This window comes from Salarias fasciatus, chromosome 7 (assembly GCF_902148845.1).
Source record: "Salarias fasciatus chromosome 7, fSalaFa1.1, whole genome shotgun sequence".
NCBI classification, from domain to species: domain Eukaryota; kingdom Metazoa; phylum Chordata; class Actinopteri; order Blenniiformes; family Blenniidae; genus Salarias; species Salarias fasciatus.
Window position 1 is genome coordinate 958,203 of NC_043751.1, and position 69,128 is coordinate 1,027,330.

Consider the following 69,128-nt stretch of genomic DNA (forward strand, 5'->3'; position numbering starts at 1 on the left):
CCAGAGATAAAGTGGATTGTGTCTAATCCTTCCCACTCTTATTAATTGCACATTGTGGCCACTGTGCAGAGAGTCATCAGTCCTTGAACTGTTTCTCAATGTTCAGCAATTTTCAAACTTGCCACAACACTCAGATGTGGCTGCTCAGTTTATTTATCGTGGTAATATGCAGGCCGGGCTGCTGTGAGCTGACTACAGTTTTAGTCAAATCGCTTCATCTTTCGTATTTGTCATCCTGCCGTTGAGTTTGCAGAGCCTTGAAACTTGCTTCATCCGCTCCATCGGTCTTTTGCTGTATTTACAGTGTAATGCTGTAGTAGTTCCCACAGTGAGCTGAGCGTGGCTCCAGCTGCCGGTCTGGATGGATTACCAGGCCCTCTCAGTCCTGGAGGTCAGCACCATGCGGTCTCACTCTTCTTCCTCCATGGACGTGGTGGAACCTTCATCCCTCCACTGAGTCCAGCGGGCTGCATGTTCTGCTGATGTGATCGTCTGTAGTCACTGTCAGCCGCTGTGGTTCATTTCCCCACTAACTCACACGTCTCCACCGTACATGTCGGTGTTTCTGACCAATCAGACGAGGCCCTGCCGCCTGTCGCGATGTGTGAGTGTGTGTAGGGAGCTTACAGGAAGAGAGGCTGGAATGAAGCTAAACTGACATTAGCCCATGAGTCACAGTGCTGTTTGGTAAATGCTGGACTCAGATGTGCTGCTCCTTCCTCACTTCATTTATTTATTTTTTTATTTATTTATTTATTTCAAGCATACTTGAAGGGATCAGTGTTGAAAGCTTTGATGGCTCAGGATTCTTGGTGCTATTAGAGGATCAAGAGCAGGATTTTCTGGGTGGCGTTCATTGAGTCACTCCAGTTCATGTGGAAAATGTTCTGCGCTCACGTTATTTTTTTCATGTTGTTCAGTCGCACCCTCAGAATGAAGGAACATACCGGCAGAAAGACCGAGCCGTGTCCTGGACCGCCACGTCCAGCCTCTGGACCCCGATATTGTCGCATATCACAGTGACTCTGATCAGGAATCATTCATCCTCACTGAGTATTGATACGGTGATCGGCTCTTCTGTGCACTGTGGAAATCAGGAAGGCTTGCAGCTCCTCCACACATGAAACCCCTCATTTGTCCAGAGAAACATGTGAAGAAGACCTTTAAGGTCGGACTCTTTCAGCTGCCCTGCTGCTTCCACACGCGCTGATGTTGATGCTGATTGTGTTTTTGCTGAAGCAGATTTCAGAACACTTTTTGGACGAAGGTGTGTGAATCGAACACTGAGGGCTCAACACACACTACCTCCACCTGCCATCACACCTGTCCGTGGGCGGGATTTATCAGATGGCAGCTGAACAGGTGAAGTGTCAGAAGGAGAAAGACACGGCGTCTCCGAACCTGCAGCTCTTCGTGGTCAACATCCACCGAAAATGATCCAATGAAGGAGGAAGAGGCGTGGCTTGTGTATCGATGAGGTTCTGTTATTGGAACGTCCAGCGGCAGGTCATCGTTACGTCTCTACTGGTGAAGGCAGCAGCAGATGGAGGCTGCTGAAGCAGGGAGAGAGCTGAAACCTGCAGGACACCGGGGTCTGCGACCCCCGACCTGTCAGCCCACACACACACACACACACACACACACACACACACACACACACACACACACTCTCTCTCAGAGGGTTCGGTGCTTCAGAGTTCCAACATGAGACGTGGATCAATCCCAGCAGTGAAAGGGAAAAGGAGAATCGATCCGGGTCTCTGTCACTTCCAGCAGCGTTCATATCAGCATGTTCATATGTGAAGACTGAACCAAGGAATTATTTTCATCTGCTTTCAGAATTCCACAATATTACCAGTTAAAGACGAGTTTGAATGATTCTGTCATTACTCTCTCATCATCCATCCTCATGCTTTCTTAAAATACAGCTCACACTGGTTTATATTACACTGCAAAACAACACAATACAAAAAGAACCATTTTAATTACTGTTATAAGCTAATATATCTGAGAGGTGGCTGAAGTAGTTTTCAACCCGGCTTCTAAACATAAACATAGAATGAAGTATTCAAAGTTTTTTTGGGTGGAAAAAAAAAATTCTTTTGAACTAAAATACTGATTTACAATTTGCTAAATAAAAAAATCCAATACTTTTGTGAGTGGATTTCTTTTCCCACCCATATAATATAATCAGAAGTTGTGTCATTATTGCATTACGAGGAAACGCATCGCTAGTCCAGCCGTATACCGGGATTTCTGAGGGACACTGATCTGAAGGAAGCGTGTCCCAGCAGGATAACCCTAACCTTCCTGCAGCCGTCAGCCAGAGACGGCGTGAACGCCAAACTGTTGGAGTGGTAAAGCACGCCGTCAGGAGCGGACCAGTCAATCCAGCATGACACATCTGGACACTTGGTACGGGTTAGTGTGGGATACTTGACCAGATCACTTCATTAATGACAGTGTTTTTGTGCTTTTTCGCTCAGACAGCAGAGGCGGTGGTGCCAGGTTCTAGATTTACCCCAGATCCAGAGCTTGTGGAACAGCGTGTCAGTAGGGTAGAGTTTAACCCTGCTGACGCTGAGCTGGCCAGCAGGTCTCCACGGCTCATGATGACTCGGTGATAATGCAGCGATAGATACATCTGTGTAGTTTGAAAATGTGCTCACTGATTTCCAATAAGGACTGAGTGGGTCAGATTCAATACTTTTACTACCTAATTCACACTCGGCATGTAAACTCAGGTTTCCACTTGAGTTTTCAAGCATCTTCTAGTTTCACCATTTCCCTTCTGCTGCTGCTCCTGTCTCGTGCTCAGTCAGCCTTTGTTTTAAGGAGAGTTTCACACCGTTAACACAGCTGTGATAGAGTAGGTTCCACATGTTCAGGTCCAGAAAAGTACGATTCCTCCAGAAAAACATTGGCCACAAGATAAGGCTCAGAGCAAATCCTTCACTTGAATTCCGCCAAGAGACGGAAACGACTGGAAACCCTGTGGAGCAGTGGGGCTGATCGGAGGCTGTCCCGCTGGCACACCAGAGAACAGCCCTGGGTCTACAGTCCAGAGCAGACTAGAGGAAACTGTCCTTTCTTTTCACTTTGAGGTTGTTTTTGTACATTTGTGAAAATGTGTGTGATTTCAGTAGAAATCCAGGGGAGAAGCCGACTGGGAGATCCACTGGCGTAAAGTCTAGTGTTCAGCTGCAGCTTCACCGCAGCACGCAGCCGTCAGGCCAGAGCTGGCGTTTTCCCGCCATGTTGTAAATCATGTCCTGACAGCCTGTCGATAGGAAGGATGAGGGTTCAGCCTGGACAGGATGTGTCCAGCCGCAGGATGCTTGCTCGCGTTGACTCTGCCTTTCCACACAGTGGGTTTGGGTGATTGGTCTTGCGATGCAGTGACGTTCGGACATCAGTGACGTGGCTCTCGCTGCTTCCTACCAAGCCACTGGTTCTCAGGGGGTGCCGGATTGGAACCCGCTAAGCAGTGGAACTAGCACTGAACCAGAACCCGGTGGTTCTGGGTGGAAAATGGGAATAGAGGCTGCAGAGTGCTCTCAGTGACCGGCAGAGTTCAGAGGTCATGCCACTACTTTCTCTTAAATGAAGCAGCTGAGAGTGTGAGAGAGCCTCAGACTAATCCACTCAGTCACTTTTACACAAACCGATTAGGACTCGGTGTGCCGGTTTGAGCGCTGGAGACTCGCCACTGTTCCTGTTTGCTGCTTTTAACCACCCACACAGCACATCCCCCCAGTCAGCTCATCCATTATTCATCTCCGTCTTTCACCTGCTGGTTGTGTGGTGGTGGTGTCTGTCACTGTTTCTGTCCATTCCTGATCTCCATGGGAGCACATGTAGCCAACCAGACAACGCCCCACTGCCCAAGGCGACGCCCACTAAGCAGGTTGAGTGTATGGGGTCACAAATTGAGTGTAGCTCACTTAGCAGGCGCCATCATGGTGGAGGAAACAGACAAAGTGTAAACGCTCGTGGTGAACCTGTAAAGTTTCAGACGCCCACTGTGTCTCACCACAATGGCCGCCTCGGGCCGTACGACAGGAATACGTATCGAGAGTTATTGATGATAAAGACCAGACAAACCATGCACCACTCAAGAACAAACATCTGCAGGTTAAAGTTGGCTCCCCTTCAGTCCAGCAGCACTGTGGTTTGTTTCCTCAGGTTGTGCTCCTGGAGGAGCCGCTAGCCGTTAGCCGCTAGCTGCTAGTGCTGACGCACCAAATGCACAGTAACCTTTCCCCATCATTAATTCATGAATCACTCATCAATCAGTTATTCATTAATTCATTCTAGGGGTGTAACGATAACCGATTTTGGATCGTTATCTTTTTGTAACATAAAAGATCCGAGTGGATCGGACCACGGCACCGAGATCGGTTCAGATGCATTAAGAACGGTCCGATGGCCCGGATTTATGCCTACGCATCGGTTTTTTAAATTCAAGTACATGTTGTGCCCAAACACTGCCTCCGGCGCAAAACGGCGTCTCACGTCGCCGCCATGTTACTGCTTTATCTCTGATCTGAAAAGAGCCTGGTTGTGACTTTGGAACCTGAACGCCTCACAGCTGAGCGACCGTCACCTGCTGCATCCAAGAGCAACACGATGGTCACTGAACAACAAGATGAAGATAAAACAAGCAGAACAGCAAACAGCCACGCTAAACCCAGAAATTAAACCCACCAGAACAACGTTTCCCTCGTTCTCTCCAAGCCGCCGCTACGCCGCTCAGACACTTCCTCTCAGAACTGAACTGTCCGTCAACAACACCTTTCCCGTTCTGTCTCGAGTTTAAATCTTCTCTCCACCGTCTCAGAAGTTGAGATGCGTCACGTCGACTGATGCTGAAGCATGAAACAATCGTTCAAATCCAGCTAGTTCGTCAGTGGCTAACAGCTAAGCTAACCTCTCACTACAACGTTTCGCAGCAGGACGCTTTTACGAAGTGTCCCTGAACGCAGCACAGTGCTGCACAGCGCCGCAGGTTGTTCACTGAATCAGAGGGTTTCAGGTGTTTCACAGGTAATGAAGGTGGTTTAGGAGGAGCTGGATCCTGACCCCCGATGCACACTGGATGCGGTCCGGCTCCAGAACGGCTCCGGTCCGGACACCGCAGCTAATCCGTAGTCATTAAAATCAATGCTGTGATGCACACTGGCCGCGGTCCGGCTGCGGTCCGGCTCCGGAGCCTCTGCCGAGCTCTTTCCGCAAAGTCACTTGTTTTTGCCTTAATATTCTATTTTTTTACTTCTTCTGGTAGAATATAGAACAAACAACGTGATGTAGTCATTATACGCATTAGAAGAATGAACAGTTTTGCATTTCGTCACTGCTGAGAAGCCAAATGACTCCAAAATGGCTCAAAACAGCTCTGTGACCGGAGCAACTCCGTGTTGACAGATTGGGCGGGTTTATTCCAAATCAGGCGTCTTTTTTGAACACGTTGGACGGGTTGATGAAATGATTATGTGTTTATGACGTGTTTTTATCATACAGATACGGTTTTCACGTGCATTTTCATCCGAGACGGCGGTTTGGGCTGCTTTCTATTGAGTTAAACGGGTTTCAAATTGTCTACGGGGGATAACGACAGATCTGGCAACCTCCTCCGGCTTGACTGCGGAGACGCCGCAGGCGGTGTGAATCACAGTGCCGCGGTGTACCGAGCCGGAGCCGGGCCGGAGCCGGACCGGAGCCGGACCGGAGCCGGGCCGCATCCAGTGTGCATGAGGGGTGAATCAGATTCTTAAAATCATCTGGTCGGCCAGATATGATTGTTCGCGGGCCACTTTTTATTTATATTTATCATTATTTAATTTATTTATATTTATATATTATTTTTATTTATTTATATAAATTATATTTATTTTATTTTGTAATGTATTTTTTAATCTATTTTTTTATACCTTAGTTTTTTTCATTGGGATTGTATTTTAAGTACAGGCAGAGTTTGAAGTTGTTGAAATTACTGCAGTTGTTGAAGTCTGTTTTGGTTTATTCTGAATACAAAAAAATAAAAGCTGACTTCAAAAGTTGAATTTCTGTTTTTCTCTCTTAGTTACAGAGGGCCTGAGAGTTACATTAAATTCTCAGTTTGTATCGGATCGAATCGAATCGCTAAATATTTTTTATGAACCGCCCTTGAATCAGCAGCAGAGCCGCGGTGGATCTGTTAGTATTGAGAGAAAACACACACTGTCCGCCGTTCGTCTCAATATGTGATCCCGGTTCGCCGCTCCGTCTGGCCGCCGGTCCTCCTGTAACTTGTCCCGGTTCCGCTCTGATCCAGACTGAACAGAGTCAGGAGCTTCGACACACACTGGATCTGAGAGCTGCGCTCCGGCCGGCGAGGAGCTACACGGAGGGAGAAGGGCTTCACGCCACCCGGGGCGTCTGGCTGTGGGTGGAGTCATTTAAAGCCTCCAGAGCTTCTTCAGAGCTGAAACATCGTCCTGCTGCTGAATTCCTGGAACCTTGAAGGACAGTCTCCTGCCTCTCCTGCCTCTCCTCACTTCCTCTTCATTGGCACATGCTCTCTGTTGTGGTTTGAGGGGGGCGGGGCTTGGTGACGAAGCGTGCTCAGGTCTGTGTTTGTGATTGGTTGTGAGAAAGTAGAGTTAGGCTTCATGATAGGCTGTCATGAAAAGCAGTTTTTTCTGTCAAAATGCATCATAAACTCCATAATCAGGACTTTAGAAATACAGTAACGTCCTGCATGGCTTCTGTTGTCCTGAGGAGTCAGTGGAGCTGCGACAGACGGCTCCTCCCTTTTGGGAAACACAGCCAATTTCCAGGTTCCTTGCTTACCGATCTCCTAGATTAAAAGAAATATATTTGTAGCACCAAATGCATAATGTTCATTTGATTCAAATAACTGCAGAACTTGTGGTTTGTGATTGCTCGCGCCAGGCTGTCCGAGCTCCAAGACCACACCGGTCCAGTCTGCTTACTGTGAGGAACCTCCAGAGCGGCGCGGCCGACTCGCGGCGCGGCCGACTCGCGGCGCGGCCGACTCGCGGCGCGGCAGACTCGCGGCGCGGCCGACTCGCGGCGCGGCCGACTCGCGGCGCGGCCGACTCGCGGCGCGGCCGACTCGCGGCGCCCACTGCATTAATCCTGAACCAACTTCCCAAAATGCACAATTCAGAAGATTAAAACTGGACCCAGAGATCAGCAGGCAGCGTCTTTCAGCTTTCACCCTCTTTGCAGGGAAATACTGGGATCATATATTTTGTGCTCAATCAGGAAACATCTGCTCATCTTCAGAGAGTTTATGGCTCAAGTGGGTCCTCCTTCAGTCCCAGCTGCTCTTAGATCTTCAGTTTCATTTCTTTAACCCCAAAATGCCAACATTGATGTATCAGTTACTGTCTGGGCCCGTTTGGGTTGAAGCTGTCTTCAAGTGTTAGAATGTGCTGCATCAGTGACAGTACCTTCACACAATACTGTGTGTGTGTGTGTGTGTCTGTGTCTGTGTGTGTGTCCGGGCCTCTGAAGTCTTGATATTAGCAGCAGGATTAGCGCTGCCCCCCTCCCGTCCGGCCATCTGGCCCCTCAGCCTCTCAGGTGCTCACTGAGCCGCCGCCGCTCCTCTGATTGGCTGCTCTGCTCCACTTCCAGCGTTCAGTAACATTCCTGCAACGTCGGGCCAAAGGTCAAGCCTGCTTGGTGTGAAGTACAGCCTTCCAAACACACATCCCTCTCTCTCATGAACTCAGAAAATAGATGAGCGTTTGAGTGTCGGGACTGAAACATTCAGCCGTGTGTCGTCCTCAACGCTCCAGCTTCTGTTTTCAAAACCGAATTTTTGTTTTCTTTGCAAACATGGTTAAACGTCTAGAACACACAGAGTGACAGCCTGCTCAGGAAAAACCAAACGGAACTGGCCATCACAAAGCATTCATGGTTAGCCAGTTATCTTTGTGAAAATCAAGATCTTAAATAACATTGAAATTCATTAAATTTGTGTCAGACATTTTCTTCAGTTTTCAAGAAAAATATTTAATGTGTAATAGAAGTGATTGGATATTTCTAAGCTGTGATTCACCAGACATGTACATCCATGTGAAACTGTGGAGATGAATGTTTCAGGCCGTGACAGTTTTCATAAAAAAAAGCCTTTGTTTTCATCTTTTCCCCCTCTTTTGTTTCATCTGCGCTGTTGAGTGTTTGTTCAGAGCTGAGTGTGAGGAGACGCTGCCGACGGCTCTGACCTCCCTCCTCTTATCGCAGTAGTTTTTCATGCTGTCTTTGGCTGATCAGACGGGTTCGATGTGTTCATGTAGCTGGTAGCCATTCTTCAGCGGCATGTTTTGCAGGTCACTTGTCTGATTGGTGATTTTTTTTTTTTTTTTTTTTACCCAAAGCCAAACAGAACTGTAGTTCCCTGTTTTGAACAGCTGTCCATCTTTGGGTTCGTGTGGGGAGCCATGGCTTTAATCACACTTTTCAACAGCTCTCTGGTGGAGTTTGAGGCTCTTGTGCATGAAGGTTTGACCTCACATCCTGTCTTCAGGGAACTCGAAGTCTTCAGGACTTGGCAGGGTCGTTGGGACGAGTTAACCAGGAGCCAGTGGACTCAGACTTGCGTGTTTCACCGCTGCACCAGCGGATGGACTCACTGCTGCCACTGAAGAGACACTGCTACAGCGGTCCTTTGGTTTATCTTGCAGACAGGTTCTTTGCTTTTGCCTTTATAGCATGATACATGTAGCAGAAGGCTCGGCACAAAAACCGCTTTTACAAACTGTTGTTTTTTTTTTGTTAATCTGAATTTTTGTGTACTTTGGGAGAACAGCACCTGAAAATCACGTAAGAAATGTGAATATCTGAGTGTGCAGCTGCACGTGCAGAACTTTGACTTTACTTCAGTTTTCTGCAGAACAAACTGCTGCCTGACAGTTTGAGTGACATGAGACCAACCTGAGATTTTTAATTGGCTTCTCTTACTAACCCGCATCGATCAGCAAGCCAAGCGTCCCCTCCCAGGGTGTGCTGTCTCGTCTTTGTGTGTGTTTTGGCTGAAAGGGAAGACGCACTGATTCCAGCAGTGGAAATCCCAGTCAGGCCTAATTGAATCAGCTGCTGCTGGGATCAAAGCTCCTCTGTCAGATGGATTTCACGGCGGTTCTGTTCATATGCTCCCTCGCCGTCCCGCTGACAGACGAGCATGCTCGCTGCTGGGTGGAAACGGGCTTTCCTCGGGCGCGGGAACACTTTGGGTGAGCGGCGGCGGACCCAGGAAGGCGAGAACTGAGAGAGGACTGTGAAGCAAAGGTTATCTGACCAGATCGAGCAGAAGACGCTTCTGAGAAGTGACGTGTTTGACAAACCTTCCTTTAGTGGAGCGTGTCTGGACGGCGTAAAGTTGTATTGTGACCTGAGTAGTTGACATAAACCAACTGTCACTCACTCAGTCCCAAAGCATTGTGGGTGATCACCACGTGTTAGTGCAGGTCCTCGTCCTCGGTGTCGGTCACGCTGAACGGGCTGCAGCTGTCAGGGAGGTTCCAGTAGACTGACCCTCACCAGCCTCGGATTTGACAAGTCGACGTATTCCAGCGCTAGCCGCCAGCCCAGACGGCGCCCGCGCTCCCACCTGGAGCGCCTCGCCATCCTGCTTCACAGCTGCTCGGATGACAGAAAGAACCTTCTGAAAGGCCTCGTGAATTTGGTCATTTTTAAAATCAAATGAGCTGTTCTCGGTGGATTTCTGTCTGTTCATTCAGGAGTCAGTGAAAACGGCGCTTTTTGAAAACTGCCTCCAGGACTCAAGGTGTCAGCACAGTGTGTCCAATCAAAAGTCTTCCATTAACTCCCAGAGGCCTTTGCCAGCGTCGGCACACTGCAGTGGCGATGGTGCTGCGTTCTCCTGTCAGACTGGGCGGATGGGAGCCGACAGTGAGCATTTCCAGTAGATGTGATGATCAGATCTCAGTCATAGTGCTAGTAGCCTGCATCAGAGTGATAGAATGAAGGCTTCTGTGTGAAAACCGGCTGCCTCTCTGAGAGAATCATCAGTGGTGTCGCACAAACCTCAGAGGCTGGGAGGAAACGATCATTTCACAGCTTGACGCCTCCTGGAAGCGGAACTCATGAGGAAAACGGTCTGGAGGCTTTAAACGGCACACGGTGAGGCGTTCAGAGCCGCCTGGTGCTCAGAGTGCTTCTGGAAGCAGCAGTTTGGTTTCTTCGTTTCTTTTAAAGAACGCTTCGTCTCGTTTTTCAACCTACTTTGGACATTTGGAGAAGGAGTCTTCATTATTTTAACTCATAGTAAAATATTAACAGCGATGGTGAAAGTCTTTTGCTTTTGAGTGGCGGCCTGGAGGTTCGAGGAGCCGGGGGTTCACAGGTTCGAGTCCCGCTGTGGGTCCCTGAGCAGAGACCCCGGACAGTGCTGTGATCCTGGAGATGAGGGGAGCAACAGCTCTGGACCTGGGGTTTGGGTTCAGTTGGTGTTTTGTGTGTAAAGAGAAGGCGTTCTCCTGGAGATGTGGCAGCAGACCGTCCCGGGTCGGCACGTCTGCAGGTATTTCACTGAGGACTGCTGCGTCCCTGCTTGAAACAGGACTGGTTGAATTTCCCCAAGGGGAAAGTCTGATTATCTGATTAAGCTGTAGGTAATTTCAGAGCGCTGTAACTCCCACACTAATTTGTGACTGAGAAGCGATCATCTCTGAGCTCCCTCCCTGAAGCTCAGCGCCCTCTGCAGTTCATCAGTGTTTGAGACATGAGCTCCAGGTGGAGTCGTGTGGCAGAGCGTGCGTTGAGCTGGAGGTCTCTGCTCGTCGCTCGGCTCTGAAGATGAGCTCTGTGTTGCCTTGAGCCGCCGTGCTAGCGAGCTGTCACACACACTGACAGATGTGCACCGAAGACTCATGACCAAGTTGACCTATTAGTCATTTTTGTGGTGCCAAAAATAAAATCTCTCTCCAAGTCGTTGTCTGTGTTCATCAGTCCAGAAACAACATGACAAGACCTCCGTGCTGCTGCTGTCCTGAGGACAAAACCCCGTCAAACAGAGCACTGCTCCAGTGGTCCCCCGCAGGAGGCCGGGGGACGTCCACAGGACGTCTCGGGCTCTGTCTGCAGGTCAAGCAGGTCAAACTGTTGTGACTTTTAGCCATTCTGCCTCGGCTGGTTTCCAGTTTTCTGTAGTTTTTTTGTCGTTTCAGAAAGAGTCAAAGAGCTGACCGTGCAGACTCCTTTCTGCACAGCGTGCAGCAGACGTGGTGAGCTCCCGCTCGGTCGGCTCGCCAGTGTGAACTGCAAGTCCGGAGAATCCGCTGTGCAGATGAAGTGAGATTTCCAGGTGATTTAGTGAGAGCTTCAGGGGTCCACACGTCGCTCCAGAGACCCTCCACCTCTGCTGGCAGGTGTGTGTTTGGGCTATGAGTGGAAACCCATTGAGGCACAGGGAGAACATGCAGACCCCAGCAGAAAGGCCCCTCCGGCAAGTTGTGGGCTCATTTCTTTCACAGATTGTTTGGGTAACAGACAGCCGCTGTCTGAAGTGCAGAAAGAAGCGGTTTGAGACACCGTTGGATGCGCATTTCGTCCCGACCATAAATCCTCCTTCAAATCAGCAGCAGTGTGGCGAGGAGTCAGGCTGGAGGCCGTTAGCATTCACGTCTGCTCCCATGACTCCACTCACAGCGCCGTATTGTCAGGCGAGGTGAGCGGGTCACGCCGCTCCATTCATGTGATAAGTGGCTTAAAGCGGGCCGCGGTTCAGGACGCACGGCGTCCCTCCCGTCGCCCGCGGCCGAGCGCCGGCAGCACGACGCCTCGCAGCGATCCGCAGTAAATCCTCATCAGTACGACTTCACGGCACAAGTTATGAGGCTCGGCTGCATGCTTCACTGGAAAGGCACAGATCTGCTCTGTGATGGCGGCCGCGGACGCCTGTAGGACGCTGTCAGACATACCGGCTGCAGACGCCGGCGGTCAGGGTGAGGACTGCTGCTGATCAGCAGTGGCAGCGACTGCGCGCCACGAAATAACTATCAGACTGACTTTGTGCTGTCGACAGTGAAACAACACTGACTCTGTATGATCCATCGAGGTAGAATAAGTGAGAAATCTACTATAAAGACAGTTAAAATCATCCCCATGTTTCCTGTCACTGGAGAAACATTCCTTTGAAGCAAACAGTGTAGATGCTACAGTGGCTGGAAAATGAATTCAGCTGAAAAGTTTGATACACACACACACACACACACACACACACACACACAGAGCACTGTGAATACATTATTTTTCACTGGTAGGGCTCTCCCACCACTGATCTGCTGATTTCACTCTCCATTTCCACAATGAACCGATGAGCATCAGTTAAAGTCGTAGCTTCCTGTCCTGTCAGGGAGGGATTCTTGATTCTTTCGTGGCAGCGGCCGCTCTCACGTGGAGCAGAGCTAACCTGGACTTTGTTCTGTGCGCAGGTGGCGATGTGGGGAGCCGGGAGGAGTCGTGGGGTCCGGCCCTGAGGAGGCGTCCTGCGGCGGGGAGGAGCACGGCCCTCCTGTGGCCCTCCTGTGGCGCTCCGGGACGCTCCTACTAAGATGTCCCTCAGCAGCGGCCCTGCAGGCGGGAAAGGTGTGGACTCCAACGCGGTGGACACGTACGACAGCGGTGATGAGTGGGATATCGGTGTTGGCAATCTGATCATCGACCTGGACGCCGACCTAGAGAAGGACAAACTCGAGATGTCAAGCAGTAAGGAGGGAGGGGGGATGGCCGCCCCCCCCAGCGCCGTGGCTGCTTTACCCGACAATATCAAGTTCGTTAGTCCTGTGGCCGCCACGCAGGGCAAAGAGAGCAAATCCAAATCCAAGAGGAGTAAAAACTCTAAGGAGAGTGTCAAGGCGCTGGTCTCAGATGGAACTAAAAAGGAGGTTCAGTGTCGGGCCCCTGTGGACCTGCCCCCGCAGAACCCCAACTCCACCCCCACCAAGGGGACGGACAAGTCCAGTAAACCTTCCCGGATACTCCCTCCTGTGAAAAAGGACAAAGACGGGCTTTCTGGGAAATCAAAAAAAGATAAGATAGAGGCTGTGGCCCCCGGAGCAGTGAACACCGAGAAGGAGCCGGGGGCCACGGGCCTGCCTCTGGGGGCCCCTCGCAGCGGCCCCTTCGAGGGCCAGCAGAACCCGGAGCTAGCCTCCATGGAGCAGCTGGGGAATATGGCGCTGGACTCGGCGGCCATGGGCCAGGCCGTCACCATGGCGACGGAGCAGGAGGAGGTGGAGAGCTCCGACTGCCGGAACCTGAAGAAGGTGGTCAGCGGGGAAAAGGTAGGTGGCGAACCCGCGGACGCCACACGACACGCATCACTTCTCCTCTATGGCAACCGTTTTTATTTTCATCTGTATTGCAAGTGTGTGATGTTCCTGGTATCAACATGTTCTGTATCGCTAAACACTGACTGGCCGGAATGTTTCCGTGGACCGTACCATTCCTCTTCTGCTTCTCAACATATATAAGCACCCCTGCTGTGCAAGATGGCCGTCCGCTACGTAAAGATGAGGGGCATAAAACATGTCAAAAAACCTTCACGAAACTGTAAAAACTGGCTCCAGTCACAGCCACCTCCAGGTGTTTGGAGTTTGGGGTAAACGGCAAGCCCTGTTAGAGAGACCAGCTGTCAGTGGTCCATCCAGCCGGAGGTCCTCTCCTCTCCCCAACGCCACTCAGACTGATCCGGTTAGCTGGACAAGCTTCAGTTTGCTGTAAGAAGTCTGCTGCTGTGAATGCAGACCCACAAGGAGAATGCTGACTGGATTCTTGAGATCCTTGACTTATTGACCATTATTGAACAGTGGATTGCATAAGCTGTGTTGAGACCGAACAGACCCTGCTGACTTCCTGAAGCATGGGTCGAATGTCAAGCCATCACCCAGGCTGAGGCAGCTGGTGACACATTAACCAGTCCCTGTGCTGAGAGGGAAGGTGTACAGAGGTTGTCAGGTAATGGGCTCGCTGGGCGCCATCGCTGGGCGCCATCGCTGGGCGCCATCGCTGGGCGCCATCGCTGGGCGCCATCGCTGGTCTTTACCACGCAGAGCGGATGAGACCTGAGGAGGAGCCAGAGGTGTGTGTCTCTGGGTGTGTATGTCGAGGCCCAGGTTGCAGTTCATTCTGGGCCGGTCCAGGAAGGATTGGACAGGTTGTAGTTCAGCCTTGAATGGAATCTCTAAGGGAACTGGGATTGTGGCCCAACCAGATTACAGTCAGTCCGAATGGCCTGTCTGCTGGCTCAGACTGGAGTCCTCGTGTTATAATCTGTCTTATTTTCATTTGAGGGTTAATTACATTTAGAAAAATTTAATTGACAGTAATTTCTTTGAATCTTGGAATGAAATATTTTGATTATAACTGTAATCAACTGGATCAAATCAGGGTCAAAATCATTATAAAATATAACTCTTACAATGAAAGAAATGCTGAATCAAATCAGAGCAGAAATCCATACATTGCAAATATTATGCACAGGGAAAGTGGTCCACCCCCCAAAAAAGAGAGCAATATGAATGTTTTCAATATAGATTAGAACACAATTCATCAACAAGTAGAACCTGGAGGAGTTCCCCTCCAGTGTCCTGGCAGCCCGGGTCGGTCACATGACTCTGGGTGGAGCGCTGCAGTCCTGCTGGCTACAGCAGCTCCCCCGGCCCGGCACTGGGAGGCAGAGGTGGCAGACCTGGACCCGGTCTGCTCATTTACACCTAATCACTGAGATCTTCACTCTGTAAACCGTCGATGGTTCTAGCGTTGTATGTAAAAATTATGCAAACATGTCCAATTAGCACCAAATTAAAACAACACATCCTATAATTCATAGATTATAGCGCTGGGATTCCAGTTTGGGCCAGCAGAGGAGCATCTGGAATATAGTGGACTCTCTCCAGGATTCTAATCTGGGCCAGGTTGACCCTGGATTCCGGTCAGACTCCATGTGGGACCAGATTGGACCGTGGGCCGCTGATGCATCGTGCCAGCAGCTCCAGGAGCGTTCAGGTCAGGAGAGAGCCATGAGGAAAAGGTGTGAAACACTTTTCTCCTCACGACAAACCTCTGGGCGAGGTGAAGGCCGTGTTTACAAACTCTGGTTCCACCAGAACTGTCTGTCATGACCTGGATCAGGGGTGAGGAGCCTGATCCACATCGAGGGGCCCGCTGTTAGGAACTCAAAGCAAGGATCCAGAAACGGCGTCTAGAACCACCAGGTGTCTGAGCCTCGTGGGCGCTGCCGGTCGGACTCACCTGGGCCCCCTCTCCCGTGCTGGGTGCCAGGTACCGGGTGCCGGATGCCGGCTGGCAGTGACCATGATCTCAGCTGGTTTCTCAGTTCTGTGTCGGTGGGTTTTGAGCAGGAAGCGAGTTCTCAGCGGTGTGTTGGCCCAGACAGAGGTGTGTTCGATTCCCGCAGGGGGAGCTTGTGGAGGCCGGAAGCAGAGACCTCACAGCTTGATGTTAAGGGGCGACCGCCGACAGTGGTCCTCTCCCAGTCGGAGCGTTGTTGGTTCAATTCCCCATCTCAAATGGTCCTTAAGCAAGGCACTGAACTTCTTCCTGCAGTCTATCAAACCTTGGGAGCATGCTGGCCGGACTCGGCCTTCACACTGCACACGGATGGACCAGACTGAGTCCAGCTTGCTGACTGTCTCCCTCAGCTGGCCGTTGTGATAAACTGTTCACAGCAGCTTGAGCATTTCCTCATTAGGGGTGTCGGCGTCTACACAGGTGAACAGGTGAACCAATAACGGATCAATAACTGTCAACATGCCAATTGTCCTACTCACCAGTATATACAGTATATTTTCAGGGTGATGATGTTTCCTGAAAGCTTCCGGTAGTGACATGAGCTCACTGAGCGCTTAACGTTCCCTCTACTGCCGTGATCCACAGGGGACGGATGGAGCAGACAAACCCGCAGCCAGCGTCTCGTCACTTCAGGGCCACTCAGATTCGCCACGGCGGCTGACAGCAAGCGGAGCGCTGTGGCAGTGGAAGCAGTGCAGGGTGGAGGCTGTGTCAGGCTGAGCTGGTTTACAGCAGCAGAGACCAGCTGCCATGGAAACACCCAGCGAGCTGGAGGGATGGACGCTGCTGCCATCGGCGCTAGCTTGCTAGCTACGAGAGGTCCACAGGCTAGCATGAGGGATTTAATGGAAGAAATGTGACGAAACACGTAGTCAACATAACTACTGGAATGGCTTTGATTTAACTCTTTGAGGTATTTGAATGGAGACGGAGCCCTCTAGTGGTTATTTAGCGCAACTGTGATAGAAAAGCGTTATAAATGTCTGCCTTGTAACCGGATACACGGCGGTTAGAAGTCCCGGTTAGTCGTGGAGAAAACCTGGTAAACGTTTCATACCTCTAGTCCAGACAGGAAGTCCTCCTTCGGATCAGACTCGGCCGTAATCCCACGCAGAAAAACGGCGAGCTGGCTGTGTTTGTGACGTCTGCTGTCTCATTACGGGCCACACAATAACACACTCAGTCTAACTGTAACCTCCAAACAACCCACGTGAAGATGGTGTGAGGTGCTGCTTTTTGATGTTGACAAAAGTCACATGACCAGCCCAACAGCAGGAAGTGTATGTCAGTCGTCGGTGTGTGTGGACACGCCATCCTGTGTATCTGTCGATGGCGTGACGGTGACCGTGTCCTCTGCTCCTCCCCCCAGATGGAGTCTCCGGTCTCCACCCCCGCCCCTCCCCCCCTCCACCTCCTCGGCCCCGTGGTCAACAGCGGCGACATCTCGTCCCCCTGCGAGCAGATCATGGTCCGCACGCGCTCGGTGGCGGTCAACACGGCCGACGCCGCGCTGGCCACCGAGCCGGAGTGCCTGGGGCCCTGCGAGCCAGGCACCAGCGTCAACCTGGAGGGCATCGTGTGGCAGGAGACCGAGGACGGTGAGAGCAGTGGGCGCACACACACAACACACACGCAACACACCAGGGGTTTGAACACAAGGCGCAGAGGAGAGGGTCTGAAAAGACAAGCCAGCTGATGCGTGTCTTAGTCGATCAAGTCTCCCCGAAATAAGACCATATTTCAAATGATTATTAGAATATATCAAAGCCTTGGAAAAATACCATTGTTTACTTCTGTACAGCTTTTTGAGTTAAAAGTATTGGTTTTAAGGATCGGTGCATCAGCCTGCTGCAGCCTCTGCAGGGCCGGCAGATCCGTCAGTCTTCTTCCTGCACCGCAGTGCATGCTGGGTAGGTAATGATGTAGGTAAAGTTGAATTTTGTTGAATTCATAGAGATGAGATGCAGGGAGCAGAGCTCCAACGCTTTGAGGAACTTTAACAGTCATGAAACCACAACCAGGTCCGATTCAGCGGCCGCCCAGTTGATCTCTCACCTCAGACCGTACCAGTACCACATTCTGGACCAGTACCAGTACCGGTACTAGACTAGTCTGTGGACCAGTCTTCTTTCCTGCGCTTGTCTCCGTCAGTTTTGTTGTGGTGCTTCTTTGAGCCCTGGTTGGGCGTGTTGACACACCGTCCTGCTGGTTCATGGAGGAACTACGGTGAAAACCCGTCCGGGCCGCGAGAGCGTGTGGAACCGCTGCTCCAGTGGGGCTGAAATGATGCCCTCCTGTGTCTCTGTAGGGATGCTGGTGGTGAACGTCACCTGGAGGAACAAGACGTACGTGGGAACCCTGCTGGACTGTACCAGACACGACTGGGCTCCGCCAAGGTAGATGCAGTCGCCACACACTCATCTGGGGTGTTTCAGGCGCCCAGTGTTCTCTGATCAGGGAAGATCCGAGGACAGGGGTGTGAACCCGCCCAGAAGCCTGGAGTGTCTCGGAGCTCTTTCCATGTCTGCCGCCTGTGTGTGTTCCGAGGTCGGCGTCTCTGAGTGCGTTTGTGTCTCCAGGTTCTGCGAGTCTCCCACCAGCGACGTGGAGATGCGGAGCGGCCGCGGCCGGGGGAAGAGGATGCGTCCGAGCGGCAACACGCCGCTGAACGACAACAGCAACTCCTCCGACAGCAAGGGCGGCAGCAGCAGCAAGACGCGAGGCGCCGCCGCCAACAGCAAGGGGCGGCGGGGCAGCCAGACGGCCGGCTACGCCGAGGACGCCAAGGCCAGCCCGTCCTCGGCCAAGAGGAAGACCAAGCCCGCCTCCGACATGGAGCCCACCTCCAGCTCCGAGGACACCAAGGCCTCCAAACGCATGAGAACAAACTCCACGGGCGCCGGCGCCCCCGGTCCCGGGGGCAAGGCGGACCCCCTCCCCCCTCCGCAGCTGGACCGGACCTGCCCCTCCCCCGTGCTCATCGACTGCCCCCACCCCAACTGCAACAAGAAGTACAAGCATATCAACGGCCTCAAGTACCACCAGGCCCGCGCCCACAACGACCAGGACGTGCGCCTGGACCAGGACGGGGACAGCGAGTACGGGGACGAGCCCGCCCTGCACCTCGACCCCAACTCCTGCAACGGCGCCGCCATCTCCCCGGCCCGCTCCGCCACGCCCAAGGGCCGCGGCTTCGACGCCCCCTCCCCCTCGTCCGGCAAGGCGGCGTCGAAGGGAAAGAAGAAGGCGGCGGAGGCCGACCCCGAGGTGACGGACGGCGGCGAGGAGGGGGCGTGTCTGACCGACGAGGCCAGCAACGACGGGATGGACGACAGGAAGGCCAAGAAGCCGGGGGGCGGGGCCAAATCTGACAAGCCGGCCCAGAAAGGCATGAAGCCGGCCCGCACCGGGACCCACGCCGCGCCGGGGGTCCCCTCGCCGTACTCCCTGCAGGCGTCCTCCCCCGCGCTGGGCTCAGTGGTGCAGTCCGTCCCCAAGAGCCCCCAGCTGAAGAGCGTCCAGTCCAAACCGCCGCCGCCGTCCGACCCCGCCTCCAGCCCCACCCTGGCCAAGGACAAGAAGAAGAAAGACAAGAAGAAGAGGGAAGGCGGGAAGGAGGCGGACAGTCCCAAGGCCGTGGCCAAGGGGGGGCGGCCGGAGGAGGGGAAGAGCCCCTACTCCGAGGCGTCCGACGCTCTGCTCAACGGCTCCACGGAAGCCCACCAGAGCCGGCTGGCCAGCATCAAAGCGGAGGCGGACAAGGTGTACAGCTTCTCGGACAACGCGCCCAGCCCGTCCATCGGCGTGGCCAGCAGGATGGAGGCCGGCCCCCCACCACCTCACCCAGAACGGCGCCGACAACACCTCCGTCAAGACCGGCAGCCCCGCCTACTCCGACATCTCCGACGCCGGGGAGGACGGCGAGGGCAAGGCGGAGGGGGTGAAGGTCAAGACGGAGCCCGACCAGGGCCCCCGGGAAGGGGCCAAGAAGGCCCTGTTCCCCCCCCAGGCCCCCAGCAAGGAGTCGCCCTACTACCCCAACTACGACTCCTACTACTCCCCCAGCTTCCCCAACCCCAGCCCCGGCGTGGCCCCCGCGGCGCTGCCCCACCTGGAGGGGGCGCCGCTGAAGGTGAAGAAGGAGGAGGAGCTGGAGGTGGGCGAGGAGGGCAAGGTGAAGGCGGAGCCTCAGGAGGAGAGGAAGGCGGAGCCCGGCCCCCAGCAGCCGTCCGTCATCCAGCAGCGCTCCAACATGTACGCCCAGCCGCTCTACTACAACCAGTACTACGTGCCCCCCCCCTACTCCTACTCCCCCGACCAGGCCTACCACGCCCACCTGCTGGCCTCCAGCCCCGCCTACCGCCAGCAGTGCGAGGAGCGGCAGCGGCAGGCCGACAAGAAGGCCGAGGCCAAGGAGCGGGACTGCGGGGGCAAGGAGGACTGGAAGCAGAAGGCGTCGGTGCCCCCCACCCTGTCCCGGGCCCCCAGCCTCACAGACCTGGGGGCCAAAGGAGGCCCCGCCCCCGCCAAGCCCAAAGACCCCCCGCCGGCCTCCGAGCAGACCAAGTCGGTCATCATGGCCAAGAGCGAGGACGCCAAGGCCCCGCCCGGCCCGCAGCCCGAGGGCCTGAAGATCAAGCTGAGTGAAGCCGGGCATCATGGGAAGGAGGAGGGGAAGCTGGGGGTGGAGCCAGGCCGGCCGGCAGGCGTCGACCCCGCCATGTGGTACCGGCAGGTACGTGTTTACCCTGTAGGGAGAACAGAGTAGAAGTTTTACTTTGAAAATCTGCATTTAAATTTCCATTTGTCTGCATTGACTTTTATTTTGAAAAATCCTTCACTTCTGTACTTCTTTCCCCTACACTGTTGATCGATCGGTCCCTGATCATCAGAACTCACTCATACAGCTCCGACCCTTCCTTCCCTGTCCAGCAGGAGGCGGACTCGCGCCTGTGGCCCTACGTCTACCCCAGCAAATACCCAGAAGCCCCCAAGCTGCAGGAGGAGGAGCGGTGGAAGGACGAGCGGGAGCGGGACAAGAAAGGCAAGGAGGAGCGGCCGCGGCCGAAGGACGAGGCCAAGGAGGGGCCGGAGGGCCGCCTGCAGCAGCCGCCGCCGCCCGACGAGCACCGGGGGCCGGCGAAGGAGGCGCGCCCCCCCCCACATGCAGTTCTCGTCCTCGCTGGGCCAGCACCAGGGCTACATGCCCTACATGCACGGGCCCTACGCCTACAGCCAGGGCTACGAGCCGGGACACCCGGGCTACCGGGGCATGCCGTCCGTCATGATGCAGAACTACCCAGGTAGGGTCCGGGGGGGCCGGGGGGGGGCTGAGGGAAGCTGCGGCCGGCTGACGTGTTGGACCGTCTCTCCTCAGGCTCGTACCTCCCGCCCGGCTACTCCTTCTCCCCGTACGGCGGGAAGGTTCCCCCGGGGGAGGACGGCGAGAAGCCGTCCCGGTCCAGCCCCACCGTCAAGCCCCCCGGCGAGGCCAAGGCCCTGGACCTGCTGCAGCAGCACGCCAGCCAGTACAAGAGCAAGTCGCCGTCCGTCCAGGACGGCAAGCCGCCGCACGAGCGGGACCGAGACCGGGACCGGGACCGGGAGAGAGAGCGGGACCGGGAGAGGGACCGGGACGGCGACCGGCCGCGGTCCTCCCCCTCCCAGCGCATCCTGTCGTCTCACCACCACCTGGGCTACCCCCTGCTGTCGGGACAGTACGACCTGTCCTACGCCTCAGGTCAGTCTGCCGCCGCCGTCCTGCCGCCTCGGTGCCGGTGGAGAAGGTGCAGCACTAACCCCCCGGTCCCCCCGTCCCCCCCTGTCCCCCCAGGTCTCTCCTCCTCTGCCATCGTAGCCAGTCAGCAGGCGTCCTCTCCGTCCATGTACCCGCCCGCACGGAGGTGAGACAGGTACGGAATCGAACCGTCCTCTGGGTGGTTCCTGAGTCCAGACTCAGCTGAGAAGCGGTCAGACACACACACTGTCCTCATGATGCTTTTTCTTACTTCTGAACCTGTTTTTGTAGCTGATTATAAGTTTTTTCTCTTTTTAAGCTTTTATTTATTTTATTTTTTTTTTTTGACAGTTTAGACATTCTGGCTGTTTTAGCCGTTTAACCTCTTTTTAAACAGTTTTACTGCTTTTTTCCAACCATATTTGATTTTTTTTAAGAAATTCTCAACATGTCAGGATTCTTAAGCCGTTCCATCATTATTTTCCTCGTTTATTGTACCTTTAGCTGTTTTGCCTTTTCTGAGTCCGTCGACCCCGGAGAGGTGACGGGTTTGAACAGTTCGTCACTCTGCCCCTAGTGGCCGAGGGAGGAGATGCGAGCCGTGCTCCATGTTGTTGTGATGTCTCGGTGGTGTCTGTCTGTCTCTGCCGGCTCGTCCAATCACGTGTGGTCTGTCTGTCCCGCAGGCACACCTGACCCCCTGACCTCCACGTCTCGGTCATGTGACTGGATCACATGAGGAAGCTTCTGTGTCAAACATCAGTTCAATGGTGTTGTGTGTGTTTGATGCCTGGCTGCGGGGCGCCGTGAGGCCCGGGCGGCGGCGGCGGCGGCGGCGGGGAAGCTCCGTGACGGTTGATACTGCTGCTGCTGAGCCGGGGGGGTCCTGTGCTTTTTTTGCGACCCCCCCTCAGACTGAAGGCCACACTGACCTCTGAGACGAGCAGCACCGTCACCTCCGCCCGGACGTGTCCCAGCTCCACGCAGACTCAAAGGAACACTGTGGACGGAGGGGGGGCGGACGGACGCAGCAGGCTCCTCCTCCTCACTCTGTAGCTGTAATGTACTCTGTGTGCGTGCGTGTGTGTGTGTGTGTGTGTAAATACTGTACAAATGAATTATTTTAAAGAGCCTGTTGGATGATGTTGGATTTCCTACTCTTCTTTTGTCTGGTAGCCTCTGCCTCTGTTTTTTACTGTTGTTGAGCAGATATTAAACCTGTAGCTGGTGAACAGCTCCAGCTCCGACTCTTCTTTCATTCTCTCTACACCAGAGGAACGGTTCAAGCAGATCACACACTCCTTCATTCCCACACCAGTGTTTCCCTGCAGTCACACTCTTTCTTCTTATCCCTGATGATTGGCTGATCAGAAGCGTTTGATCTCTAAAACATGCCAGTTTCTACCAGCAGGGGCCGCTAGAGGCAGCCTGAACCACAGGTGAGTCCAGCAGCAGCAGAGCAGCCAGTTTCCTTCAGGAGGTTATTTCAGCTTTTGTAGACTTTACAGAGTGTTTCAGTAATGAAACGTTTCCGGATCACTCTGCTCTGCCGGGCGGGGATGTTTATTGGGTTTTGTTTTTTTACTTTTTTAACCCATTGAGCAGAAACTGAACAGATTAAGGGACTGACTCTCCGGGCTGCGGCGGTGCTGTGTGGCCACACGGGGGCGCTGTCACACTGCAGATGTCTGGCCGGCCGGTCTCCGGATCGGTTCTCTGCAGACCGGAGCCGCAGCAGCAGCTGGACAGGCGGGTGGAGTTGAAGCTCCGCCTGCTTTTATTTTGACAGCTCCTCCTTTGGGGGCTTTATTTTAAAAGGGTTTTCCTGTCTACACGTGGTTATACAGAGCAGTGAACACACACGGACTGAAGAGTGAGGCTCACGCATTGCAGGTAAGTCTTAAAGTATCCGGATTACTTTGTTTGGTTAGAGTAGCAGAGTAGGAACTTGAACCTGCAGCTCGTCAGTCGCTTTGTCACAGGAGGAAATCAGGAATCAGAGGATTTCAAAGACATTTGAATGTTTAAATCTTGTTTTATTGGAGAACAGCTCTTGCAGTCCAGACCTCTAATCCATCCAGCCAGTCACTTTGTTTCTTCTCAGGAAATTAGTCCTGCTCCAAAACTTTCTTTCTCTGCGAACCTTTGTTTTTTCTGGACTCTGGATTGAACACTTCTTAATTTCGATTAAAAACTTAAGTTCATGCAACATGTAAAAGTTCTGTGGTGTTTCACCCAGACTGATCAGTTCACTATGACCCTTCGAAACAGGCTGGACAGTCTGACGGTCTGCTCGTCTGGTGTTGGTTGGTGGATGTCCATCCTGACGGAAGTCACTATCTGACAGTAATGAAGGGAGGCTGAGGAATCAGCTGGTCTCTGAACACCAGCCTGAGGCTCTGGGCTGTTTCCAATGTGCTTCACTCTCCAGCAGTTCATCAATGATCTTCATTTTCATTATCTGCTGCTGACTTCCTCTGATATTCCGATCCTGAGCTGCTTGTGTGGAATATTTCATGTTTTTTCTTCTTCTTCTCCATGGCTAATCACATTAGAAGAACTCCTACCAAAAACCACTGGAAAAGAGTTCATGATAAAACACACCGGTCTGAATATCTCTGACTGGAGAGCCAGAGACACTTCAGCACTCCTGATTATTTATCATTTTATGGGAAAAGTGCTAATAAAACAACCTCGTTAGTCTTTAAATGAAAGAGCTGTGTTCCTGCGTCTTATTTTCAGTGTAGATGTGAACAGGAAGCGTGCAGTGCAGGAAGCGTGGTCTGACGGAGGTCACAGCCGGCCCCTTTCACCCCAACAGAACCACGGTCCAAGTGATCCCCTCCCCTGTAGTGAGACAGGAGCGGAAGCAGGGTCTCTCAGACCACTTCCTGAGGTGGTCTGGACCGCATCTGACCACGAGGCTCTGCAGTGAGAACCGGTCTGGAACTACATCACTTCGAGTGTGGGCCCTATAGCGGTCATACTGTTGATTCACCTGAAACTCCTGTTAATGTCAGGGTGAAGTCCAGGCTCGACGGGAGGAAACACAGCAGGGTGTCATCTGCATACGGTGGAAGCTGCTGGTGGGATTGTGATGCATGTTGGAGAGACGAAGCATTTTAATTCACTTCTTCCAGTCGCCAAACTGTTGTTGGCGGTGTTTCAGTCTGCGAGGAGACGAGTGTGTGTGGAGGCTTCATCCCTGTGTGGCCTCCTCTCTGCTGCCAGTCGTTAACATGCAGCTCTCTGCCTCCGTCCGCTTCAGCACGTCTGAATGTCATCCAGCCCCCTCCCCGTGTGTGTGTGTGTGTGTGTGTGCGCGCCACAAACAAACACCTCTTTCAGTCCAGAACAACACACACTGCTCCAACCTGAGAGGCTCATTCAGTTCTGCCTTCTTTTTGTTTTTTTTTTCCCCAGTTTTTTTTGTTTCAGATTTACACAGACAGAATTCATCCGTCCGTCTCCCTGGTGCAGTGGTTCGCTCTGTTCCCTGACCTCAGGAAGTTCCCCGGTTTTGAAGGGCTGTGACCTTCCAGGCATCACAAATCTGGATTTTTCTCCTTCATCTGAACATGGTTTCAGTTATTTAAGTGCATGAAAAGAAAAAGAATTCAGACTCTGATTCATCCAACAAACTGATGAAGTTGTAAAGATCTTCAACTCTAGGTTTTTCAGGGACAAGCTTGCAAGGAGCTGCTTTGAGAACTTATCACCTTTTCCAGTGCTTTTCTGGAAAAATGTCGGGATGCCTTTGGCAGAAATACCGACAACGCCGCTGTTTGCATGTCAGGCCACTAGTTGGCGCTGTGTTTTCATAGCATTAGGACCAAAAGTTGGCCAATTGACACCAACATTAATGCCTATTTCCTGCTATTAAGTGCAGGGAATGTGTTATTTTTCTAAAAGTGATGTCCAGTAGAGGGCGCTGCGACTCTCTTCATGCTGGGCTCCTCAGCCGGCTCAGTTTCTGAACCCGGCAGTTTGCCTCAATGCTGAGTTAAAAAGCAGTTGGCGAAAAGAACGATCACTCAGGGAGTTCCCCGTGACGAGCCGAACTAAAGCGCACATCACCGAACTTAAATCACACACTGCTAAACACTGTAGCCGAGTCAGTAACGGTGATTTGAATATTCCAGTCTCTCAGGCTGTCAGACCCATTAGAACGTTCGGATCAGGGATGGTCGCCGTCAAGAACCCGCCGTAGCTCGCTCGATCCAGAAGTCCAGAGATGAACGTCAGTGTACATGTGACAAAGAGAAACCTGTGAGAACAAAGTGTGTGTGTGTGTGTGTGTGTGTGTGTGTGTGTGTGTGTGTGTGGGAGGAATTGAGGGCAAACCGATAATGAGGCTACAGAAATGAAGAGGAATTAGGGTCAAACCCATATTGAGGCAACCGAGTGCCAGTTTGTACTGCGGTAAACATTTCTGCTTCCAATGAATCGATGGAATAATCAAAGACTTTCTTCAAGTGAAAACATCTGAGACGGAAACAGCTTTTCTGAAGGAGTCAAACCCGAATCATCTTGATCTGCAGCGTGTTCCTGGTCGTTGTCCATTTCTACCCAATAACAGAGGACGTTTCCTGCTTTCTTCTTCTCCTCATTAGTCAAATCCGCAGCTGCAGGTCAAAGTCGACAAGAAGCTTTCACCAGTGACAGACGAACCGACCTCTGACCTCTAAGATCAAACCGTGACTGTTGAAAGAGTTTTCCTTTGTGAAAGTGGAGGCTGAGGATGATGATGTCTGATCACTTGGACCTGAGTGACGCCGGTGCCGTCCTGACCCCCCATGAGGTGGAGATCCACAGGGAGGAGGACGCCCAGTGCCACCTGCTCTTCAGGTAAACCTCTGTCGCTCCTTCACCCGTTCAGCTGCTGTAAGATCAGCTTCAGTGGGGGAGTCGGTCACACTGGGGTGATCGATGTCCTCCAGGAGGAGGAGCGTCTTCCGGCAGCATGGGGGTTAAACACTCGCCTCGTAGCAACACGATTGTGAAAACAAGTCTGGAAATTTCTGTGTGGATTTTGCACGTTCTACCTGGATAGATGGTTGGACGAATGGATAATGGATGGATGGACGAAGGGAGGGATGAATGGATGGTTGGATGAATGGATAATGGATGGATGGACGAAGGGAGGGAGGGATGGATGGACGGAGGGAGGGATGAATGAATAGATGGAGGGAGGGTGGATGGTTGGACGGAGGGAGGGATTGAAGGAAAGATGGATGGTTGGATGGATAGATGGTTGGACGAATGGATGATGGATGGATGGATGGTTGGATGAATGGATAATGGATGGAGGGAGGAAGGGAGGGATGGATGGAGGAAGGGATGGATGGATGGATGGTTGGATGGAAGGAGACATGGACAGATGGATGGACAGTTGGATGGAGGGAGGGATTGATGGTTGGACGGAGGGAGGGATGGACAGATGGATGGATGGATGCATGGACGGAGGGGGGGATGGACAGATGGATTGATGGTTGGACGGAGGGGGGGATGGACAGATGGATGGACAGTTGAATGGAGGGAGGGATTGATGGTTGGACGGAGGGGGGGATGGACAGATGGATTGATGGTTGGACGGAGGGGGGGATGGAGGGAGGGATTGATGGTTGGACGGAGGGGGGGATGGACAGATGGATTGATGGTTGGACGGAGGGGGGGATGGACAGATGGATTGATGGTTGGACGGAGGGGGGGATGGACAGATGGATTGATGGTTGGACGGAGGGGGGGATGGACAGATGGATTGATGGTTGGACGGAGGGGGGGATGGACAGATGGATTGATGGTTGGACGGAGGGGGGGATGGACAGATGGACTGATGGTTGGACGGAGGGGGGGATGGACAGATGGATTGATGGTTGGACGGAGGGGGGGATGGACAGATGAATGGACGGTTGTCCACGTCAGCGGTTCGGATCAGAACCCGGCGGCGGCCGTGCCTGCGTTGCTTCGTGATGATCCAGCACAGCAAATGAAATGATGAAATAACTCCAGCCGGGTGTCGTTCTGGAGTGTGAGTGTTGCCCCAGACTTGCCCTAATGCCCCTTTCCCAGGTCAGGCTGCTGAAGCAGATCCTCCGGAGCTGTGATCTGCTGTGATCCAGCATCAGCTTCACCACCTGACCAGGACCTGGCTTTACTCTACTGGATTCTTCACTCGGTGTAAAGTTGACTCACTTTGCTAGATATGTAGTTAAAAGGCATTTTCCACCCCTGAAGGCACCAGAATCTACACCCGGGAACACTGTCTGTGTTACATGGTTATAGATGTGCTCTGATCTGATGTGTAAACAGCTCCACCACCACTCACTGAGCCTGAGTGTAAAAAGTGCCTGAACCTGAACGGAGCTCCTCCAGGAGCCGCTGATCAGAGCTGCACCGCCTTCTCCAGGGACTCTGGGCCATCCGATCACCTGAGTCTGAAGAGAGACGCCATTGCTGTGACGATTTGCAACATTTTCACTCACTCCTACTTATTTGTACTGAAGCGAAGCGGAAGCGTTTGGAGTTGTGGTTGTTTGTGGATTTGCTGGTTTGACCATCAAAAGAGTGAATGAGGCTGTTTGTGGCCCCTGAACTGAAAGGACATTTCCTGAACTGCAGCCCAGTTGCTCGAAACATTAATAAGCAATTATCACCCTTTATGTGAGCAACAGTTGGCAACTCGCCAAGTCAGTGAGTGTCTTCATAAAGACAGACCGAGCGACGCGCCGCCGGGTCTGGAAGGTTCTGGCAGAAGTTGGAGGCTGAGTGGACGTGCAGAAGAGACAATCACCACACAAAACCAGTGTGTGCGTGCGTGCGTGCGTGTGTGTCACGTGCAGCTAGCCCACGTTGCTGTCAGGGAGGCTGAAGGACGACGGTGTGTGTGTGTGTGTCTGTCTGGTGTGTGTGTGTGTCTGCTGGTTCACTGGCATATGATGAGAGATGTTGACATGAAAAGTGTTGCTCCAGTGATGAAGTGGTGACTGTTTGCAGATGTTTGATCTTGGAGATCATGTTTTCTGATAGACTAATTCAAAACAGGGTGATGTGAACAGGTTTGATCGTGTCTGTGATGGTCTGTGTGGAGGTGCTGAGAGGCGTTGTCCAGCTGGCCCTCCGCGACTCTTCATGGCAGACTTTATTCTGAAGTGCTCTCTGAGTTGTACACCGTCACAGGGTTGTCTCAGTCTACGGTGTTGAGACTTTTTCTGGCGTCTCTGATTAGGAATGTCCCAATCGGATCGGCAGACAATGGATCAGGGCCGATTTTTGATTGACCCAATCAATAAACCCTATTGGCAAATACAATTCAGTTGTATTTTAACTGATTACTCGATTATTCACCAGTATTCATCAATAACTGATGACGAGAATGAATACACAGCTGCAGCCCTACCACACAGCTGATCAGAGATCCTAAACCAAGACATTCCAGGCTGGTCTTCTGTGTTTCACTGTGCGAGCAGCTGGAGGTCGATCCAGTCCAGTCCAGTCCGGTCCGGTCCGGTCCGGGTTCCTACACCGGCTCTCCGGTGTGGATGGTACCAGTCAGTCATGGCTGTTCTCCTCAGTGGTCGCTCCACCGTGGTTTTCATTTGTTTCCTGTTTGCATGAACATCACGGCGTTTGTTTCTTCCTGTCATGAGTCCATTTACATGACCATGAAATCCGACGCCAGGAAGTGACTGTGGCATCTGTGTGTGCTGCTAATGACTGCGTGTGTGTGTGTGTGTGTGTGTGTGTGTGTGTGTGGTTTCCAGTTTGTAGAAACTGAATCTTTTGTGAGTTTGGAAGACGTAAAGTTTGGGTCCATACTGGTGTTTTCACCCGTTGAGAAGCGGAAGGCACTGGACCGGTGAAGGTGTGCTGCCATCCAGCAGCAGGATGTTACAGCAGAGCCACAGTCCGAGACCTGAAGTCAAGACGTGGCAGCTGGCCTGGTCCCAGTCCCCACATGTTCCTGTCTTGGACAGTAAATAGCAGTGAAGCAGTGTCCCTCACAGCCAGCATTCACCCGTTCACCCACCGGGACTGTTCCAGCGCCGCGGCTCGGCGGACAGAGAATGACCTGATGGCATGTGCTGTTTTCCAGGCAGCAGCTGATCGACCACCTGTCCTACGAAGACGTGAAGAAATGTTACCGAGGATCAGTAAGTCTCACCAGACCCAGCTTATTCAAATGTTCCAGGGTTTCATTCACCGTGGGGCTTTAATCTGTAGTTTTTCTATGCAGTGTTCACTTTACAAAGATGACACTTCGTTTCAAATTCACATTTTTTTTTTTGCTCTCATATGGAAGCGGCCGTGCAGGACAGACTGATCCGTGTCCTGCGCTGGTCTCTCCACAGACTGTCAGTAAATACAACTCTCAGTACCACAAACTGTTCCAGACCGTTCCACCCGAGGAGATCCTGATGAAAGGTACCAGGTCCCGCTGTGTGTGTGTGTGTGTGTGTGTGTGTGTGTGTGTGTGTGTGTGTGTGTGTGTGTGTGTGTGTGTTGGAATAAAGATGTCCCCTCTGGACAGTGTATTCCTGCGCGCTGCTGCGAGACATCCTGCTGCAGGGCCGGCTCTACATCTCCAGGAACTGGCTCTGCTTCTACGCTAACCTCTTCGGGAAAGACATCAAGGTGAGTGTTTGGTGTGTGTGAGTGTGTGAGTGTGTGTGTGTGTGTGTGTGTGTGTGTGTGTGTGTGTGTGTGTGTGTGTGTGTGTGTGTGTGTGTGTGTCCAGGAAGAACCTGGAGCCATGTCTCTGTGGAGAGTCTGCAGTCTGCAGGGTTCTGAGGGCTTCACGTTGTGGTCTCTGGTTCAGCAGTGGTCTCTGGTTCAGCAGTGGTCTCAGGTTCAGCAGTGGTCTCTGGTTCAGCAGTGGTCTCTGGTTCAGCAGTGGTCTCAGGTTCAGTAGTGGTCTCTGGTTCAGCAGTGGTCTCAGGTTCAGCAGTGGTCTCTGGTTCAGCAGTGGTCTCAGGTTCAGCAGTGGTCTCTGGTTCAGCAGTGGTCTCAGGTTCAGCAGTGGTCTCTGGTTCAGTAGTGGTCTCTGGTTCAGCAGTGGTCTCAGGTTCAGTAGTGGTCTCTGGTTCAGTAGTGGTCTCTGGTTCAGCAGTGGTCGCAGGTTCAGCAGTGGTCTCAGGTTCAGCAGTGGTCTCTGGTTCAGCAGTGGTCTCTGGTTCAGCAGTGGTCTCTGGTTCAGCAGTGGTCTCAGGTTCAGTGGTGGTCTCTGGTTCAGGAGTGGTCTCTGGTTCAGCAGTGGTCTCAGGTTCAGTGGTGGTCTCTGGTTCAGGAGTGGTCTCTGGTTCAGGAGTGGTCTCAGGTTCAGTGGTGGTCTCTGGTTCAGGAGTGGTCTCTGGTTCAGCAGTGGTCTCTGGTTCAGCAGTGGTCTCAGGTTCAGCAGTGGTCTCAGGTTCAGCAGTGGTCTCTGGTTCAGCAGTGGTCTCTGGTTCAGCAGTGGTCTCTGGTTCAGCAGTGGTCTCTGGTTCAGCAGTGGTCTCAGGTTCAGTGGTGGTCTCTGGTTCAGGAGTGGTCTCAGGTTCAGCAGTGGTCTCTGGTTCAGTGGTGGTCTCAGGTTCAGTAGTGGTCTCAGGTTCAGTGGTCTCTGGTTCAGCAGTGGTCTCAGGTTCAGTGGTGGTCTCTGGTTCAGGAGTGGTCTCAGGTTCAGCAGTGGTCTCTGGTTCAGTGGTGGTCTCTGGTTCAGGAGTGGTCTCAGGTTCAGCAGTGGTCTCTGGTTCAGTGGTGGTCTCAGGTTCAGTAGTGGTCTCAGGTTCAGCAGTGGTCTCAGGTTCAGTGGTGGTCTCTGGTTCAGGAGTGGTCTCAGGTTCAGCAGTGGTCTCTGGTTCAGTGGTGGTCTCAGGTTCAGTGGTGGTCTCAGGTTCAGTAGTGGTCTCAGGTTCAGTGGTCTCTGGTTCAGCAGTGGTCACTTGTTCAGAAACCGTCTCTTCACTAAAAACCAAACTGAAGGGGAAAGTGTTAAACCCATCCAAGACTCACAAACTCAACAGAAACTCGGCAACAAGTGTGTGTTCACCTGAGGAGCTGCTACTTCCTGCTGCAAAATAAAAGCACCACAGCAGATGCTCCTGACAGCACACGTTCCAATGAAACTGAATCAGTACCGGTCCGACCAGGAGCTCAGGTCCCCCCCCAGCTCCGGCTACCTCCTCAAACTCAAAGCTCCACACTCCAGAGTGTGTGTTTCCTCCCTCAGGTGTGTATCCCCGTGGTCTCGGTGCGCCTGGTGAAGAAGCACAAGACGGCCGGCCTGGTGCCCAACGGCCTGGCCATCACCATGGATACGGGCCAGAAGGTGCAGAGAGGCGCTCCCGATCCTGGATCCTCGCCGGGTTATCAGATCTGTGGTGACGATCCGCAGATCCACGGCTGGAAGATTAATTAATCGAAGAGGTTTTTGGCACGATGAAGAAAAGTCATAGAAAATTAATTTAAAAAGTGTACTGAATGCTGTAATCGTTCTCTCATTCTGCGTTATCTGTCGTTTTTCAAACTCAAAAACTTTAAAGGAAGCAAACAATCCATCTCCCTTCAGACTAATGATCTCTGTGTGTGTGTGTGTGTGTGTGTGTGTGTGTGTGTGTGTGTGTGTGTGTGTGTGTGTGTGCAGTACGTCTTCGTGTCCCTGCTGTCCAGAGACAGTGTGTATGACGTCCTGAGGAGGATCTGCACTCACCTGCAGGTGTGTTTCCTCAGCTTTCCTCCTTTAACACAAACAGTTTTTATTTTCCTTTTCTAGCTTCCATTTTAGTAATTTAGCAATATTTTAAAATCTATTGTTTCTTTTGTTTTTGTGTATTTTGGGCCGTTTTAGAAGTTTTGTCCCATTTGGCTGACTTGTGTTTTTATGTGTTTCTGCCTTTTTCAGCTGTTTTATAACGTTTATTCTTGTTTTAGTAGTTTTAGCCCATTTCTGATAAATATGTGTTATTTCATGAAAAGAAAGTTTTTTTTGTCACAGATTTCTGAAATTTAAATGATATATTAGAGGTGCCGTTTATTTTAACAGTTTATGTCATTTTAACTGTTTTAGACACTATCTCTAGTTCATTTTACCATTTTTTGGGGAATTTTAACAGTTTAACCTCTTTTCTTACCTTGAAGCAGGTTATTTCAGCTGTTTCAGACATTCTTTCCACTTTAGGTTTCTTATTTTAGCTTTTCTACAAATTTAATCCTTGATGTTATTTTTCTGTTTCCCTAGTTTAGGATTTTATTGGTTCTTAGCCATTTTTAGCTTTATGGAACAGTGTGTGTGTGTGCGTGTGCGTGTGTGTGTGTGTGTGTGTGCGCAGGTGAACGGGAAGAGTCTGAGCCTGAAGCAGCTGCTGGAGGAGCCCAGCTCTCTGTCCATGGTAACTTGACCTTTGACCTCTGACACGGTGGAGTCTGCATGTTCTCCCTGTGGCTTCACTCCGTCACACACTTCAGGAGCTTCCTGTAGATGAAGTGCAGGTTTGGCGCCTGCTGTGTGGAATGGTTGATGTAGTTTATATGACTGTAAATCAGTCATCATGACTTTTATTAATGATTATTAAGGAAGCCAAACAGAAGACCGCGCCGGCCGCCTCTGGCCGTCTGCTGATGTCTTCATGTACTGACAGGGTTTGCTCCTCGTTACAGTAATGGAATATTTAGAAATGGGGACAATTCCAGAACCTTTAAAGTCAGCCTTGAAAGCAGGCATGTGAATGTTCTCTCTGTGGAAAGTGTTAAAATAATGAGGACAAAAAGTCAGGCTGCCTGAAGCGACTCCAGAAAGCCTCAGCATCACCTCCACCTAGTGGTTATCAGTGGTAACGCAGGCTGAACACGTTTACCGTAATAATATCTTAATTAAGAATATTGAGCAAGATTTAACAGTTGAAAACACTCCACCAGGGCGTGCCAGTTTATTAGTGTCAGTGCAGTCGATTTAAAGACCTTTTTTACTTTAAACACTAAAAACTGGCTGTGAGCGGCTAAATAACACCATTTTAACTTTCATTAATAAACACTGCAGTGTGTGTTTCAGTGTGTGTTTCTGTCAGGATGGTTTCAGTGTGTGTTTCAGTGTGTGTTTCTGTCAGGATGGTTTCAGTGTGTGTTTCTGTCAGGATGGTTTCAGTGTGTGTTTCTGTCAGGATGGTTTCAGTGTGTGTTTCAGTGTGTGTTTCAGTGTGTGTTTCAGTGTGTGTGTTTCTGTCAGGATGGTTTCAGTGTGTGTTTCTGTCAGGATGGTTTCAGTGTGTGTTTCTGTCAGGATGGTTTCAGTGTGTGTGTGTTTCTGTCAGGATGGTTTCAGTGTGTGTTTCAGTGTGTGTGTTTCTGTCAGGATGGTTTCAGTGTGTGTTTCAGTGTGTGTGTTTCTGTCAGGATGGTTTCAGTGTGTGTTTCAGTGTGTGTTTCTGTCAGGATGAATATCCAGAGGTGTTGAAGTGGAGGAGGAAGCCCCCCCTCCCCCCCGTCTCCTCCTCCCTCCCAGACCTGCTGGGAAACTCCGCCCCCAGCCTCGCCGCTGACCAGCCCTTCAGCACACACACACTCACCGGTGAGGGGGCGGGGCTAGTGGGACCACATGTGGTCTGGAGCAGGTCCTGACCTAGACCCCCCCGGTCCCTGCTCCCTGCAGACGGCGGTTTGGAGTCAGAGAAGGTTCTCCTGGCGGAGCCGGTGAATGAGATCAGCCAGCTGGAGCTGCAGCTGCTGAAGGTCTTCGTTCTGCTGTGAGTCGTCTGAACACACACCGGACAGAGACGTTCTCACACACCGTCCTTCCATCTTCATCTTTTCAACATATTTACAATCCTGGTTTAAACTATCAGGACAGAAATCACGATACCGTCTTTTCGCTCCTCCCGGTTCCAGAACACTGCTGAACATGATGATGGAAGTACGAGTTCATGGTTTCATTTGTTCATCAGTTCAGATCACATCTTTGATTTTTCCTTCTTATGAACACATTAAAGGCTTTCAGGCTGGATGTTGTGATTGTGAAGTGACCGAACAGGGTGAGCCTCGTGTCTTTAGATGAGCCTGAAGGATGAGTGTATGTTAGAATGTTGCGTTCTGAAACTGAAATGTGATTTTAAAAATACTCCTTTAAAAGAAGACATTTCACAGCTTTTCGAACCAAATTTTCTTTAGTTAAAACTGATATGATCCAGCCTGAACTCATCCAGTCCAGTAAAAAGCTCCTGTAATACCTCCTTCATCACACGTCTCCAGGTGTTTCCCCGCTGTTCAGAGAGTGTGTGTGTGTGTGTGTGTGTGTGTGTGTGTGTGTGTGTGTGTGCGTGCGTGCGTGCGTGCGTGCGTGCGTGCGTGCGTGCGTGCGTGCGTGCGTGCGTGCGTGCGTGCGTGTGTGTGTGTGTGCGCGGTGGTTCTCCAGGGTTCTCCTCCTGGTCCTGTTGTCCTGCTATCTGGCCTTCAGAGTGTGTCGTCTGGAGCAGCAGCTCAGCCTCCTGACCAGCCAGCCCCCCCTGAGCGAGAGGTACACACACACACACACACACACACACACACACACAGTGTCAGCTGAGTGTCATGTTCCAGATGTTCTCTGATCTTGGTGTCTCTGGATGTTCCAGATGTGGAGAGATGCCCTGCTGGCTGGCCAACCTGAAGACCGGAACCTGAGCCCCCCTCCCCGAGGTGAAGGTCCAGTTAGCGGGGGGAGCTGAGAGGAACTGGTTCTCTGGAGAACCGTGGTAGCAGCGTCTGGACGTCACATGACCACGAGCTCCGGCGTCTGGAGGGAAAACCCTGCTGGGTTTTAGACTCCTTTAGGCTTCATTTAGATCTGAACAAGACACTCCGTTAGACATGAAGACTAAACCACCCCCCACCCCACATGTCTGCCTGGAGGAGGAGGAGGAGGAGGAGGAGGAAGAGAGTGGGTCTTACTGGAACCCGATCCAGACCAGCTCCTCTCCTCCGTACAGCTTCCTGTTTTTTATTAGTCTGATTTTAGGCTTTTATTTTCTAATCCTCACACACTGATAGTCCGAGACTGCTGCTGGAAAAGTGACGCCGCAACAAATGAAAGGGTCAAAATGGGAAGAAAATAGTATTTTTTCTGTTTCATACATTTAGTCTGACATTTATCTTTAAAGGAATACTTCACCCAAAAAACGATTTGGCCTCATTTTCTACTCACCCTCATGCTGAGCAAAACTCTGGGGCACTTTTTTGATGTCTGAAATGCAGCTGGAGATCTGGGGGGATTTTTGTTGTCAACAAGCTTCCATATAACAGGGACCAATAGAGCCCGAAAGAAAAAGGTCCATAAAGTCCACAAAACGTGCCTATTTTCCTTCATACTGCTCGTCCGCTGTAATCCAAGTGTCCTGAGCGGGTAACGTCCATAATTAATTCGAAACGGGGTCATTTAGTACATTTTTCAAGAGTAAACAGTGCTATATCGTACTTCTGCAGTGCACGTCTGCGCGCGCACCCTGAACTACGGAAGCCGCGGCAGACCAAGACAGACGCTTGGCGCTTTCAGGGAGTACTGTGCTAAATTGCAAGCGTAGGAGAAGAAGTTCAGCTGTTTACACTCTGCTGTGAGCCTGACGAGGAGGAGGTTAGCGTTTCCCAAGGTAGAAAAACTTGATAAATCATTAATCAAATCAAAAACATGGTTCAATGTGTGCCTATCCTGGGTGCTTCAATCAAATGAAGCGCAGGTGCCTGGGGAGATCCCGTTCTGTGACTTTCCACAAGTTACCTGTCCAGGTCCCTGAAAGGCTAAAACTGTGGCTAGTAGCTCTTGGCAAGGATACCGGGACCGCCAACGTGGATTCGCTCAGGGTCTGTAGCGAACACTTTTCAAAGGATGAGTTCCGAATGTGTAAAGGAAGACCTTTACAAGAAGAAATCGTTTTTTGGGTGAAGTATTCCTTTAAGTTTAGGAACAAAGAGCCTCCTGTAGACCCCCCAGCAGGAGCATTATTCAGAAGACAGTGTCGTCGGTGGTCATAATGTAATGGCTGATAGCTGTCTGTACTGAATGCCATGACGTTGCGTTTTGGGATGAATACACTGCTGCAGATGTTCCAGATGTTACGGTCTGTGTGCTTTCAGCGTCGTACCAGTAGTGAGTGGGGATGAGGAGGAAAACGAGGCTCCACTCCTGGAGGGTGTGAGGAAGAACATGCAGACTGCAGGTGTTCAGACTCACGCAGGTGGCCTGCAGGATCTGGTTTCATTAATAATCTTTATTTGTACAGTTGGGATCTTAAAACAGCGCTGAGGAGGAGAGAGACGGTCCAGCCGAGTTCAGTCCCCGTCCCTCCCAGACGTCCCCCCCGTCTGCGCTCCGTCTCCTGGTGTCTCCTCGCTCGTCTCTGTTCTCTGGTGTCCACTGTCTCTGGGGGGCCCTGAAGCCCCGCCCCTCCCAGCATGCATCATGCTGGACGCCAGCAGGAGGCGCACGTCAGAGTGGGGGTTGGCCACCGTGTGGCGCCGCACGCCGCCGGCCTTCTCCAGGTACGCCTCGCCCTCCTTCTCCACCAGCGGGGACAGAGAGCCGGAGTCCCAGGGGTCCGAGGAGCCGCGGTGCTGCGTGACCTTGACCTCCGGCCGATGACACGAGCCTGCTGCAAACAGGGAGAGTCTTAAGCCCCGCCCACCGGCTCCTGAGGTGAAGCTGAATAAATCTTCAGGCTCCAGACCGTATGAAAGCGTCTGATTGGTCTCTGAGGGCGCCGGGTCCTCGTCCTCCTCAGCTTCATGAAGGAGGAAGAGTCTGCCTCATCATCCTCACCTGACAGCACGTCGTTCCTGCTGTGAATCACGTTGCTCAGATACGGAGACACGACGGCTTCCAGCAGACGCTCCAGCTGGAGGTACTCCGGACTGGGACCCCCGGACTCATGGACCCCCTGCCGGGGACAACAAGACACTCAGGACAACAAGACACTCCGGTCCCAGAGGCTGACAGAACTTCAGATCCCCGCGTCTCCAGAACATCACACAATTACGAGAGCGCCACATTTGTTGCATAGTTGGATTTTTAACTGAAGTCACAGGACTGAATAATATGTATCAAAATATTCCTTGACATACCATCTGACACCACTAGATGTCAGCGTGTGACAGCAGAAAGCTGCTGCAGCCACAGGAATCCTCCATTTGACAGAGCGAGAGAACCATTGAGGAAAAGCAATATTTAAACTACTGTTATAAAACATGGGGCAGAAAAGTGACTCTCAGGGTCTTGACCTATGTGACCTATGAAACTCAGCCCTTTTCATAAGGGGTGCAAAGTTTAAGTTGAGATGCAGAAGTTGAACACATGCCAGTGAGAGGCTTTTATTCTGAAAGACAGGTGTAGCTATAGGTCACCTGGGTCAAAGTGAAAGGCCCGGGCTGAACCCGGGCGTCACCTCACCCCTGGCAGCCAGACGGAGCTTGACCATTTGTTTCTTTACAGCTTTTATTTTTTAAATCTCTGACAGACGCTCCATTCATCTCTGAATCTGACTCTGAATGAAGTAGGAGCTGGTTTCATCCTCTTCATATTCCTGTTTCTAATCAAGATTTTGGGTCAGAAATGACAAAGCCGTTCTGTGTGTTCAAATTTAACTTCATTATTTCAGCAGCGAAGTCAAAACTTGGACCAGCAGGCCAGAAGCACCAGACTCGAGGAAAAGAAGCTGAAAACAGCGTTTTGCAGACGACTTCTGAGGCACTGTGGCTGAGAACAGCACGGAAATCAGAAAGCCTGCAGCTAAAAATTAATCACAAATCAGATTACTGAGAATGGCCATTTTCGGCCCACGGGCCATGTGTTTGACACTCTCTTTAATAAAAGCTACTTTAAACAAGGAACCTTTAAATTTCTACTTTGAACAACGAGCAAGTAACTACTTTTTTTTAAAGAAGCATTCAGGAACATCTTAATATTTAATGAAACAAGGCAGAAAGAACGGCTTTTCACTGTGTTTCAGCTGCAAAAGTAAATTCAAAGTTCTGGCTTGTTTCAGTAAATAGTAACAAACAGCAGCAGAGAAGAGGTGCAGCGTGAGCAGCAGATGCCGAGGCTCACCGACGCCTGCTCGTCTCCAGGATCGGCTTTACCTGCAACACCAGCAGCATCTGCAGGAAGGCCGGAGGCGGCGGGGCCGCGGCGCCCACCGCGGCCTGCAGGGGGAGCCGCAGCAGCACCAGGTTTCTGAAGGCCAGCAGAGACATCTGCCTCACAGTGAGCTCCTGACCCTGGAGGACACACACACACACACACACACACACACACACACACACACACACACACACACACACACACACACACACACAGTGTCAACAGCCTCTCCACTCTGAAGGGTTCAAACATGAAGGAATTCTCGATATGAAAGGAAAACGATTCTGACTAATTTTGGCCTCTTACATGTTCAAACTGTGTTTTTCTTTTATTTCACTTCAACAACAAACATAAATGTCAATATGAACTTTCACAAAAGCTGTGGAAGGTTGAGCAGCGTCTGACTGGCCGCCCTGACTCCGCTGATCCCGCTCCGATAGCCGGTGTGTTTACATGAACCTTCTCAGGACAGATTAAGGTCTGGGAATAACACAGCTGCGGACCTGGACCGGGTAGAAGATGGCCTGCAGGGTGGGGAGGGTCTCTGTGAAGAACCGGTTCCAGGCGTCGGTGAGGACGACCAGCTGCTCCTCACCTGACGGAGCAAAGAAATCTCCAGATGATCCAACAGCAAGAAGGAAGGACGCTAATTCTTCTTCAGTAGCAGGTTCTGTACCGCCGGACTAGTTCCAGGACAATACCCAACCTTCCCTCCATTTCTAAAGTCCTCGAAGTTGTTGAAGTAAGCTTTGAGACCATTTATATAATGACAACCTATTAGAATCTTTTCAGTCAGGTTCCAGAGACCAGAAACCAGGTTCTAGAGCTCATCATGGACCAGAGACCAGGTTCTAGAGCGCATCATGGACCAGAGACCAGGTTCTAGAGCTCATCACAGACCAGAGACCAGGTTCTAGAGCTCATCATGGACCAGAGACCAGGTTCTAGAGCTCATCATGGACCAGAGACCAGGTTCTAGAGCTCATCATGGACCAGAGACCAGGTTCTAGAGCTCATCACGGACCAGAGACAGCTCTGGTCTAAGTCACTAATGATCTTCTCATGGCCTCAGATAAAGGACTGGTCTCTGTTCTGTTAGATCTCATTGGTCCTATTGATCAGAACCTTCTCCTACAGAGACTGAAACATAATCTGGATTAAAGTTTCAGCATTAATCTGGTCTGGATCAGTTTTATCAGACCGGTTCCTCCACGTTTTGTTTCCTGGTTGAAAGTGTGAACCTATAAACACTGACCATCATCTCTGCTGTGGAGGAGAATCTGGTCCAAGACTCCAGAAAGGCCTCGAGTCAGCAGCTGGTTCTGCAACAGCAACACAGCAGACAACACATCAAATACGATTCACACGACAAGAACAGCTGAAAGTCTCGTTTATGCTGAAATCAGGTGAAATTGAGCGTCAGTCCTTACAGCAGCTTCACACTGAACTCAAACCGAATGCTATCCTGGGGTTTGGGTCTGAACCCTTATTTCTGTCAGTCTGACTGGAGGAGATCAAACTGGTTCATTCACTACACCCCATTCAGTCAGCAGGTCAATCCCATGATGCTTTGTGGCATGATCCCACATCCAGCCTCAGCAGGAAGTCCTGCAGATGATTTGTTAGCTTGTTGTGTTTCTTCAGGAAGTGAAACACAAAGGATCTTTCTCCTGGTTCAGGGTCTGACCAGGATTCACTGCTGGAGCACAGCAGACCCCCAGAAGGTCCAGGTTCAGGCCCCAGCTGGGCCTTTCTGTGGTACAGGATAGGTTTCATGACAGGTGGGCTCAGTTCAGAACAGGTTCTGGTTCTGAAAGACACTTGAACAGCTGCAGGTTCTTGACTGAGGCCCGGGACTCTGAGGTTCTCCTTCAGAGCCGTGCAGCAGGCCTACCTGGAAGTAGTCGCTGATGAAGGAGCCCATCTCGGTCTTCAGAAGCCACCTGCACACAGGAAGAGACAGTCTGGACCATCAGCCGGCTCGTCTCACCGCGTCATGTAACTGAACCGGAAACTCTCAGCTCGTCTTTTTAACCGTTTTACAGCCGAGTCGCAGCTTTTTAACGTGAATGAACGTGACTCTGTGCTGCTGGTCCGTTACGTCAGGAGGCAGAGGAGGGGTCACCTGATGCTCTCGTTGAGGCTGTAGAGCTCGTTGTTCTGCAGAGCTTTTCCCTGGAAGACCCTGATCACAGCCGACTGGACCCTGAGAGAAACAACAAGCTCCGGTCAGCTCGGACCATCCTCCAGGGGATCATGACCTTCATCAGAATATGGTGGGTTCTGGAACATTTTCTAATGAAGCTGCTGGACAGCCGGAGAACCCCGACAGCTCCGAGCTTCCTTCCTTCCTCTCTCCGATGCTTCACTGTCGGATATGAGGAACACACACTCCACTGCGAGCAGAACGCTGCCGGCTGACTCCGGATCTGCTGGAGTGCCATCAGGCTTACAAAGGGACTGTGTACAGGGACCATGATCTGATAACATGTCTGTCAGTCTGAAATCAATAAGCTCATGTTTTACAAACCACAGGACTCTTCCAGTCATCCAAAGTTACTTCATTCATTCATTCATTCATCTGAGGTCAGAGAAGGTCACATCCACAGATTTACTGTGAAAAGTCGTTGGGATCCAACAGCAGGAGAAACACTTCCGGTGGTGTGGCAGCTACAGGCGTTCTCTTTGACTGAGATGAGGGTTGGGTCTTTATATCTTCTTTTATACCTCTATTTAGAATTCTGAACCTTGAGTTGAAGTGGTTTTAAAGAGCGCTCACCCCTGCTTCACTGACTCCAAGCAGAAAAAGCTTCTTGTTGCTTTTTTCCTGCGACCACTGGCATTTTATTGTGAAGTGAGTGACTCAGCGGGAGCAGAGGATGTGACCCTGCTGCCATCTCTGCTTCCTCCTAAACATCCTGCCGGGCGCTGCGGAGAGCAGGAAACAGCCGCCGGCCCGGCACGCCTCCAGCACCCTGGAAACACGCTGCCGGCGGCGGGCCGGGCAAGATTTTCAACCAAAGAGGATCCAACTGTCCAACAAGACGAACGATTCGTTTCAACAAAAACTTTAAGCGTGGGAGAAGAGTACCGTGTTAGTCAAACACACTGCAATGCTGAGTTTTGTGATGTTGTGATAAATCTGGAAGAATTCTATGATAATATGATGATAAGTATCTGATGCTGAAGTCTTTGACGTTGACGTGACGCCTGTGCCTGGTTTAGTTTTTCATTCAGTGACGTGCCGGGCACTTGTTGGGAGAGAGACGAGTGTTTTCTTAAACAGTACATCTGTGGAAAGATTTATTAACCTTCACGTAAAAACGATCAGTTCATATTAAAAGTTTGGATGTTTTGATTGAAAACATTCAGTCTTGGCGAAGATTAAACCTTTCTAAAGAGAATACTTCCACATAGTTTTGACACTTTTAATTTACCTCTGTTAAGAAAACACTGGAATCAAAGCATCAACCCACACCAAGTGAAGCGCTTTGGCCCCAGTAGTGGACCACAGCTGGACCTGGGCTTCCAGAGCGTTCCAGACTGCAGTCTGAGTTTCCTGGTCTGGTCTGGACGTGTCAGACGCTGCTGTACCGTGTGCTAAAGCTGAGAACGCAGATCAGACCGTGAGAACGAGTGTTGCCTCATGAACACTTTCACCGCAAGAAACCTCTGGTGCACATCTCTGTGCAGTTTGCATGTTCTTTCTGTGCCTTTCCGACTATGGGGTTCTCTCATAATCCAGAGGCCATGGTGAAGCAGTGTGTGAGTGCGATGCAGGAAAGGAGAACGCTCCAAAGTGCTCGTTAAGCTAGCGGTAGCTGACCTGTTCCACACGGTGGCGTTGGAGATCTGCAGGCCGGGCGTGCTGGCGTGGAACCGCGCCAGGTCGGACAGAACCGGAGAACTCATGAAGCGAGGCCTGGGGCGGCGGAACGACCCCATCATGCCCCCCGACTGCTGTGGGAAGAAGCGGTGCAAAATGAGCAGGGAACTCCACGGAACACCCCGGAACACCCCGGTGGCGTCCGCAGACGGCGCTCGGCCAGCATTCTGACTCCGAGTTCTCCAGAACTCATAAATCCTGGAAGAAATAGTCCTGGATAGTTAGGACACAGCATGGCCTCAGTAATGCTTCAGATCCTCCAGGATCTGGTGAAATCCACTAAACGCTTCCTTCAGCTGCTTGAACCGAGCGGCGAGTCTGAACCAAACCACGGGCGAAGGGAGCAGTTTTCCACCAGCTTGGCATGAATCATGTCTTTCCAGCGCTAAGCCCTCCTCACCTGGATTAATACGGCGTGCTGGCTCTTTTCCACAGACACAGCTTCTCATTTCTAAGAATAGAGCGTGGCATGACTCCTGCACTGCGCCCTGACCGCCACTCTCGCCTTACAGCATGAACATCAGAAATCTGACTCGGAGCCTGGGGACTTCACAAGGTTCACTACTGCTAGTGAGGGTTTCCTCTCAAAGCGCACCGACGTTTGAGGCTAGGTCTATGAATTTCTCACCATTAAGAATGAGAACGTGTCCCTGTTGGTCCAGCAGTGATGGACGGTGTCTTTACCCAGAGCCAGCTGGGACTGGGGACGTTTCGGTCCCTGTAACGGGCAGCAGGCGGCTCCTGCATCCCACTGCGGACCCGACCAGGGGAACGCCAGCGAAGACCGGCTCTCAGTGGACGACTGGAGCTGACGGCACCGATGACCAGCTGCCGTCCTGGTTACAACCGCGGTTTAGCTCCCCCACACTGCAGACCGAGACGGAACGGCGACAGCAGCGGGTGTTTTACACGACCCTGTTTCCTCAACCAGCAAAAAACCACAAGCACAAAGTAAAGTCTAAAGAACGACTGCAGGTATCCAGCTAGCAAAAACAAGACAAAAAAAAATAAGTCAGAAGGACAAGAAAAGAACTGAAATGTCAAGTGAGAAAAAATCCAAACTGATCCAGTTTCAGTTTCACAACAATAAAACCGAAAAACACCGTTTCAGCCTCTGCTTCTGCTGCTCAGAGAATTCATTACATCTGGATCAAAGCCTTCATCGACTGGATCAGGAAGACAGACCACAGCAGTGACGTACGTGGACGGGTCCCTGCAGAGGTCAGAGGTCAGAGGTCAGGGACACTCCTGAGGATTTCTACGTCCTTCCTGGACTCAGCGATGTTTTTCTGAAGGGGGGTCCGGACCACCAGGATCAGGGTGAAGGGACTGATGAAGGCTCAGCTTCACTCTGGGTCGACGTCTCGCCCTGAGAGGCCGAGGCTGAGCGAGCTGACCTCTACAGCTCCGACCCCGGCAGGACAGTCGGCTCTGGACGACGAACATCCACTGATACTCTGATATTTCGTCCTCCAGAGCAGCAGAGACGCTTCAACTCAGGAGACGGACGCCGAGGCCGCCGCTTGTTTTTCCTCAAAGACAGAGACAGAAATGAAAGACTTGCTTTCTGAGGTGTGAAAGTAAAGCGAGGCTGACACTTCTCACACATCGAGAGTGGAAGTGTGTGTGTGTGTGTGTGTGTGTGTGAGACACACCCAACGCAGCAACATGTGATTGAAGCTGAACTTCAGACGCAGCTGCCGGCATCCAGAATGGAGAGAGGCTTGACAGACGCGCCGAGCCTTCACAAGACGCTCACACGGCGGTTTAGAATTCATCCTGTCTTATTCTTCCATGAAGCCTAAAATCAACCAGTTTCAGTTCCTTTTCCTTCTTAAACCGGTGAAGACCGTCCTGAGCTCATTTCACATCCTCACTAGAGACAGACAGACCCTGAGGAGCCTGTTCTTCCTGACGGTGAGAAAACGCCACCAGACCACGTACCTGCGTCCCGCGGACGGCTGGAAGCAGTCTGCAGACGGGAGGCCCTCCTGACGGCGCCTCTGCTCAGGTTCTGCTTCCTGTTGATGGCTGCTGCAGCCGAGCATCTTTCACAGGATCTGATTCATTTAGAAACACGGTCGCACTCTGCACCACAGCTTCCTGTGCGACGAGGCTGACCCGCCACGGCGTTCTGCGCTGGCGGGCTTCTCTCATAACCCCCTTCACAACACGGCAACAGCGAAGGTTCACCCAGCAGCGGCGCTCACTTTTATCCTATGGCAGAAAGAATGGAATCGCTCACTGAGATCAGAATCCAAACATTCAACGGAGAGACTGAAGTCAGTCAGCCAAGCTAAGAACATTTAGGAGGGCGGAGGAGCTTCATGAGTCAGACGACCAAGAGGCCGAACTCAGACGGAGCCGGGAAATTCACCTCCAGTCCCGCGTTCAGCGGACAGGAAACGGCCTCCTCGCCGTCTGCTCTCGGAGACAGACCAGGTGTTGCAGTACCACTGGCAGCCATGGGGCGGCAGCGCCGAGCAGCTGGTGGTCTGAGTGGAGAACCCTCGCTCCAGTGAACTGAGGTACGGCTGTAGCGACGTCTACTCCCACTGAGGAGCAGGTATGGTGTTCATGTGGAGCTGAAACGAGGCCTGAAGGACCTGCAGAGGTCAGAGGTCAGGCTGCAGCACTGAGACGGCGTTAAACCGGCCACTCCACGAGCCGACCGTCCAGTCAGCGCAGCACTTCCTGCTGGTCTCTGCTTCCTCTTCCAGCCGTCCTGACCGAGGCGTCGCTGAGCGCCGAGCGGCCCGGCCTCAGCTGAACCCTGAGACGCCACAGGGGTTAAAGGTCGCCACCAACGCAGCCTGAAGTCCGCTCATGAACCCACCACCGGCCAGAGAAGCCAGAATACAGGATCAATCCGGCGCGCCCTGCTCCAGCAGCGCTGTGTGTCCGACGCTGCTCTGCCAACTCAAACCGAGACGTGAAGGCACAGCGCAGATGTTTCCGTGTTCAGAGGAAACTCCGTCACGACCCCCCCTCCGGTCCCACTCTGATCAATAACCTCTGCTTTTCCTTGTTTTGGCGGTACTCTCGGACGTGGCAATGCATGATGGACTATGTGCACAGGTGGAGAGTAATTCTAATAAAATGAGGTAACTGGAGGGAAGATTCTGAAAGCAAAATCAAAGCTGGTGGCAACAAGCTGGAGTCAGACTCACCAAGCACCAGAAACTGCTTCCAAATCAGGCTGTGACTCTGGCTCCAAACTAAATCCTGAGTTTTTTTACTTTTTTCACTGAAAACTCAATTTTCCAAAGCAAGAGTTCTGTTTCGTGAAACAAAAAAAGGCAGCAGAGTAGATAGAAAGGCCATCCGTTGCTCAGCCCTACTGAAAAACAACCAAGACAGTTTCTGGATAAAGCTTCAGTTCTGTGTACAACAACACCAACAGAAGGCATTGTGGGTAAAAAACAGTGAGTGAACGTTGAAGTCTCCGTATTGACTCCCCGACCCGTCGCCATCCAGATCAATACCCCCACACACTCGGCAACAACACACACTAGAATCACAACCCCGGATCGTTACCTTGGTCTTAAAATCCCAGCAAATCCTCCGGAGGGGTCAGCAGCTCATGACCCCGGCGCTCCGAGGAGCTCAGTCAGCCCGGAGCGGCTCTCTGCATGGAGTTAGAGGGCTTAGTGGCTTTAACACACACACACACACACACACACACACACACACACACACACACACACACACACATTAAGGAATTTAAAGCGGCTCAGTACAACCTGAACGTAGTGGAAGGCCTCTGAGCACCAACCGCCACAGTCCAAACAAGACCTGCCGCTCCACCCAGGACGGATGTGTGTGTGTGTGTGTGTGTGTGTGTGTGTGTGTGTGTGTGTGTGTGTCTAACTCCAACGCCCCCAAACTACAGCCTAACTGATCAACTACTGGAGTGTCCTCCGCCTTTCCCGACAGTGCTCCAGGTGAGGGTGTAGCTCCATGTGGGTGCAGCGGGGCAGACCTGGGGTTTTCCCTGGACTCATTGGTTTTCTGAGACAGAACACCACCCGAACACACCTGAACGCACCTGAACGCACCTGAACACACCTGAACACACCTGAACGCACCTGAACGCACCTGAACACACCTGAACGCCTGAGCGCCACAGCGCCCCCTGCACCCGGACTGGGTGAACTGCTGAAAGCCTCTGCTGATCCCCGTTTCGGGAGAATCGCAGCAGAACCCAGATCTGCTCACTCGCGACATGAACGCGCACAGCTGCACAAACTCCGGAGCACTGAGAGGGGTCCACGTGCACTTCCAGCACCACCGTGCACGTCCCGGGGCGCGCGCAGGATGTGCGGACTCACCTCGGCACACTTCTCCCTCCGCTTCTGTGCGCGCAAACTACTTCGCCCGGGGAGCAGACGCACGCGCGGGGGCTTCACGCGGACGAGGCTCCACGGTTCCGCACGCAGGAAAAACACCGCAAGGCTCCTCACGCAAAGAGGACGAGGCGCCACTTCCTCCGGCCGGCAGCCGTCCTCCCCGCACGCACACGCTCCGCGCTCCATTCTCAAGGAGCCGCGGTGTAACGAGAAAAAGTGACCGCGGGGCAGAACGGTCCACCGGCCGCGGGAGCGCGCTCGTGGGGTTTCACCCAAAGTTTGTCTGCTTCTCAAAATTCTTAAATAACCACAACATAGAAGAGGCCAGACTGTTCTTCTGATCCGCTGAAACCACTCCCCTCACTGCCGCTGAGTTACTGCTGCATTAAATAACAAATATACTCTCTAAGTTTCATGTTGCTCTGTAAAAACTGTAGAACTGTTCTCTCTGAAAACGCTTCCAGTAGGGATGTTTTTTCAAGATAAGAAAGACTTTAGAAAATAAAATAAATCAAAGGGACACAGTTAGTCGGCACCTCAAGATGATAAAGTTTTTTTTTAAGAGAAACACATAAATTACAACAGACAACCGGTCCGTCGATCAAAATAGATAAATGTAAATGAATCATAACTACAAAATTAAAACAAAGCAATACAATCCTTACAAATGTTTAAAAAAGCCCAAGGTTCATCTAAATATTAAAAGATTCATATATTTTTTTTTAAAAAATCTCAGAAACAAAAAAAATATCAATGTCATTTCAAATTCAATCATCAGGATCACAATTTTGCACTGTGTGTGCACTAAACATTCAAAAGCTTGAAGCGAACGTGTCAGTAAATATGCAATCTCCTGCTGTATTACCTTCAGTCCACCAGAGGGCGCAGGACGCCCCTCCTGCTGTATTACCTTCAGTCCACCAGAGGGCGCAGGACGCCCCTCCTGCTGTATTACCTTCAGTCCACCAGAGGGCGCAGGACGCCCCTCCTGCTGTATTAGCTTCTGTCCACCAGAGGGCGCCGATCGCCGCTCCTGCTGTTATATTACCCTCAGACCACCAGAGGGCGCATGACGCCGCTCCGCCGCTGCCAGCCGCTGATGAGGCAGTGATGGCGGAGGAGGTTCTTCCCGGCGGTCCGCAGCGGGCTCCATCTGACCCAGACATCCCTCCGGCTCGTCTCCTCTCACGGTCTGTACTTCTTCCTCGCCGGTCGCGGCCGCTTCCCGCTGGACAGCCTTTCTGCTCGGCTGGAGCAGCCAGTAAACACTGAGCCATGCCTGGAGGATGGATTGAAGAGAATAATGATGTCTGAATATCCTCCAGGCTCCGGGAGCTCAGTGACACCGAGCAGGGTGCGGTCGATGAGGGTTCCCTCCAGTTTGTGCTCATGCTCTGAAAATTCAACATGACACATTCAAATATGGAAATAAGCCTGAGAGATTAATTTGAAAAATAAAATAATCATCATGTAATCATATGATTAGAAAGATAACACAACATTATTGGTTTGTAATGATATTTCATAATTTGCTGATGGATGAATACAAGTCCGTTAAAAAAAGACTATTACTTTTTTCCTTCCTTCAGTTTTTTCTTGGTTGTCTTTGGTCTTTCTTCTTTTGTTTTTTGTTTGTCTTTCCTTCAGTTTTTCTTTATTTCCCTTTGTTATAAATTCTTTATTTTTTCCTCTATCTCCACAATAATGAGTTACAGATGTCAAAGTCCAGACGTGGAGATCACTGATAAATCCTGCTGCTCTCATTAAAATAATTCATGTTCCTCCATATTTCGAGCGTATGGTGTCATTTGAGCTGGTGAGCTGTGGCAGTGGCAGAGCTTCCTCCTGTCTCACGTCTCATGTCCATCTGTCTGTCCTCTGCTGTCCACAGGCACGAGACGCTGACAGAGAAGATGTGAAGACGGCTGAGGTGAGTTTCTTCTTCCCCGGATTCATTCATCTCCTCGTTCCTCTTCCTGGAGGAACGTTTGGGTTTTTATCCACGTCTTGTGTAGAAAAGTGAAATCTGCTGTGAAGGAATCGTCTTCGATAGAAAGAAGTCAGGACGTCCAGCCTGTGAGCTCAAAATGTCATTTTTATTTTAGGGTAACAAAAAAATGAGTTGATCATGTGACCTCGGTCTGCTGTTGCCTCCAGATGAGGACGTCCTCCGCTCAGCGGCAGCGCCTCCTGCTGGAGGCGGAGGGGGCGGGGCAGGTGGCGGTGGAGGCGGAGGAGGAGGGGGGGGGCGCTGTGGTTCGTCCCGGACTGCTGCGGCGTGCTGTGCGCCGCCGTCACCTGGCTGCTGGTGCTCTTCGCCGTCTTCGTGGTGACCTTCGTGCTGCTGCTGCCCTCCGGCGGCTCCGTGCACGCCGCCGTGCACGGCCTGGGCTTCAACGGCCTGGCGGCGCTGGCGCTGGCGGCGCACCTGCGCACCATGCTGACCGACCCGGTGACCGCTCCGCCACACACACACTGCTCCGTCACACACCGCTCCTTCACACACACACCGCTCCTTCACACACACACACCGCTTCGTCACACACCGCTCCCTCACACACCGCTCCTTCACACACACTCCTTGTCCTTCAGTTTGTCTTTCTGTCCTTCTCGTCCTCCATGTCTCCCGCCGTTTCAGTCTCTCCGTCGTGTCTCGCTGCGCTGCAGGGCGCCGTTCCTCGGGGAAACGCCGCCCGGCGTCACGGGACCGACCTGCAGCTCCTCCCGGGTCAGGAGCTCTCCAAGTGCTCCAAGTGCTGCAGCATCAAACCCCACCGAGCCCACCACTGCAGGTGGGAGGCTCCGCCTCTCACACACACACACACACACACACACACACACACACACACACACACACACACACACACACACTCAGCAGTGACTGTGCTCTGTGCTCCCTGAGCAGCATCTGCCAGCGCTGCATCCGCAGGATGGACCACCACTGTCCCTGGGTCAACAACTGCGTGGGCGAGAGGAACCAGCGCTTCTTCGTCCTCTTCACCGTCAGTGTGACACGAGCCTCCTCTCCATCAGCCGCACACCCACACACACTCTTATTCACACTGCAGAAGCTTCAGTCTGGGTTTGCTTTGTTCGAGCAGCTGGTTTCCTGTTTGACTGAACTCTTGTCTGTTAGCAGAGAAACAGCTGATTCCTCCTGAACTCACTCAGTCCTGACCACACCTTTCTGTCATTAGCATTAGCACTGTCTCCATCCACAGTGGCAGTGATTAGCATTAGCATGGGTCTCCATCCACAGTAGCAGTGATTAGCATTAGCATCCCTTCAGAGCTGGTCCTCCCTCTGACGGAGCTCCTGCGCTGTGTCCAGATGTACGTGTCCATCCTGTCGGGCCACGCTCTGGCTCTGTGTGGATACCACTTCATCTCCTGCGTCCGGCTGCAGTGGACAGGTGAGTCCGAGTGCTGCCTCCACCCGCCTCCACCTGCCTCCTCCCTCCTCCGCCCGGCTCCTCCCTCCTCCGCCCGGCTCCTCCCTCCTCTCACTCTCGCTGGTTTTCTGTCGTCAGAGTGCAGCGACTTCTCTCCTCCTGTGACCATCTTACTGATGATCTTCCTCTGCATGGAGAGCCTCCTCTTCCTCACCTTCACCGCCGTGATGTTCAGCACTCAGCTTCACTCCATCTGCAGCTCCGCCGCGGTGAGGAACAGCTGGAGGCCTCCACCTCCACCTCCACCTCCTCCCTCCATCCTCCACCCTCAGAGCTCCACACACATCCAGTCTCAGGGTGATCAGCGGCGACACATGGTGTTTGATCATGTTTTTGGTGTGTGTGTGTGTGTGTGTGTGTGTGTGTGTGTCCAGGGGGATGCTGGAGGCCGGTGGGCGGGGCTTAGCTCGGTGTTCGGAGGACCGCCCTCCCTGCTCTGGATCAGCCCCTTCGCTGGACTCAAGCTGCCTCTGTTTCCATGGAAACGCCCTCGGAGGGGCGGAGCCGAGTTCTCGGTGTGACGAGGCGCCAGGAGAGACTCTCTGATCACATTACTGAAGCAACGCAGATGATGTCGTGAATTTTTCTTTGTAGATTCACTGAGGATGAATCACACTGAGCTCTGAGGTTCTCCGGAGAACACGAACAGAGAACCCTCCTGGCGTGACCGTTCCTTCTTGGTTGCTCAGCAGTGAAGCCTGTGGAGTGTGTGTGTGTGTGTGTGTGTGTGTGTGTGTGTGTGTGTGTGCTGCTGACTCCTTCCGGTCTGATCTGGTTTTCCTCCTCCACTCCCGGAGCCTCAGAGAACCTTGGCTTGTTCCGTGTCGACCTCTGGCCTGGATCAGGTTCCTCCTCTGGGGGTGGGGGTGGGGGTGGGGGTTGGGGTGGGGGCAGGTGTTTATCTGCCCCGCCGGCTCCAGCTGCCCCTGCAGCAGGTTTTCCCAGCGCTGACGTGGAGGTTAAGCCGCTGTGGTCAGTGCGGGCGGCCACTTCAGTAAAGCAGAGGAAGAAGAAGAGGAAGGTTCTGCGTTCTCCAGACATGTTGGAGCTCCTGTGTTTGTGCCTGCTGGTCCTGTGGAGCCCGGCGGAGGGGGGGCCCCTGACCGACCCCCACCCCAACATCACGGACCAGGAGCTGTTCTGGGGCTCCGACCAGTACGAGTTCTCCGTGGTGATCCCCGCCAAAGGCCTGGAGTGCTTCTGGCACTTCGCCCACCTCGGAGAGAAGTTCTACCTCAGCTACATGGTGAGGGGGGGGCTTGACCTCTGACCCCAGGGATCTTCTGCTTCCTGTGGGCTTCCAGGTTGAGGTGCAGGAAGAGCTGGGCAGATTCGGGTCGAGAGAAAGAGCACTGTTAGAGACCAGCTCTTTATGTTTTTATGGTTTTTCATTTAGTTGTTTCTACCTAGTTTGGTGATTTTGTCTATTTTCCTTTTTCCTCTCGAACGTTTCTTTGTTTGTGTTGGAGTTTTGTTTTTGAAGCGACCTGTGGCTCGGTGACAGACAGAGGAGTCCGTCCGGCTGAGTGCTGCTCCTCTTGCTCCGGATTTAGATTTTTATTGGTTGTTTGTGCTTTTTGTGGATCAATCAGGTGAAGCGAAAACACAGCCTGTCACAGCTCCAGGTTGTTTTGTTCCATTTTTTCACACTTTCCACACAATAAACGTGCACCACAGAGCTCTCCTCTCTTCCTCCGCTCTCAATCGGACTGTTTGAGCTGCAGTGAGGGCAGCGCCATGAGCTCCTGAAGGCCTGCAGGCCGAAACCAGGTGAAGCAGGAGCTGGCTTCACCGTGGGTCCACAGCGTTCCCATCATCCCGCTGGTCAGGTCGGTGACGAGGCGGCGGCGGCGGCTGAACCTGAAGCGTGTGTGTGCAGGTGCAGTGGGTGACCGGCGTCGGCCACGACAGACACCTGACCGTCACCATCAACGCCCCCAGCGGCCTGCTGCTCACCAACATCGGCGACGCCCTGGGGCAGGCCGACTTCGAGGCGTCGGAGACCGGTACGCCAGCCTCCGCTCTGCCTCTCCTGTTCTCCGTCTCATTGAACGTTTAGCTTTCTCTCTTCATTGGGCGAGTTCTCTCGTGGATCAGCGCTTCGAGGGATCAATAAACCATTTGTTTTAGGAAAAGTTGCACATGCAACAATTAACGCAGCTGTTTGGCTGCTGGTGGGACTGAAGGGGTTCTGTACCAGGTGTGACCACTAGATGTCACCGTTTGACAGCAGAAAAGCCTCCGTCGAAATTTAACTGGCAGAGCAAGAAAAACATTAAGAGCAGAATCTAAATAAAATACAGAAACAGGGAAGAGAAAAAGAGTTCAGAGTGAGAAACCTGACTGAGGAAAGGAGAAACTGTCACCGTGATGAAGAAAATGAGTTCACCTCCTCGTTTCACCAAATTCATTGAGGGCCCAGTTGTCATGCGTTATTTTTTTCCACTTTCTAAAGGTCCCCGTTTTATTTCATCCCTGTTTGCACAGTCTGGGTTCATGCTGCTGCTCAGCAGTTACTACTTCAGTAGTTTGAAGTCCAGGTACTCTTATTTTGAAAGCTAAACTTCTATTTTGACTTGAGTGACATCACACATAATATGACCTTTTTAACCTTATTCATATAAAATCTGAAATATAAGATCATTTTGGTTCAGTTTCACGCTTTCAAACAGGTTTTCATAAAAATTAATCAATACAAATAAATTGCTATTTGTGCTTCTTTGTTTACAATGACGAGAAAAGTCAAGCACAGGACTGAAAATGTCTTTAATGGGTGGTGAAATACGTCCTGAGGCGTTGAATCAGGCTGAGCGTGGAGCCGGTCAGAGGACGGTGACGGTCCTTCTGTCCCTGCAGGTTTCTATCAGATGTGTTTCAGTAACTTCCACAACCGCTTCGGCTCGCTGCAAGTCTTCCTGAGCTTCGGCGTTTACTACGAGGACGACCAGGACAAACCCAGGGGGACGGAGCAGAGGGACAAGGAGCTGAACGACACGCTGAGCGTCATCGAGGTGCGCACACACACACACACACACACACACACACACACACAGGCATGCTCCGAGACCCAGAGAACCACGTTTTGTGTGGTTCAGTGGGGAGAGTGGTCATCTCACAATTGGGAGGTTGTTAGTTCGATTCCTGTCTCTGCATGTCGAAGTGTCCTTGGGCCAGACACTGAACCCTAGTGGACGGACTGAGCGCCTTGCATGGCGGCCGCCTCCACGTGTGTGTGAATGGGTGAATGTGATGCTGCAGTGTGAAGCGCTTTGGGCTCTGTTAATGCAGAGTTAAAGCGCTATATAAGTGTAGAACATTTACCATAACAACAAATAAATCTCACCTGGAGCCACATTTTCAGCAGCTTCACTCTTTTTTAATGCTTTTAAAGGGCCCTTTAAAGTTTTGGTAACACTTCATTTGAAGCCCCCCTGTATAACACATTGTAAGTACATTCATAAAGCATTCTAATGCCATTATAACACATGTAGCTATAGTTATAAACATTCATAGATGGTCACAATGCCAGGACCAAACCCTAATCCTATGCTGTATAGTGGGTTATAAAGCATTGTGATCATGTATGAGTGTTTATAACTACTTATAATGTGCTATACCGGGTGCTTCAAGTAAAGTGTTACCAAAGTTTCAGTTACTTTGACTGATTTTTCTTTCACACTGTTTCTTGAGGATTTGTTGTTTTTTACCATTTTCTTCAAAGCTATTTACATATTGTTGTTTCTATTTGACCTTTTTTAATGTTTTAAACTGTTTTTTCAAGTCATTCAACTAATTTTACCTGTAATTTTTCCGTAACAAAATCATTTTTAGCAAACTTAGTAGGGTTAGAGTTTAAGGTTTTTTCTAACCAGTCCAGACCTTTCTACCTATTTCTCCTAACTGAGCTGTTTTACGTCTTTATCCTTTTTTTTGCTAAGAGATACCTGGAACCTCCTGAAAGACAGCCTGATGTGTAAATAAGATGAAGACAGGTTCATTTAGGCGTGATTCCTGCTTTAGGAGGTCGGTGCTGCAGGCGATGAAGACTTGTTGTGTGTTTGAACGCAGAGCGCCACCCACAGAGTGGAGGCCTCCGTCTTCCACATGTTCCGCTACTACAGCTTCGGCCGCATGAGGAAGAGCGCCGACTACTACATGCTGCGGTCCAACTCGCGCTACGTCAGCCACTGGTCGCTGGCGCTCACCCTCCTCATCGTCACGTCCGGCTACCTGCAGCTGGCCTTCCTCAAGAGCCTCTTCACCAGCAAGGCCGGCACGGGCGAGGACAAGCCCCGCTGCTGAGGACAGGCCCCGCCCCCGAGGACAAGCCCCGCCCACGAGGACAGGCCCCGCCTGTGAGGACAGGCCCCGCCCGCGAGGACAAGCCCCACCCCTGAGAGGACAACCCCCTGCTGAGAGGCGGTGCCGCTCCATCTCCACTCTCTTTGAACCGTCTCGTGTTTGTTCCTTTTCTTCACACTACATGAATAAAAATCAGGCTATTTGATGATGTTCGGTTTTTCTCACTGCTCACACACACACACACACACACACACACACACACACCAAACATTTTCATGAATTTATAAGTAAAAATGTTCTTCTTAACCTTCCACAGGTCCAGAAAATGTAACAGCGGTGGTCAAAATGAACTTAAACTCAGTGAAACCTCATGATTTGAGAGAGTGTTCAGCTGTGGCTCTGTGCTCAATGGAAAGGAAAATGTTTCACTTCATGCTACTTTCATTTCATTATAAGAGAAACGAGTCAGAAAAAAACAGTAAATTCTTGTGTCTAACTTTAATTGAGCAGGAGGAGCTAAAAAAAAAAACCTCTGTCGTCCACAAATATGACATTACTACACAATAAAACATCTACACACTCCACTCATATCCTGGAGCATGGGTTTTAAATCACTGATGGTGAAACCTTCCAGTGATGATCCACAGCAGGAAACCAGCAGTCATGGAGGGTGAGGCCGAGCGATCTCTACTTCTATCATCCTGAGGGAGCAAAGCTTTGACTTCAGTGCTGATCTTCGGCAGCGGTCAGGAACATAAGAACCCAGGATGTAGTTGTGTCGTCTTCCTGCTTGTTCTGACGTTCTGCTGCACGTCTGAAGGAAAAGAGGAACTGAGAGTTCTACTGCAGACGGAGCGTTTGTTTGACTTCACCCTATAAAAACTGAACTGCTGGAGAAAAACTCCTGGACAGCCTCAGATCAGCTGCAGTCTCTGATCTTTCATTAAAATACCTTCTTTTTTCTTTTAGCTGATTTGAGTTGCTCTCGGTCTGATTCTGTGACTTTTAGACATTTAGGTATCTTTTCTGCCATATCTGTTTCTGAATTGAAGCCGTCAGTGAGCAGATGTGGCCGGGGCTTGTCACTGAAACCTTTCCCTCACCATCAATGTTGCTTTATGCTGCTTCCACAAAGATGAATCAAAGAACATGAAAGTATAGAGGAGTCACGTTTCTTTACAGCTCAATGTTTTCAGCTGAAATCTCTTCCCGGTCCAGGACAGAGTTCAGCCACACTGTGGACACAGACATGGAGTGAAGGGAAGCTCTGAAACAGGACTGTGAACCTTTATCTGAAGAGTACTGGTGTACCGAGTAAGAGGATGGCGTGACTCCGACCCGTCCGACCTGTTTCAGCTGTATGCACAGTCAGCAGCAGGCCGAGGCCCGGGTACTGTAGGCACTGACATTTCTTATCACGTCAATCTGTTTGCTGAAACCAGCTCCACAAGACCCCTCTTAGGTTTATCATATGTAGGACACAGTAAATTACGATAAATGCACGATGTGTAGCTTCACTCAAACGTCTCTTTTCTAATAATCAAGTTGTGCTGTTCTTCAGAACAGATTGTTGATGTAGGATGATTTTTCATGTAGGCGCGTCCCAACATGAGATCCAGTGCCAGAAGGAAACAAAGATATGCTCTTTATCAGCAGTAGCCTTCAAGGAATAAAGAAGTTTATTTAAAAATAAGAAACTTTACTGAGATTTGTGGGAGAGAATGGGTTTTCTTCAGCTTTACACGGTGCTCGTGTCTCCAACACTTTCAAAGCTGTAGCAGGAAAGTTATTTGACAAAGAAAGAGAGAAAAATCCCCAGCAACAATCTTTGTTGACTTCCGGTCGAACGTCACCAAGCTCAGGAATAGAATTCAGAATTGCTTAATTCAGATTGAATCAATCCCGTATTTCATCCATGTAACCACACCCACTGGGGTGAGAAAGGAAGAGCGTCCATGTTGAAAAGGACAATGAAATGGCTTTCAAACAAGACAGACAGGCGGTGCTGCTCCATCCTGGTGAAAGAACCAGACGTGGTCAAAGAAAATGCATCTTATCATCAGTAGTGTGTGAACACAGGACGCCTCTTGGTGAACGTTATCAAGGAAAAACAGAAGTGAGGCTGTTTCCAGCTGCTCTCATGTGACGCACCAACAGCCTGACAGGGTTAGTTCAGGCTAGTTTGGGTTACTTTAGGTTAGTTTAGGTTAGTGAAGGTTAGTTCAAGTTAGTTTGGGTTACGCTGGGTTAGTTCAGGGTGGTTAGGGTCAGTTTGGGTTACTTTGACGTTTTTCAGGCTAGTTCAGGTTAGATACAGTTAGTTTGGGTTAGTTGAGGTTAGTTCAGGTTGGTTAGGGTTAGCTGGGATTACTTTGGGTTAGTTTAGGGTAGTTCGGGTCAGTTCAGGTTGGGATGAATGAGAAAACTCATGGTCTTATTCTGAATCACCCTGTGAAAGTGAAAGCATAATTAATTAGACCTGAAGATTCCACTCGGCTCTTCGATTCTGTCCCGTTTTCAACCAGTGTTTACACAGACTGCAACCAGGTAACTATGGATCATCTGTCAGTTCCATACTGCGCTCATTGTTGTTTTATTCATGATGTTCTCGATCCCATCAGGATGGATGTTAGCACAGAGCATTGCTGCTGCCAGACGCCTGCAGACTTGGATGGGATGTGTGGACATTTGTTAACAGTCTGCATGTTGTGTGTGATGGTAATCACAGTCATCACCTACAGTACATGTTGCTAAAGGCCTCTTGTTTACGGCTAGGTGTGGTTTATTATCAGGAGACATCTTATACCCTGTGGCTTTGCCAGGAAAACCTGAGCGGAGGCTTGTTGTGTCGCTGCTCGCCAATTGCACCAATTTTAGTTTGCACTGGAATTGATGAAGATGAAGAATCAGATTGTCTTGGAGACACATCATCGTTATCTTGTGACAATAAAGAGACGATCAGTGTTGATGTTTTGATGAAGACACATGATCTCAGAAAATCAGACAAATCATCAGCATTACAGTCACATGATTCAGACTCAAATATCAGTCTGTGAAAAGAAAAGCACCAGGGACGACTGAACGCTGTGCCAGAGCTGGATCTGTGACAGGAAGTGATGGAAGGCTCTGATAGGACAGACGACAGCTTAAACTGCAGCTGTGGTTTCGTTTTCCTCACTCTGAAAACGCGTGTTCAGCAGGACGCTTCATCCACAGACACCTCCAGGTAGACCAATTTGCTTATAAAAAATACATAAACTGGCTTGATCTAATGAAATGATAAAAAACAGTATTCCTGTGCTTTCTGTGTAGTTTACTAAGTGAAAATGTCCTAAACTCTCAAAAGAATAACTTAAAGGCATTCAAAGTTTAAAAATAATTTACTTGAACCTCCACGTGGGCTTCTCTTTTCAGACTTTTTTCTTCTGTCTGAATTTAGTTTGATCTTCAACAGCCTTAAAAACTGTTCTAAACTAACTGGAGCAGGTGATAAAGTCATAAAGTCCCGAGGTTAGAGAAAACTGAAAGCACAGTGACTAAAATCAGAGAGACTGGCAGCTCTGAACAGCAGGAGCAGATTCCAGAAATGGCTGCCTTTCAAGGTGGAGCCTGTGGAATGAGGATGTGACTGTTTACGTGAAGTCTGTGGACTTGACGTAGCATGTTGCTTTTCCAGAGAAGAGCTGATACCAAATGTGTTGTGTCATTCCAAAAGACACTTTACCCGTCAGTGATTGAGATCTACCACTGGAAGAACCTGATATGTGTGATCAGCCTTCACATGTTGAAGCTTTAACCTCAGGTCAGAGGTCACAGCTCTTGGAAAACAAACTTGACTTTGTAATTACGGTATGATATTTTTTAATCCATTGTAAAGGCGCATCATCCATCCATCATCCATCACTCCAACATCCATCCATCACTCATCCATCACTCCAACATCCATCCATCCATCACTCCAACATCATCCATCACTCCAACATCCATCCATCATCCATCCATCACTAAATCATCCATTCATCATCCATCCATCAGTCCATCATCCCTCCATCATCCATCTATTACTCCATCATCCATCTGTCACCCCAACATCCATCCATCACTCATCCATCACTCCAACATCATCCATCACTCCAACATCCATCCATCATCCATCCATCACTAAATCATCCATTCATCATCCATCCATCAGTCCATCATCCCTCCATCACCCATCTATTACTCCATCATCCATCTGTCACCCCAACATCCATCAATCACTCCAATATCCATCCGTCACTCTGTCATCCATCCATCACCCCATCATCCATCCATCCATCATCCATCCATCATTCCAACATCCATCCATCATCCAACCATCACTCCATCATCCATCCAATTATTTATCCATCACTCCAGCGTCCGTCCATCACCCTTCCATCACTATGTCATCCATCCATCCTCTTGATCATAGAAGAGTTAATGTTGCTGTAATGAAAGAATTGAATCTAAGACGGCACTATGAGACAAAGACATCAGGATAACCTGAAAGACCCGGATACAGAGCAGAAGGTGCAGGAAGTGGAAGAGTTAAGAAGAGCCTGAAATTCCAGCTGACGTCTTTTACCTGTGCAAAATCACAAAGTGAAGCTGCTGTGAAAGCAAGTTTTATCGTGGCAGAGGAGATCGCCAAATCAGCCCGGCCATTTACCGAGGGGGGAAATCTGAAGAGCTGCATGGTCAAGCTGTGTGACGTCTTATGTCCAGACAAGAGGCGGATGCTGGCAAATGTAAGCTTGAATAGAAATAGAGTTGCTGATTGAGTTTGTGAGATGGCCACTGATTTAAAAACACAGTTGAGTGAAAGAAGCAAGGACTTTATTGCGTACTCTCTTGCTGTGGATGAACGTACTGACATGACTGAAATGCATAGCTGGCCATCTTCATCTGACGAGTGGACTCCAATTTGCACGTTACAGAGGAAATATTGGACATTAAATCGATGCAAGGGACAATGACTGGAAAAGACATTTTTGAAAACGTCAAAGTGTATCCGACATGAAACTGCCCTGGGACAGACTTATTGGACTCAAATCTGATGGAGCACCGGCTATGTGCGGTGGAAAAAGTGGACTAGTGGGAAGGATGGGAGTAAAGATGCAGGAGGAGAACTGTCCTGGCGAGTCAACAGCATATCGCTGCATTATACAACCCCTAGCAAAAAGTATGGAATCAGCAGTCTTGGACGAGCTCTCACTCAGACATTTTAAACACAGATAAAAAGCATGAAACAATTATAAAGTTTTTCAAAAGTGCAACTCCTTGGCATTCAGAAACACTAAAAGAAATGAAGAAAAAACATTGTGCTGGTCAGTAAATGTTACTTTTATAGAGCAAGTGCAGGGAAATAAATATGGAATCACTCCATTCTGAGGAAAAAATTATGGAATCATGAAAAACAGACAAAGAAAAAACAATCAAAACACATCACTAGTATTTAGTTGCACCACCTCTGGCTTTTAGGACAGCTTGCAGTCTCTGAGGCTCTGACGACTTGATGATTCTTCATCAATCCAATGCCAAGAAGTGCCAAGGAGTTGCACTTTTGAAAAACTTCATTATTGTTTGTTTCATGCTTTTTATCTGAGTTTGTTCTACAGAATAAAATGTCTGAGTGAGTGCTCGTCAAAGACTGCTGATTCCATACTTTTTGCTGGGGGTATACACCAGGAAGCACTGTGTGGCAAATTCCTGAAGATGGACCATGTAATGAGCACTGTAACACAAACCATAAACTTTATCCGAGCTAAAGGTTTAAATCACCGGCAATTCCAGTCCTTCACGCGGGAGATACATTCAGAGTTTGCCGTCTTTCCTTATCATACAGAGGTGCGTTGGCTGAGTCGGGGAAAAGTTCTCAACAGAGTTTTTGAGCTCAGCAACGAAATCTGTCAGTTCATGAACAGTAAAGGAAAAGACTCCACCGTTTTGCAGGATGAAAAGTGGAAATGCGAGTTGGTATTTCTGGCTAACATACCAGCTCATCTGAACGCCTAAAACCTCCAGCTCCAGGGACGAGACCGCATGACCACTGACACGTGTGACGCAGTGACAACATTTCAACTGAAGCTGCTTTTATGGGAGACACAAATGCGCCGGTGCAGCTTGCCTCACTTTCCCTGTTGCCAAGTCACACTGAACCAAGTCAGCACAACGGTGTTCGCAAATACGCGCTTTGCAGGTAAACTGAGCGCACTGAGTTTGCACCGTGCTTTGGTGACTTTGAAGAACAAATAAAAGAATTTCGAGTTCCTTTGTGGAAACTGCAGCTGTGCAGATTGAGATGGAGCTGACTGAGCTGCAGTGTAACGGGACACAACCTGCTGGGCTCCATTCCCGCCGCAACGCCAGCTCCGGCTACATGTAGCTCGAACTATCCGCATGTTAGGTAGCACATATCTGTGTGAGAAGCTCTTCTCAGTGATGACGACTCTCACGACACAGGACCTCACTCCAAACAGAAACCAACCTGTTGCCAAGAAAAGATGCCAAACTTCCAGCTCTGATAAAATGACATAAGAGCAAAGAAAACTGAATGATTTTATTTGTAATTTGTTATTGATGAGAAACACAAATTTCATATATATTTCCAGGTTTTGTTTTGTTTTGTTTTGTTCGGGAGTTTGTTTATTTATTCTGGAATAATATTCCTGTCTGTTTTTATTCATATTTATTTTCAAAAAAACATTTAGTTTTAGTGTGTTAATAAATGTTTGCCCCTATCGTGCTGCTGAGCTGAGTTATCTGGAATCAGCTCCCAGTCAAAGCTGAACAGTCACCTGGAGTTCTGTTTCATCCCTACTGACCGCCAGAGGCGGTGCTTAAAGCACTGGAATGTTCCTTTCGCACATGCGCAGTTCGAGTATGTATACCAACAATTGTCACTCGTGACCAGTGGGTGACCACCACCCCCGGGAGGGACCGTGGGTGGTTCGCTACGTGCATGCAACTGGGGTGGGGCCGTGGTCACGCCCCCCCCCCACCACCCCACTGTAGCCTGCTGTGATGCAAGCCTGTTGTGATTCTACTCACATACACGCCTTGGTGTATGGTGGTGTCGCCATTCCTGCGGGCACTCAGTGTGACTTCCGCTGTTAGCGGTACTCACGCTGTTAGCGGTGCTTCCGCGTTTGGGCGGTCTCTCCACTGTTGTGCGGTGTCTCCGCCGTCAGCCGCGCTTCTACGGTCGCGGTGTTTCCGCTGTAGCAGCGCTACGCTGGTTGCTGTGTTTCCGCAGTAGCAGTGCTTATGCTGGTGGTGGTGTTTCCGCTGTAGCGACGCTTACGCTGGTTGCGGTGTTTCCGCAACACCAGGTTGCGGTATTTCCACCAGGTTGCGGCGTTTCCGCAACACCAGGTTGCGGTGTTTCTGCCAGGTTGCAGTGTCTCCGCTGGTGCGGTGTTACGCTGTTGCGCTGTCTGCACTCTTTGTGCAGCGGACCGCTCCGTGTTCTGCGGAAGCGGCGGCATAGCCTTCTGTTCTTGGTGCTAAGTAGTGGGCGTTGCTGTGCGGCCGGTGTTCCAGCCTGCCGCCCTGTCCTTTTCCCCACACCTGTTGTTCGGTGTGTGGAGCCGCTCCCGCGGGAGCAGCGGGGCGATCAGTGTCCCCCCGCACCCACTTGGTTTGCCGTGCAGGCTGCGTATACGCCCCGTCCCTCGGCTTACCGTGCTGCCATTATTCTGACCGGCTGTGTGCGCTCGGCACTGCGGTCAGGGAGGAGGAGAGAGAGCAGCCGCCTGGTGGCCGCTCTCTCTGCTGGTCGTGGATGGTGTCTGGTCTGGTTGTGCAGGCGGCGTGCGCCCCCTTCTTCAGCGTATTGCACTGACCTTGTCTCCTGACCCTCTGACCAACAGTGTGGGTGTCAGTTTGTCTGTGTCCGCCCCCTGCCTCATTACCAGCAGGTGCCGTCTTGTGAGACGGAGGGGAGTGGGAGCCACCATGCGGCCACTCCCTCTCCCGGAGGTGGCTCCGCTACTTTGCTGACGTGGTGAGGTTGCATCGGCTGTGCAGGTGTCGTGTGCCCCCTTTCCACAGCTTATCGCCCTGGCCTCATCTTGTCCTACCGAGCCGCACTCTTGGTGTCGGCCCGGAGCCTCCAGCTGGTGACGGCCGTGCTTAGCCTTTTCCCAGGCTTGTACAGATCCTGTTTGTGGTGTTACGAGGCCGGATTATAACGTGTCCACCAAAGTGTTTTGGGGTTGTTGGATTGTGTATTTGATGAGTTTGACAAGGGGAAACAAAAATACCGTTCACCTCCATTGTGCCCGTCCCGAAAACCTTCCCCGACTCACCTCTGAATAAACAACAGCTCGCCCTCACAAAAAAAGTAAGTATGCTGTTCGAAATGACTAAGGAATTGCGCTAAATGGGCCAATTTGCCAAAATGTTGAAGTATCGCTTTAAAGCTCGTGTCCGGAGTTTCCGTTCATTTCCAACGTATGTATCATTTTTCAACAGCGCTTAAATGTGTCAGTCTGGTTCGATACTACAATATAATATTAGCATAAAGCAATATAAAAATTTATTTATGAGCCCCGCCTTCCTCTCATAGACCCCCGTGTTATCCGAAAAAGCGCCGGTCAGCTTCAGCCAATAGATTTCGAGCTTCCGCCTTGTCGTGCTGTCAATCAAAGTGTGCGCGCAGCCAGAGAGCACGCGCACTCGCCCAGGCAGAGGTGAGTTAGCTACGCAGCAGCCGCCGCGCTTACCTCGGATATATCCACTGTCTGCTGAACATCCACCATAAACAGCTAAACATGGAGGATGCTGTAGGACTCGGAGGCTCTCATTTTCACCCGACGGATAATAGTGTGCACAATTAAAGGGGCTTGGCTTGGTCGCTCATGAAAGCAGAGGGAGGGCGGAACCTGAGACGTTGGATTAAAAAAAAAAACCTTCCCCTTTCAAAACTCCGGACACGAGCTTTAAGCATCGCCTCTTGCGGTCATCCGGGATTCATAGAACCGTAGTTACATTCGTAACTCTTGTTTTCTATGAAAACATACCTCAAGCTGAGTCCCTTCCAGTCACATGTTTCCAGCCACAGCTACGGCCACACCTGTTTTCATTCTTATGCAATGCTGAAGGTGTGTTCTGATGAGGAATTTCAAACACTTTCTCTGCTGTTCCCTTGTTTCCAGAAAGCATTATTCAGATGCTTTGGAGACATTGAGTTCAGAACACATGAATACTTCATTAAGAGTACCTGGTGGAGGTACGGCTCAGGGCGGGACTGGGCTCAGGGGGGCTATGGGGATATTGGGGGATCAGGGACATCAGACTCCTGGATGCCTCGCTGAGGGTGGAGAGGCGTGCCTAAAGCGCCGCCATCTTACCGAGGTGGAGGAGCCGCAGCAGTGCATCTATAGAGGTGAGACGCTTTCTTTCATCTTAAAGTAGAATTACTCAATGAATTTTCCGCAGATTTCCAAACAGTTTGATTTGTGAAAAACGTCACGTGTGTGGCTCTGACACAGGATGCTTGGATGATTTAAAAACAAAATGTAATACAATATAACTGGAAAGGATGCCGCATTTTTAGTCCCTTTCATGGATGTTCTAATTAAACCAGATACTGTAGAAACACTTTTCACTGGTAAAGAGCATGTAAAGAATAACATGGAGAGAGCTGGTTGTTAAATAGTGAAATAAACGGAGCAGATTGAACCCCTTCACTCTGCCTCCAGGTTCTTCGCTGAAAATACAGCTGACTTTACATTATTAACATGTTCCTGCTGCTGACAGCTGCTGACTGGAGAAATAACTAACCTGAGACCCTCTTTTGGCTGAAACACATTAAATACATGAGCTGCTTCGTTCTGCTGATCATGTTTTATAACAAACCATGAAAATTACTGATCTCAAAGCTGACATGAAATCATCACATGATTCATTCTGGTACATTTTGAGCTTTCAGATGTTTTATGTTCTCTGTTTTAGGTTTGTTTGTTTTTTTTTTGTCGGGTTAAAATGGTAAAAAATTGCAGCCTTTATTTTTCCCAGAAGAGGCCGACTTCAGTGGATGCTGAACCTGACCAGAAGAAGATGCTGGAAGAAAACTGGAGGAAGATCAGACTAAATCTAGATGAGAGACACTGATGCTGCACGCCATGGCCAGAACTAAACAACATCAATAAACCAGTATTTTATAGTTCCAGTAGTTTATAGTAGTTTGTAGAAATGCAGATGGTTTTAATCAGACAGATGTTGGCTTTCCTGTTTATGGTATTTATCATACTGAAACTCAGTATGAATCAAAATATAATTAATATGGAAACAACATTGTGATGATTAAAAGATAATAGTAGCAATAATAATCATAGTAGTGATTATGAAATTAAAATATAATAATATTGATTCTAATAATTGTGATAATAATAGATATAATAAGGCAAGATAACAATGATGATGATCAGAATCATATCTTGACCAGCCAGTCAGGATGGGAGGAGCTGGGAGAAGTCCAGATTTTCAGGGCGCAGTTAAAAATACACCTTTTTAATCAGGCTTTTAACTGATCATCTATAGTTTTCCAACGTTTATCTTTTTTTTTTTTAATTTATTTTATTTTTATTATGTACTTTTAAACCCAATCTTACTTATTTACATCAACTTTTGTACTTTAAGCTTTTAGTTGTGTAGTTTTAGTAGTGCAGTGTTTCCTTTGGGGGGGGGGGGGGTCCTTCACACTGGGAGTTTGATCCGGTTCACTGTGGGGGATCCTGTGTGTGGCTCCTCCCATACTGGCTGGCTGGGGGGGCTCCCCACCTTGGTGTGGGGGGGCCCCGGTGTGGTGGGATGGTGGGTGGGTGGGGGGTGGGGGGTGGGGTCGGTGCCCCAAATGTCCTGACCTATGACTTCTCCTGGTGTGGACGGCCCTGTTGGTGACATTTCCCATGATGCTCAGTGCCATACCATGTCTCCCCTCTTGTATGTGATGGGAGTGGGAGTGTGTGTTTACATTTGTGAGTGTGTGTGTGTGTGTGTGTGTGTGCAAGGGGTTATGTGAAGATGTGGCTATGTTTGTTATTTCTATCATATACTGATTTCTGTTTTTAATACTTTTGAGCACTTTGTGTTGTTTTTTTAACATTAATTGTGTGTTATAAATAAAGATTGATTGATTGATTGATTGATTGACTAATTGATTGATTGACGCAGTGATTAGCACTGTTGCCTCACTGCAAGAAGGTCCTGAATTCAAATCCTGGCCTGGGGCCTTTCTCTGTCGAGTTTGCATATTCTCCCTGTGTGTACGTGGGTACTCTGGCCTCCTCCCACGGTCCAAAAACAAGCACACCAGGTGAGGTGGCGACCCTAAATGTCTCCTCGGTGTGAGTGTCCGTCTCTTTGTGTAGACTGTAACAGACTGGAGGACTGTCCGGGACAAGCCCACATGAAGCTGTGTTTGTATTTGATCTGTTCACAGGAATCTGATGTCCTGATCATTCGTTTCTCCATTTCTTCCAGCCATCATGGAAACTGCAGAAGGTATCCTGGGCATCCTTGAGAAAATACTGAACTTGGGCAAAATGGTCATCAATTTGATATATAAAGCGAGGGAAAACCACATACGATGCCGACGCCTTGCAGACCGGGTCGAAGTCATGCAAGAAGTTGTTGAGGGCATGATGCAGATGGACCCATCGCTGATCTCTATGAATGTGGGCGCAGCGCTGAGAATGCTCTGCAAGAGTCTGGAAATGGCTCACGAGCTGGTGCTCAAGTGCAGCAAGTGCAAATTTATCAATGTGTTGCTGCACAGAGGGGAGTTTGACTTAGTGAATGACAGCCTTCGAGAAGACTTTCAAAACCTGACCGGAGCTCTGCAGGAGGTGCAGGGACAGATGACGCAGCAGAACTACAACCCCGTCCAAGCTGGTCCACTGGTCCCCTGGTCCGGCCGTCCACTGGTCCCCTGGTCCGGCCGTCCACAGGTCCCCTGGTTCGCTGGTCCACTGGCCCAGGCTCCCTATGGGGCCATGGCTGCTGGAGCCTACCGAAGTTACGCACAAGGTGCTTATTTTTGTCAATGGTTTTTTTTCATGAACAATGCTGTTTTCATGTATTGGGATAGTTTCTTTTCCATGTATTGATGAGCTCAAGTTGTGATCACATTGTTATTCACATCAACATTCATGGTGATTTAACCTCAGTCCAGACTGAGGAAATGTTTATGACTGTTCTGATGTTGAGTCTGTGACGATCGAACAATGCAGAGTCTGTTCTCCATACAGTTGAACCATTTTCACATCACCAACCTAAAGGTTGGTTCATCAATGACATGTTTTTTCTTTGTCTAAGATTGATTCTCTTTTTAGAGCTACTTAATATTTTTTGAATGAAGGTGTCGGTGTATCAACGTTACAACATTTGAGGTTTAATATCAGGGAAATCAAATTGCTGACAAGACTTATTGATATCATCAGTTCACTGAGAATATACTGAAAGAATTGAGGAAAAAACAATTATTGAAATGTGAAAAATATAGCAATTAAATTTTTCAATCAGTATTATTTTTGATTGAACTTTAGAATATCAGTAACTTCGCTAACACTTTACTTTAAGCACCCGGTATAACACATTATAAGTAGTTATAAACACTCATACATGATCACAATGCTTTATAACTCACTATACAGCATAGGGTTAGGGTTAGGGTTAGGGTTAGGTCCTGGCATCATCTATGAATGTTTATAACTATAGCTACATGTGTTATAATGGCATCATAATGCTTTATAAATGTACTTATGTGTTATACTAGGGGGCTTAAAATAAAGTGTTACCATAACTTTTATTTGAACTGTCATTGTCATCATTATTATTATTATTATTATTATTATCGATATGTTTTTACATGTGATCTTATGATTCTAACTGCCTTTATGAGTCTGTAATGAGGGCAAATTATACCTGGAGTCGTGCAAAGTCGCCTTTTAATTTTCTCTCCTGTTTCTTTCTCTCAATCAATTAAATGAAAACAATCTGAACAGCAGCTGGGGTTTTTTTTCCTGATCATGGTTTTTGTTGTTCAAATCAAATTAAATCAAACTTTATGTATAAAGTATTAGAAACAAACACCAGTATATAATAAAATAAGACATAGCCACACCTTCACCATAATGAGGTCAAGTCACTTTTATTTATAAAAAAGTCAGCTGACTGACTAAAGGTAAGTCCCGTCGACTCTTCGCACATCTCTTTCTCTGTTATCTCCAGCAGACAGCACGTTCACAAGAGGAAAAGTGATCTTAGAGACCTAATCAAAATCTGCAGTAGAACAAAAACCCACAGAAGTCAAATATGGACCGTTAAATACCCAACCCCTCTCCTCCAAATCTTTACTTAAAGAAAAAAGATGAAGGATGAATATCTCAGATTGAATGAAGCAACCCCAAATGCACGTTACCTATCATATTCCTGGAGAATCTGTCATGTCCTCCACCTCAGCCGCCACACAGGGGCAGTATTGCCCTGTCTCTCCTCCCTCCCCCTCCCTTTCTGTTTTCCTCAGGTGGGTGCGTGTCTCTGCGCCTGTGGGCAGAAGCAGCTGGTTCAGGTCTATCAGCTGATGAGCTTCACCTGTGGCAGAGAGTGGCCTGATCACCTACGCCTGATCTTCTCCCTATTTACAGTTTGTCACAATTGCTAAAACACTAAACCTCATTCTCTGAACCAAACTCTCAGTGGCCTAAAGTCATTTTTCAAATCAAACACTCTTTTGGCAAAAAACTTAAACACTGTTCAGGTCTTATGCTCAATTTGCAAAACCCATCTGCTCTTTTTTGCAAAACTTTAGACACATTCTCAGTCACGAAACACATTTCACAACATTTTTGCAAAATTGTAATCACTGGCAGCCAAATGTGAACACAACCCTCATCTTTTACACACAACAACTCAAAACTGAACACACACATTTCTAATGATGTGATCAGACCAAGTCCGCGCAAAGACAAGATGTTGGAGATTGAAGGCCTATTCATCCTCCACAAGAACAAGAACAAAGTTCGGCTTGGGAGGCGGTGCGAGAACAAAATGACGTCATTTTGTTCTCGCACCGCCTCCTTACCGAACAAACTTCGGCAGCCTCACGCCCTCCTCATGTAAGAACTTTGTTTGGCTGGGTGATCGAGAAGTCTTCTCTGATTGGTCAGATTTTCCTACTTCACCTCGACACTCCCACTTATTGTCAAAACTGAGCTAACTGACGAGATGGTGCTTTATTAAATGGAGCAGAAAGCTCCACGTTTTCCAACAATCCCTCATAAAGTCAGCTGAATTCGTCCTAAAATTATTTAACTGTCCAGGTATATGATTACATTACTTTACCTCTTTCTGTTTAACAAAATGTTACCACTGTTCAACGGAGAACTACACTGAAAATTATTCTGGACTCAGATCATGTTTAAACTGATTTTATTTAAAGGTGTATTAAGGAGTTTTCACATTGTATGCGAAACAACGGCCCCTGCAGGCCTTGGGCATAACTGCAGCTTAAGTGAAACACTTGTGCCGTGGCTTGTGTCCATGTAAGTGCATGGAAGAGGAGAACTCCTTTCTCGCTCTTTAAGTAGCGCTGGAGTAAAATTTCAGTTTCTTCTGCCTGGTGGGGTCTGTGCTGGAGCTGTGGCAGTGCTAGAAGCTGGTCTTTTCTTACTTTCTGGAAGATCCATCCTCAGTACTGCTCAGTTGTTGCTTGCTAAGCATCTGGCGGAGTAATGGCGGACAAAACAAAACTTAATAATATCAGGCCAGCGGGAGCGTGCATTATGTCACTTCATCTCAAATTCTCCTCAAAAAAATTCTGGTGCCGGACCAGCACTGCAACTTTAAAGTGACAATTTAGCGCTGTTAGCGGTACTTGCCATGAATATGTCAGGGCACCTTCTACACATCATTAAATATTTTTTAACATATTTATGGTGGAAATTAAGTATTTT

General features: G+C 50.2%; 4 protein-coding genes and 1 pseudogene across 13 annotated transcripts; 4 read left to right on the plus strand and 1 right to left on the minus strand.

The window, feature by feature from the left end:
* LOC115392046 (zinc finger protein 609-like) overlaps positions 1 to 22,319 on the plus strand; it is a 25,495-nt pseudogene extending 3,176 nt beyond the window's left edge.
* A 3,510-nt stretch (positions 22,320 to 25,829) lies between these two features.
* On the plus strand, positions 25,830 to 34,714 carry LOC115391482 (GRAM domain-containing protein 2A-like). The gene is made up of 11 exons (XM_030095757.1): positions 25,830 to 25,933; positions 29,181 to 29,238; positions 29,437 to 29,509; positions 29,616 to 29,719; positions 31,293 to 31,391; positions 31,707 to 31,778; positions 32,392 to 32,451; positions 33,491 to 33,626; positions 33,708 to 33,801; positions 34,467 to 34,568; positions 34,666 to 34,714. Exons 1-11 carry the CDS (start codon positions 25,830 to 25,832, stop codon positions 34,712 to 34,714), a joined length of 951 nt encoding a protein of 316 aa, XP_029951617.1.
* Positions 34,715 to 36,315: 1,601 nt separating this feature from the next.
* On the minus strand, positions 36,316 to 46,677 carry LOC115392006 (proline-rich protein 5-like). 10 transcript variants are annotated; one of them, XM_030096485.1, is made up of 12 exons: positions 44,423 to 44,549; positions 43,990 to 44,262; positions 43,443 to 43,846; positions 43,247 to 43,258; positions 41,986 to 42,119; positions 40,285 to 40,365; positions 40,054 to 40,102; positions 39,415 to 39,481; positions 38,663 to 38,754; positions 38,159 to 38,296; positions 36,843 to 36,960; positions 36,316 to 36,675 (listed from the first exon to the last, which is right to left on the minus strand). In XM_030096485.1, exons 5-12 carry the CDS (start codon positions 42,105 to 42,107, stop codon positions 36,356 to 36,358), a joined length of 987 nt encoding a protein of 328 aa, XP_029952345.1. In that variant the 5' UTR covers positions 42,108 to 42,119; positions 43,247 to 43,258; positions 43,443 to 43,846; positions 43,990 to 44,262; positions 44,423 to 44,549; the 3' UTR covers positions 36,316 to 36,355. The 10 variants fall into 10 exon arrangements, with proteins under 10 accessions (XP_029952345.1, XP_029952344.1, XP_029952346.1 ...); XM_030096484.1 differs by having other exon boundaries at positions 41,986 to 42,116; positions 43,247 to 43,846; XM_030096486.1 differs by lacking the exons at positions 43,247 to 43,258; positions 43,443 to 43,846 and having other exon boundaries at positions 41,986 to 42,116.
* An 827-nt stretch (positions 46,678 to 47,504) lies between these two features.
* On the plus strand, positions 47,505 to 50,366 carry LOC115391483 (palmitoyltransferase ZDHHC7-like). Its single transcript, XM_030095758.1, has 7 exons — positions 47,505 to 47,584; positions 48,633 to 48,846; positions 49,062 to 49,186; positions 49,300 to 49,396; positions 49,725 to 49,806; positions 49,924 to 50,054; positions 50,220 to 50,366. Exons 1-7 carry the CDS (start codon positions 47,505 to 47,507, stop codon positions 50,364 to 50,366), a joined length of 876 nt encoding a protein of 291 aa, XP_029951618.1.
* A 518-nt stretch (positions 50,367 to 50,884) lies between these two features.
* On the plus strand, positions 50,885 to 54,147 carry tmed6 (transmembrane p24 trafficking protein 6). Its single transcript, XM_030096598.1, has 4 exons — positions 50,885 to 51,091; positions 51,725 to 51,851; positions 52,702 to 52,856; positions 53,914 to 54,147. Exons 1-4 carry the CDS (start codon positions 50,885 to 50,887, stop codon positions 54,145 to 54,147), a joined length of 723 nt encoding a protein of 240 aa, XP_029952458.1.
* Positions 54,148 to 69,128: the final 14,981 nt, after the last annotated feature.

Bases quoted from the DNA above. Each gene is read 5' to 3' on its own strand.
- LOC115391482 (XM_030095757.1), top strand. From the start codon at position 25,830: ATGATGTCTGATCACTTGGACCTGAGTGACGCCGGTGCCGTCCTGACC. The intron at 33,627-33,707 runs GTGAGGGGGCGG...TGCTCCCTGCAG, and splicing joins CAGCACACACACACTCACCG to ACGGCGGTTTGGAGTCAGAG. The intron at 34,569-34,665 runs GTACACACACAC...TGGATGTTCCAG, and splicing joins CAGCCCCCCCTGAGCGAGAG to ATGTGGAGAGATGCCCTGCT.
- LOC115392006 (XM_030096479.1), bottom strand. From the start codon at position 46,580: ATGGAGCGCGGAGCGTGTGCGTGCGGGGAGGACGGCTGCCGGCCGGAG. The intron at 40,103-40,284 runs GTGACCCCTCCT...TCCTGTGTGCAG, and splicing joins AGCCTCAACGAGAGCATCAG to GTGGCTTCTGAAGACCGAGA. The intron at 38,297-38,662 runs GTCCGCAGCTGT...TGTGTCCTCCAG, and splicing joins CCATCTTCTACCCGGTCCAG to GGTCAGGAGCTCACTGTGAG.
- LOC115391483 (XM_030095758.1), top strand. From the start codon at position 47,505: ATGGCGGAGGAGGTTCTTCCCGGCGGTCCGCAGCGGGCTCCATCTGAC. The intron at 49,187-49,299 runs GTGGGAGGCTCC...CTCCCTGAGCAG, and splicing joins CACCGAGCCCACCACTGCAG to CATCTGCCAGCGCTGCATCC. The intron at 49,397-49,724 runs GTCAGTGTGACA...CGCTGTGTCCAG, and splicing joins GCTTCTTCGTCCTCTTCACC to ATGTACGTGTCCATCCTGTC.
- tmed6 (XM_030096598.1), top strand. From the start codon at position 50,885: ATGTTGGAGCTCCTGTGTTTGTGCCTGCTGGTCCTGTGGAGCCCGGCG. The intron at 51,092-51,724 runs GTGAGGGGGGGG...GTGTGTGTGCAG, and splicing joins AGTTCTACCTCAGCTACATG to GTGCAGTGGGTGACCGGCGT. The intron at 51,852-52,701 runs GTACGCCAGCCT...CTGTCCCTGCAG, and splicing joins CTTCGAGGCGTCGGAGACCG to GTTTCTATCAGATGTGTTTC.